The 72,089-nt window shown below is 34.9% G+C and overlaps 2 protein-coding genes and 1 long non-coding RNA gene across 4 annotated transcripts in view; 1 reads left to right on the top strand and 2 right to left on the bottom strand.

Moving 5' to 3' along the window:
* Positions 1-10,412, bottom strand: part of LOC147077421 (uncharacterized) — a 10,454-nt gene extending 42 nt beyond the window's left edge. The window contains exons 1-5 of one of the 2 annotated variants that reach the window (XR_015069457.1): positions 10,328-10,412; positions 8,722-8,816; positions 8,317-8,439; positions 3,710-4,556; positions 1-433 (exon numbers count right to left, since the gene is read on the bottom strand). The exon at positions 1-433 is cut by the window's left edge and continues 42 nt beyond it. This is a non-coding gene — a long non-coding RNA (uncharacterized LOC147077421). Of the gene's footprint in view, positions 434-3,709; positions 4,557-8,316; positions 8,440-8,721; positions 8,817-10,323 lie in introns of both variants that reach the window. The other variant, XR_015069458.1, reaches the window with a different exon arrangement.
* Positions 10,413-25,508: 15,096 nt separating this feature from the next.
* LOC147077422 (uncharacterized) lies at positions 25,509-37,007 on the bottom strand. The gene is made up of 3 exons (XM_085940829.1): positions 36,795-37,007; positions 36,337-36,495; positions 25,509-25,607 (listed from the first exon to the last, which is right to left on the bottom strand). Exons 1-3 carry the CDS (start codon positions 36,939-36,941, stop codon positions 25,578-25,580), a joined length of 336 nt encoding a protein of 111 aa, XP_085796955.1. The 5' UTR covers positions 36,942-37,007; the 3' UTR covers positions 25,509-25,577.
* Positions 37,008-42,273: 5,266 nt separating this feature from the next.
* LOC147077423 (uncharacterized) lies at positions 42,274-47,614 on the top strand. The gene is made up of 4 exons (XM_085941080.1): positions 42,274-42,358; positions 45,895-46,710; positions 46,828-46,837; positions 47,018-47,614. The coding sequence occupies exons 1-4, from the start codon at positions 42,329-42,331 to the stop codon at positions 47,380-47,382; spliced, it is 1,221 nt and encodes a 406-aa protein (XP_085797206.1). The 5' UTR covers positions 42,274-42,328; the 3' UTR covers positions 47,383-47,614.
* Positions 47,615-72,089: the final 24,475 nt, after the last annotated feature.

A 72,089-nucleotide genomic window follows, 5' to 3' on the forward strand; every position in this document is an offset into this window, starting at 1 on the left:
ACCTTTCTATTAACAATCATCAATCCAAGAGGTACTTAACTGGGTGGTCGACTTAAACTTAAAAATGTAAGGAGGTGTAACGTGTAATTTCTTTGCTTGGTCTAAATGTATTACAATAAATCATCAATGTTATAAAGGAAAAATCATGAAATTTATGATACAAAAATTAATCAATTTTCTGTGGGTAGGTAGTTACATAGGTAAGTATTGAAAGTAATAAACTTCTGTGACCAATCAAAACGTGGGCGGACATTCTTCTCAGGATGAGCATCATGGTGTAGAGTAGAGAGCCGTTACAAGGCCCAACTCGTCTGGCTCGTAGCAAAGCTATATTGGCTTCCTGGAGTCGATTCGCATACGACACAGCTCGGGCCATGTAAATCAAATCATCCACATTATGGTGAGCGTGGAATTTGTTCAAACAATTCTCATACTGCAAACAAAAAAGCATTGATAAGATTAAGCAAGCGTGTACAGAAATAAACAGAATATTACTTAAAGTATATGCTGTATAAACGTATACTACGTAGTCAACAATTTATTGTTTTTACATTTCATTGCTTGTTTGACCATTAGATGGGTGAGCAGCACATTGCATAGAAAGCCTTGGGGCATAGATAGCAGTGGTGAAGGGTGGAGGTAGGCTGTTAAGAACTGCCATAAATAGTGCACATTAAACTTTGTCAGTCATGCATATTTTTTTCATTGAAATAAGACAACTTACAGATGGTGTTGGGTTAGTTTTTAAAATTCAATTAAACCCTGCGAAAACAAGTCTTTTACAGATTAACATCCGCATAGACTTTTTTGGAATACACTTTTTTTATCCCAAATTGCTCCATGAGATTTAGTCGATCACCCTTGTCATATAGACACATATTTCGGACCATGAATTGGATCTACAATATGGCTGCTGCTCGCTATAAAGACGTGCTTGGTGAATTGTGTGAATCTCTAAACTGTTTTACAAGTTTCACAATGCAGATAATAAACACCTCTTCTCTGAAGTGTATATTGATCTATCTAGTATCAACGATGAAACAAAGACAGATGACAAAATGACTAAGATGGTTATACATAATTATTATATCTTTAAAAATGAAAGTTTATGTCTTGTATATTAATAAAAAATGGGATGATATAACTGCAAATCAGACTGCTCTAATTAAATCCAAGCTTCGATGTCATCTGGGAATTGATCAGTGACTTTCTTGAGATGTGCACGAGCTACATCTCGTTAAGATTGAAAGGTAGATTTAGCGTATAGTGATCCAAGAATTTTTATTATCTCGTAGTTCTTTGGTTGAGCCTTTATGACATTTTTGAAACATTGGGAGGCCCAGTGAAGGAATAATTGTTGAATACAATAAAACAACTTAATATATTTATACATTGGCTTTGCATGAATTATTTAAATTCGCCCACCATACAGTATTAACAATAATAATTACAACATTATAATAATATAGACGAGAACATAAATTTCAGTCCTCATACTTGATAAAAAAATAAGAAAAAACTCGGCAATAAAGTTGGATGGCAAAATTAAAAAGTGGTCACGATCCTCAGCCATGAGTGAACGACCAAGAAGAAGGATGTATGTGGCAGTAAAGAATTATGGACCGAGAAAAATGGAGGAAGCTAAGGGAGGCCTTCATCCAACTGTAGATCGACCCCGGCTGATGATGATGACTTGATAAAAAGCTTAGTGCCCATACGCACTTGCGGCAGGCCGCTTCGCGGCTAGCCGCATATCGTTTTTTGTATGCCGGCTAGCCGCAGCGGCCTGTCAGAAGTGCGTATGGGTGAACAAAACAATTATTGTAAAGCAATTTTCTTAAGTGGTGAATACCAGGTCATATTCTATTATATACAAATTTTGATTCATAGATAGCATAAGGATCTCTTCGAATTTTCGTACTGACATACAAGTACTTTTTAATACGAGGGTGGGTCAATAATTCCTTAGAAAAAAGCATTAAAACAGTTTTGATTTTTGTATTTTTTTTTTATTTCTCAACATAATCTCCTTGGAGCTCAATACACTTGGTTAGACGTTTCTCAATTTTTTTTAAACCGTCAGAAAAATAAGTTTTCGGAAGGTCCTCAAAATAAGCATTTGTCCGATTGATGACTTCTTCATTTGAAAAAAAACGTTGTCCACTTAGCCATTTTTTTAAGTTTGGGAAAAGGAAAAAGTCACTGGGGGCTAAATCTGGCGAATACGGTGGGTGGTCGACCAATTCGAACTTCAATTCTTCAATTTTAGCCATTGATCGTAAACATGTGTGAACACGGGCATTGTCCTGATGAAAGAGGATTTTTTTCCTGTTTAAATGAGGCCGTTTTTCTTCAATTTTATTTTTTAGCTGGTCCAATAAAGATGCATAATAATCCCCTGTTATTGTTTTTCCTTTTTCCAAATAGTCAACGAAAATAATTTCACGTGCATCCCAAAATACAGTAGCCATAACCTTACCAGCTGATTTTACGGTTTTCGCCTTCTTTGGACATGGTTTGCCTTCGCAATCCACTGCTTTGACTGTTCTTTCGTCTCGGGAGTATAGTGGTGTATCCATGTTTCATCTGCAGTCACAAAGCGACGAAAAAATTCATCCGGATTGCGTTGCATGAGCGACAACAGGGCTTTAGAGGCCACCACCTTACTGCGTTTATTGTCGACTGTGAGCAAACGCGGCACCCATCTTGCAGAAATATTTTTCATGCCCAATTTGTCATGTAAAATAGAAATGACGCTACCTTTTGAGATCCCTGTAACCTCAATTATCTCACTCAACTTTAATCTTCGGTCACTTAACACCATATCGTGGATTTTATTGATCATTTCTGGTGTAGTCACCTCTACAGGACGTCCTGAGCGTGGTTCATCCTTTGTTGATGTACGACCACGTTTAAATTCATTTAACCAGTTATAAATAGTTGCAAGTGAAGGAGCAGATATGCCGTGAACTAAATCCAACTCATTTTTTATTTCCTTTGCTGTTAACCCTTTTATATTAAAATGTTTAATAACAACTCTAAACTCAATTTTCTCCATTTTCCATTTTTCCATTTTCCACAAGCAAATTTTTTTTTAAATGTACGAGAAACACACAACAACCCGACCAATCTGATTGAAACTTCGCAGCATACTGAATCGGTAGTGCCGCTGCATGAAAACAAACCGCTTGCAGTACTAGTCGCGCCACCTGTCGGCTTTTCTAAGGACTTATTGACCCACCCTCGTAGTTTAAATTAAATTATAGATTCTTCAAGATGTTACACAAGATTTAACAATGAAACATTCATCAATCTTCCATACATAACTCGAAACAGGTTCAGAAACAAACCTAATTGATAAAAATGTTAGAACATGACATGGGAATCAACCCTAGATTTATCGCATGCCAGCTGAGTCAGCTTGAGAAGATCCAAGATTTTTCGAATGGGTATTTTACTGAGGCTGTTCCAAGTTGACTATTTTCAATGAAGACTGTTACATTCTTAAATCACGTGTATTATTTAGGAATATCAACTGTTAAGCTGTGGACCCAATAGGTTGAGCAAACGATCAATTATATTTCTTGTAAAAAATATCTGTTATGAGACCTCTTCATGAGGCAGCCGAGATCCACATCGGATTGTAGGGCCAGTAAAAAATATATTTTTAACTGTACGCCTATACAAATATGATATAAAATATACATACATTCTCTGAATCCCCTCGATAAAATGATATACATCTGCTCGAGGCCAAAGTGCGGCAGGACAAATGCAGAAAGTGCAAACTGCGTAGCCTGGTCGCGGTTTCTCGTGCAAGTTAGTAACAGTTCTCCGCACGCAACCCCCGATTCTCTGTGTTGTTATTGGACTTGGATTGTAACCCTGAAAACAAATTACAAGACAACTGAATGAACTGAACTGAGAAAAATTTTCACCCTGCTGAATTAAGCGGATAGACAAGGTTCTTGAATTACTATTATGATTACTAGATAGATGGAGCAATGAGATCTTTTTAAAATTTATGTAGAAAGGATTTTATTCTTTTCGTCATAAATTTCATTTCATACTCATGTGATATATGAAATTTATATCATAATATTTACATTAAGTATGTAATTTTATTAATCAGACATAATTATAGGTTCATATAATTTCTTCATGTTTTCTTTACAGACTTAACGGCCCACATGCTCAGCATAGGTAAAAATGGAGCTTTTATGGTATTCACTTCATATTATTATATATAAAGAAATTTGAACAAAATTTGACTAGGTTGAATAAAATAGGTAATGAAAGTGGGTAGGTATCGTCTTACATGATCATACATGATGATTTTGTCGGCAGTGGTGTATAGGTTTGCGGCTTTGGTGAACAGATCCCGTTTCATGTTTATATTCTTTTCATGGTTAGCTTCCTGCACGCAGTATGTGGCGAGCATGTCCAGGCACCGCATCTGATCTTTCTCCGAGTTAGAATAATCGATGTTGGCCGCGGTGTGGCCCGCATCCAAGATTTTAATGAAGTCATCAGTTCTTTTTGTTTACGTACGGCACCTGTATAGAATACAAACATTTATATGAAAATACGCAATTTGAAAAATTGAAAGGACCCTCGCAAACGATGCTAATAGAAATCAAGATCCGACAGGTCCCATCCATTCATTCAAATATCATTCTCTCTGGACATAAAAATGTGGATAAATGTGGTTGAAAAATTAACCCTGCCTACATCGCAATAAGGGTTATTGTTGTACATTTCTTTCCGAAACGCTAATATATATATTATATTATATTGTAGCAAGTAGTTAAATATTAACTTTACCCACATTGCAAAAAAAGGATTATTCGAGATTTTTGAAAGATGTCTTTGACCTATTCTGCAAAACTTGCCCACTTTAATATCGTGATTTTGTATGAAACGGTGTATTATCATGGTACTTATATCAATGTATACAAACGAGTAAGTTTTAATACCGGCTCGGTTATTGTAACTTGGTTTCTATGGGGCACTATTTCTTTCAAAAAGTTTGAAACGCCATATGAATAGCAAGGTCTTTTTTCATTGAGGCATGACCATAATAGATTAAATTGGATTAGAAATCATGCATTCTTGCACGCCAATCGAGATATCGGGAAGATTCTACAGGTGTCACTCTTAGCACAGCTATGAAAAACGCCCAATGTTCGGTACACCATGGTATACGCTCGACTATGTGTGTCGAGACGTGGTGGTTGGCGATGGAGAAAAGCAAACACCAGAGAGTAATCTTTACCCATAAAAATTGATTAAAAAAGTATTCGGGCATTTTCGCCAAAGTTTGTACATGTTTGAAATTTGGGTAATATTATTTTTTCACTCAAATTAACCATTTTTATATAGCTAGCAGATTCCTTGTTCTATTGCTGAATTGGTGATAGCAATTTTTCAGCAAAATATTGATTAATACAATATTTATATCATTTTTATTATGAAATTGGGCATAATAAGTTTCCGTTCCGTGACTACGAAACTTAGCTTTTAAAACATGAATGAAACACTTTTTATCACTTAAAAGAGCTCTATTAGATTAAAAAAACCATACACTTCAAAATAAAACTACAAATAGTCAAAAAATATTATTGAATTTTAATTCTTGGGCACATTTCGTTCCCCTCCGTTACCCTATGTCTATAATGGCAGAGCATTTTTCCTTTAGTATTTGAAAAAACCAATCAATGTTCGTTCTGCTATTTTTTTAAAGACAATAATCACTTTTACTAAATTTTATTGGAAAAATAAATAAGTTTCGTTATTTAATAATCAAATGAAAAATAGTTAACGTTCAACTTTTTTGGGGACATTTTCGGAATGGAACGAAATGGTAACGGAGTGTAATTTGTAAAGCTTAAGTTACATGTTACCATAAAAACAAATTTTTGTTTTATGAAATTTATTTGAATTTTTTGATAGACAGATAAATATTCAACGTGCGTCAAAATAACAAAACAAATCAAACTTAATCACTAAAATAGACATATTTTATAATAAATTTCACAATACTTGTAAAATAAGGTAGGTAATAATTTTGACACACTATACATTACCATAACTTTATTTGGCATTTATATTATTTGTAACTCAGATAAAAAATATTTTTAAGCAAATTAACAATATATGAAAAAAAAAATCAGCAAGGGATTCAGACGCGAGTTCCTAGCGCGGCACGGAGTATATAACTTTTACGAAAATAATTATAGTCAAACTCGGTTATTACGATCTCTGACATAGCGAGATCTCGGATGTAATAACGAAACATTTGTTGACAATTGGTTTATGATTTTCGCCATACATTTAATTCTTTCACTGTTATAACGAGCAACTTATCGGATATACCGAGCTAAAATACTGTTAATGTGTCGACCGTTTTAAAACATTTCGACCCTAAGCAATAAAATCCGATTGGACAGGATGCCGCCGGGGTCGGATTACGTTTATGACACTAGTAAAGTGTCTAAGTACCTACCTTATTGGTGTTTCACCGACAATAATAAAAAAGTATCCACGCATATGGTTGAAAAATCCAAGGTTTGTGAAGTCCGTAGGTACCTACCAGCGTTAATTACAATAAACAACTTCTTTTGTAGTTTATGAATGCCATGCTCGTTTCGGGGATTTTTACGATGGTTTCCAAATTTTTTATTTTCGGCTTTTTGTGTAATGTGACATGCTCATTTAAAAATACCTATTCTCTGATATAACGAGTAACGCTTATAACAAGCAAATTCAGTCGGTCCCATCTTCCTCGTAATAACCAAGTTCGACTTTATGTTGTCTTGAAATTTAATTGTATTCATCAACATAAAATGTAGCTATACAGGTTGATTGTAATCAAGACGTACTTTTCTGACATTTCGTGAATACCTACAGTTCTAGGTATTAAATCTAATCGAGTACACATTTCTGTTAAACGTGACAAAAAAATACTTTTTCATACATTTTTATAAATTTCTATGCCTAAAATGTATGGAGAAGTTTTAAAATTTTGGTGGCGTATAACAGAAAGAGTATGACAGAGCCAGTGCCTGTCTCGCAATTATTTCAGTCTGGTGTTTTTTCTTTTCCTTCTGTTGTTTTTTTTTATCTCCATACTTTTATGTGCGCTATTTTTGCGTATTCAGACATATCACATACTTTTTTAATCTTTATTATATTATTATATTATAGTCAGGTTATTTTTTATATTTTTTAATGAAAATATTTTTGTTTTTCATACGAACAGACAAAATAATTTTTTTTATAATCTATGAAGAACTAAACACACACTGTAAACCCAACTTTATGCATGCCATTTCGTTACTTTTACATTCCACATATACGTTACCACCAATATAGTTTCGGAGTGGAAGTAACGGATTCTGTTTCAGAAGTGTTTGAAGCCAAAATTTAGCTTAGTTTTATTGTTAAACCTGCGATATGTTTTATTATATCTGTAGTATGAAAGATAAGCTCCATATGTGTAGTATGTGAAATAGAAATATGTGTTTTCTTACCTTATAAATCGTGGTAACAGTAGTGGAACTTCTTAAATGACCAACCCAGAAAGCAACCTGTTCCGATAGCGATACCGACACACACCAACAATTTAAAGTGTACATGGCGATCAGTGTTATACAAAAATGTTGCTACATTAAAAAAAAACATATTTATAGTGAAAATTTTTCGCCTTCATGCTAAAATCGTGGTAACGGAATGTGGAGTTCCACTTTTTCAAATATCCTGGGACACACTTTAAACGTGATTTTTTTTCAATATTGGTACAAATTTACGAAAAAACTATATATTTTCCAAAAATATATAATGTAAGCTGTTGAAAACACTACGAATTTAATTTTACACACTCAAAATTAATGACGAAATCAGACTTTGTTTATTTGAATTTATGGGTGGGACATGGTAAAAACGCACTACCTTTCGATCTAAATAATCAATTAAAAATATATACAGGTCAGATAGTTGTATTTAACTGATTGAATAGAGTAAATTAATAAATTTGCATGTTAAAAGTACATAACTTTCCAACATTTTATAATATAATAACTATGAAAAAATCAATCAAAGTCATGGGACATGCCAAAAACGCAATGTACAAACTTTGGCGAAAATGCCCATTCATGTAGTTATTTAGTAAAATATTAATATACCTACTCAAAAGGGTTCGCCATCCAGATTATAATTGATAGTTTTTTTTTCTACAATAGACTGTTTACCCTAGGAAATTGATGGTGACATTCTAACTTCATTACATTCCATGCGTAAAATCTTATAAGTACTTACTACTTACGCCAACATTGACATTGACCCAGATGATAAGTGGGATCTCTCTAGGCGAAGAATACTGAGTATTTTTTTTCATCTCATGCGGTAGGTAATAATTGTTCAGGATCCAACTTCGATCACCTAAAAACAATTTAGATTAGGCAAACGACATTGGTTACGTCACATGTCATAAAATGAAGTAAAATCACATCACAAAACTTTAGCTAGTTCAATGTAATAATTATAACGAAACTATACATTCAAAACACTACATTATTATAAAATAAGTGATGGTTTATCTTTACACTATTATCAAAAATCAAAATGTTTCGAAGTCGCATGACCAGGCACGTACGATGAACTAAAGAATGACGTCATTACATTTTAAGCTACTAGAGTAAAAAATAATTGCGCTGTACTTACCCGTGTTATGGGAATTCACCGTCTTCGAGCTGCATTAGAAAACTTGGGATGCCCCGTAAGGAATTATTGCTTTGCCGTAATCTATTTTCACATTGCTGCAAAATTCATAATATATTATATTTTCATATAACGAATAATCGTCAACTTAACCCTTTGTCTATTGTACGGTATAACGATACGCTACGGCCTACGCCAATCGATGTATGAAGCTTCTCTAAGTAACATAGAAAAATAATGAATCATTTCAGCGTATAGGCATGTGGGGCTTATAAAATTTATATCAGAAATACGACTTGGAAGTTAAAGGCTTAAAATAGTATACGATCACTTCGTTATAGTTTTTTAGATCTGCTAACACATAAACAGTAAAAAATAATGATTCATATTATAACACAGCATAATAATTATTAATTACCTATTAATGATTTGCTGTATTTTTTGCCTAACAACGATATTATGGGTCAATGAGAAATGGGACCAGTCTCAGGAAATAAAAATTACAATTGAGATCGCAAGGAGCGCCTTTCTCAAAATGAGACGCCTCCTTAGCAATCGAGATCTTAACCTAGGTCTGAGACTGCGTATGGTACGTTGTTATGTGCTCTCAATTCTTTTCTATGGCATGGAAGTATGGACGCTAAACCAAGAGATGTCACGGAGACTTAAAGCTTTCGAGATGTGGCTGTATAGACGCATCCTCAAAATTCCTTGGACTGACCGGGTGACAAATGTTGAAGTTCTCAATCGAAAGGGGAAGGACCGAGAAATTCTACGTAGTATCAAAACCAGGAAACTACAATACCTCGACCACATTATGAGAGGACACATATACAGCATTCACCAACTTGTCATTCAAGGAAAGATCAATGGGAAGCGTAGCAGAGGACGGCGCCGCATTTCGTGGCTTAATAACCTCCGTGATTGGTACGAGTGCAGCTCCACCGAACTGTTCCAGGTAGCATACGACAAAGATAAGATCGCCTTGATGGTGGTCGACCTCCGCTAGGGGATGGCACAATAAGAAGAAGATAGGTACCTATCTCTATAAGGTTTATAGATTTTTAATAACACAGGTTTTCAATACGCCGTAAAAAATCTAATTATATGTGGGTACTTATAATATAAGTATTATTATAATTTAGGTAACTATTCTATTCATACATATACTGCATTCCTAATCGCTGAAAAGCTTCAATTAAAATAAAGACTCAACTTGGTGTTGTCGGCAAGTTAGGTACCTAGGTAGGTACCTATATCTCGCCTTAATGCCCTTAATCAATCTAATATTACGTTCAAAGCTGACTGGAAGAACGAAATAATGAGTTTAATAATTCTGTGAAGATAAAAAAACAGGAAGATCGCCTCTCTTCTAATTATAGCAAGGAATCAATCATTTTGAGGCTGCTGTTGAGAGATGTCCCAAGACTACAAAATGTTATAAAGGTTTTCGCAACGCCATTTTTTCATTGTACCTAGTCACCCAAGCATTTTAAACCTATAAGATACCTAGACGAAATAATATAGCTTGCCAGCGATTATTATTAACCAATGCCCATACAGGTCACATTAAGTGAAAAAAATGTATGATAGGTAGGTACCTACCTACCATTTATTAGTAATCGAGTGGCAATAGTCGTGCATGATTATCATTTTTGAGGTTTTTACGCCGAATATGTATAATATGTAGGTACATATTAATACCGGGAAGAATGATAGGGAGGCACTCACTTGTATGTCGGTGGTTGAATCTTCTTCAGTATTATTTTGATTGGGAGATGCGTGACATCGCGGGGTTTAATTATATAAAACACATATTTTTGATTTGACAATTTCCCTGCGCAGGGACATTTAATTACATTAAGTTCCAGACAGGTTAGGAATACATCATTAATTGCACTCAAAGGAGTCTTAGATTTAGCTGTCGCACATTCACTTTGTATTATTTGTTCACACAATGGCGCGATCGGCGCCGGGGCACTTTATCGGGGACGCGGTGCGCGTTCTGGGATAATTATGGGAATCAATATTAATACGTTATCGGCAAAAGGGGCGCACTGATATCAATTTAGGGTAACATGTCGTCCGGCTTGTCCTGGCGACCACGCCGCTTCCCGCAGGAGCGACGCGTCCGTCGAGGAACGATTTTGCCGCGTCCGGTTTATTTAGGGGTTAATTGCGAACTGCCGAACTGAAAACTTTTTTCCAAAAAGCCTGTTGGTAGGTAATGAGACGTGGGAGGGCCGCCACGGCTGTGGGGTGAGGGGAAGTTGCTTGGCCGAACAACGGGACTTACGTCCGTCCTTCTTGCTCAAGGTCGGATGCAGGTATTTGCAAAGGGACTTCGCGTAAAAAAATGCGTTCGCAACAACGAAGCTTGAAGCGTTCCGTTTGTACTGCAGGGCTGTGCAACCTTTTACAGGGGCATTTTAATATCGATGCTAAATGCCTGATGCGGTATTCGAGACTAAGTATTTGGTAATAAACGCTCCCCCTTCTTTTGTCTCTAATTTCGTATCAGGTATCGGACAGGGTCCAGTAAAATGCATGGGGTGTGTATCGATGAAACAAAGAAAATCTTACTAATAAATTCGGGGGTTCCGAATGGTTCGCGTTGGTAGCACATTGATAGGTTTTCATTAGGTCGTTCGTTCGATCCGCGAGCGGGATGCTCAACGGGTTATGAGTCTCGTGCCGTCGGAGACGCCATTTCGTCTTGCGAGATTTTTCTCGGCAAGTGCCAACGATTCTGGAGGGGTAGCCGGTTTCGGTAGGGTGTCGTCACATGATCGGCTTCTTCGGACTGCTGCAGTGGTTGGGGCTGGGTTGCCTATTCAGGGGTAGGCGGAGGGTTGCGGAGATCAGGTGTCGTTCGGCGGGAGGTGCAATTTGGACGTGTGCTCGAGTCCGGCGACGCCGTCGCAAGATTGACGCGGGGATGCGAAGACAGGGCTGAGTTCTCGTGCTAGGGGTTGTCGGGCAGAGGGGGGCGACCTTGACAGGCAGGTTATACCCTGGACTTTTCCAGGACCTCCGGTGTCGGTGGTCCCCGGCAGCTGCCAGTAGACGGGGTGGCTGCAGCATCGTAGGAACGTCCGTTCTGTGAGAACCCACGTTCATGGCATTCTCGGGTTTCGTTCCACTAGATTTCTTTTCACGGACTATAACATCGTTTTAATTTTTGAAGGCTCGCATTTATTTTTATAAACACTGTTTATGAGGTTGAACACCCCTGGTTTTGATTTTTATCTTGTTGAGTTTACGCGCGCATTTGTTGTTACTGGGTTTGTCTCGTAATTTTCACTTTGTTTTGACGGTAGCGTGGGCGAAATATATTTTTGTTTAGGGTTTTTTTTTTTAATAGGGCGCCAGAGAATTTATTTTTATTTTTAAAATTCACAAAACTATAGGTTTGATGTCACACATTTGGGTATCTCAGGGCGTACGTTCGCGGAACCCATCGATTCCTGTCGCACCACGTTCGGGGGCCAGAATAATACCGGGAAGAATGGGTGATGAACTCACATGTATGCTGGCAGCGTTCTTCACGAGTATCACCTTGATTGAGGGTTGTGTGGACATCAGGACATATAATTCAAGATAAAACACGTCTTTGATTTGACAATTTCCCTGCGCAGGGACGTTTAATTACATTAACTTTCCAGACATTGGTTGGGTTACATTATTAATTACACTTAAAGGAGTCTTAGATTTAGCTATGGCACAGTCACTATGTGGGAGCACGTGTTTGGACACATTGGCCAAACGGGCGCGAAAACGTTTTTGTCGAGGACGCGACGCGTGGTTTTGAGGTGGTTATAGGGATTATTAATAACACAATGATGGGAAAAGAGATTCACTGATTCACAACATCGAGAAAAGCGCGGTATTTTTGCGTCAAGGAACACCGCCCGGCTATGCCGCGCACGTGGCCCGTGGCCCGCGGTACTTTTGCTTTCGCCGCTCAATCTGCACTGACTTCATTATCTGCAAATCTATGGGTGGCGAGACAGCGGGGAGGGGCAAAGGGATGAAACAAATTACGGTACATTCGCTTGCTGTGTACCTAGGGCAGGCCTTCTGAGAATTCCTCGGCTCCTGTCGCCAGCGAGAGATTTGCCCCGCATCGTCCTGGCCAAAGCGCTTCGCGATAACATTATTTCGTAAATCAGAGGAGGTAAACCCTAATTCAAGGGCGTATGATTAGGTTGTGGATATGTGATTTGAAACTGCGGACCGGGGGTTTTTTCCATCTGGTGACAAACCACCCTGCCATCTTTTGTTTCAAATTTCATATCGGCAACCACGTAATGTGAATGGAGCGTGTATTGACAAAACAAAGAAAATCTTACTAATAAATTCGGGGGTTCCGAATGGTTCGCGTTGGTAGCACATTGATAGGTTTTCATTAGGTCGTTCGTTCGATCCGCGAGCGGGATGCTCAACGGGTTATGAGTCTCGTGCCGTCGGAGACGCCATTTCGTCTTGCGAGATTTTTCTCGGCAAGTGCCAACGATTCTGGAGGGGTAGCCGGTTTCGGTAGGGTGTCGTCACACGATCGGCTTCTTCGGACTGCTGCAGTGGTTGGGGCTGGGTTGCCTATTCAGGGGTAGGCGGAGGGTTGCGGAGATCAGGTGTCGTTCGGCGGGAGGTGCAATTTGGACGTGTGCTCGAGTCCGGCGACGCCGTCGCAAGATTGACGCGGGGATGCGAAGACAGGGCTGAGTTCTCGTGCTAGGGGTTGTCGGGCAGAGGGGGGCGACCTTGACAGGCAGGTTATACCCTGGACTTTTCCAGGACCTCCGGTGTCGGTGGTCCCCGGCAGCTGCCAGTAGACGGGGTGGCTGCAGCATCGTAGGAACGTCCGTTCTGTGAGAACCCACGTTCATGGCATTCTCGGGTTTCGTTTCACTAGATTTCTTTTCACGGACTATAACATCGTTTTAATTTTTGAAGGCTCGCATTTATTTTTATAAACACTGTTTATGAGGTTGAACACCCCTGGTTTTGATTTTTATCTTGTTGAGTTTACGCGCGCATTTGTTGTTACTGGGTTTGTCTCGTAATTTTCACTTTGTTTTGACGGTAGCGTGGGCGAAATATATTTTTGTTTAGGGTTTTTTTTTTTAATAGGGCGCCAGAGAATTTATTTTTATTTTTAAAATTCACAAAACTATAGGTTTGATGTCACACATTTGGGTATCTCAGGGCGTACGTTCGCGGAACCCATCGATTCCTGTCGCCCCACGTTGGGCGCCAGAATAATACCGGGAAGAATGATAGGGAGGCACTCACTTGTATGTCGGTGGTTGAATCTTCTTCAGTATTATTTTGATTGGGAGATGCGTGACATCGCGGGGTTTAATTATATAAAACACATATTTTTGATTTGACAATTTCCCTGCGCAGGGACATTTAATTACATTAAGTTCCAGACAGGTTAGGAATACATCATTAATTGCACTCAAAGGAGTCTTAGATTTAGCTGTCGCACATTCACTTTGTATTATTTGTTCACACAATGGCGCGATCGGCGCCGGGGCACTTTATCGGGGACGCGGTGCGCGTTCTGGGATAATTATGGGAATCAATATTAATACGTTATCGGCAAAAGGGGCGCACTGATATCAATTTAGGGTAATATGTCGTCCGGCTTGTCCTGGCGACCACGCCGCTTCCCGCAGGAGCGACGCGTCCGTCGAGGAACGATTTTGCCGCGTCCGGTTTATTTAGGGGTTAATTGCGAACTGCCGAACTGAAAACTTTTTTCCAAAAAGCCTGTTGGTAGGTAATGAGACGTGGGAGGGCCGCCACGGCTGTGGGGTGAGGGGAAGTTGCTTGGCCGAACAACGGGACTTACGTCCGTCCTTCTTGCTCAAGGTCGGATGCAGGTATTTGCAAAGGGACTTCGCGTAAAAAAATGCGTTCGCAACAACGAAGCTTGAAGCGTTCCGTTTGTACTGCAGGGCTGTGCAACCTTTTACAGGGGCATTTTAATATCGATGCTAAATGCCTGATGCGGTATTCGAGACTAAGTATTTGGTAATAATATCTATTTCTATGTATTTAGTTAATACATAGATATGGTGCTTTTATTTATGAATTGGTCATAGCATAGTAGTTGGCCGTTTCAACTTTTGGTTGATAAAATAAGGTGTCAGTCATTATTTTATTACGTCGTCTGTTGATATGTATAGCTTGGTCTCCATTTTCATACAGAAAAACTTGAACCAAAATTATTCCCTGTGATTTTTTAAAAAAAGTTATTGGTGAAGACAAATACAAACACTTCAAAATGATAAACACCAGAAAGGCTGTGAAGACACCCCAAAAAATTATAACTTGTTTCAATATTGTGGAGTTATTTTAAAACATCAGAAAATGAAAAGACCAGAGCAGCATTAAATTTCACTGCCATAAGGTAACAGCTTCTACTATGCAAATATACAATAATATTGATGTACCTACTACCTATGTAGGTATTCAACAGTTTTAAGAACACTAAATGATATAGAACCACAGTCTAATCACGAACCGACAATCATTTACATAATATTATTATCTCGGCAAGATGACATTGAACCATCCACATCTGTTTATTTGATCCACTGTGGTGCAGTTGAAAACTATGTATTCCGTTTAAAAAACCTACTAGAAAATTGAAGAAAAAAATTAAAAACTTTTTTTTGCAATAGTGAAACAACAGTTGTTATTAAAATAGGTACGAGTAGGTAGGTACATAATTCGGAAAATATTATTCTTTGCAGATGATACATACTAGGAATTATCGATATTAATGGTATTATAATAATTATATAGTAACTATAGCAATTATTATATTTAACACAAAAAATATTACTCCAGTATTGGAAGATAATGACTTGTTTTTGTGTCTGCACTATGTGGTGCCAGATAATATCTCAGATGGTATTTCAGATAAATCCGGCATTCATAAGAGAAACAAGGACGATTCTGAAAGATGGATACAGAGAAGTACTAAAACCTGGTTTTTTCAATTATTTTTTTAATGGTTTTTTCATATTATTTTATGTTTGTTTTTGCAAAATCACTTATTTTCCACCAATTTTCTTAGAATTGGGCTCTTATCTTCAAAATTCTAGAAGCTCGTATATTTGTGTATTCCTTCGCTGCAAGGTTCTTTTGTGATTTCACATTATTTTTCGGGTTCTGTAGACCTACTAAATTTAGGTCCCGGACCTGTAGCCCTTTTTGGAAATTCAGCCCTGCTTGTAAGGGTAAATAATTACAAATTTGGAGCACATCTGAAAACCGAACAGCTTATATTATATTGTAGACCTTGTAGGACTAATCGTTAATAAATAACCTAACATATTCTCACGAATCAGTTCTTACAACTTTAAGAACTATATACCTACATGCAATATTATCTCAATAACACGAAACGGAACGCAATTTTCAAAGAATCCACGAGCCGGAACGGTATCTTTTAGAATTTCACGAACAGGAACGGCGCTCCGGTGCGTTCCGGTCTATTTCGAGCCCTGGCTTGGTTGTATATTTAATGATGCCAATGTTTAATTTAGACCAGTGGTCCTCAGAAAGTTTTCTTGTGGTCCGCAATTTTTGGGCGTCCAAATGCTAATGCTAAAATTTTAATAAAACCTGTGCAACTGTAAGTATTTGAGCATTGTGTTTTTGTCCTTAAATATATTAATGGTTTTACGTGACGAAATTAACTGCTATCATACGTTATTATATAATATGTTTTCCTTATACGTTAGCGGTGCGTAAAACGTTTCTAATAATTTCAGTAATCCACAGCTGTAAAAAGGTTTAGAAACACTGATTTCGACCATTTTAAGGGTCAAATAAACATTTTAAACATAGTATAGAAGTCTGTCAGAAATTTGAATACCTGAATTGAAAACTATTTCAGTCAAACAAATAATTTAGATGGACTAAAATACCTTGTTCAGCAAGAAAAGAAAAAATACCTACGCCAGAAGGGAAAAGGAATCTGACAAAATTACTGAAAAATATGTGTTTACAATAGACAATGCGTTTTGATATATCCAAAATCTAATGTGTCCAGCGCATAATTTAAAACAAAACTTGCCATTCATAATTTTACTCTCTGCAACCAAAAACGATTGATGGTCTTTGCAATGTTTTGATTGAAGTCGAAAGTGGGCTTACTGCAAATTAGCTTTCCAGTGTAATAATATGTCAATAATTTACTCTTCCTCTTCTGCCTCTTTCTACGACGACGACGACGACGACGACGACTATAAAACCACTATTCTGTATAGTGATGGAGCAGGGAAAAAAACCAGGAAAAAATTTAGTACTCACCAATGCTTTATTAAATTAATATTGCAATGCCACGTAATATCACCAATGTACATTAAAAAAAGGAGAAGGACCACACTCAAATTGAGGTTGAACGATTCGCTCTGTAATTGAAATGAGGTTGAGAAATAAAAAAAAAGTGTTCATGCTGATTATATAACTGCGTTTAAAGAAGCCTGGAAAAACCTAAGCCATACCATGTCACAATCTCCGCCTATAGTAATAGGGAACGACTCTACCTACGCTATGACCGGTCCCAAGCCCGGATAAAGGATGAGGGTTCGTCGTAGGGTTAATCACCCAACACGGTAAAAAAAACCCTGATTACGAACCCCGGACTCCCCATAAACCAACGACCCAAGCAAAGAATTAAGGACAAACGATTATATATACAATGTGGCACATGGAACGTACGCACTATGTTGCAGCCGGGCAAGATGAAGGAGGTTGCAATTGAATTGCATAAGTATAAAATGAGCGTGACTGTATTGCAGGGAATAAGATGGGAGGGCGCAGGTTTCATAAACAAGAGAAACTACACTTTGTATTACAGTGGATCTGCAGGTACGCAGGGTCGCTATGGAACTGGGTTCTTAATCAGCTCTGATATCCGCAAAGCAGTACTAGGATTTGAGCCAATTAGTGAGAGATTATGTAAACTTAAACTGAAAGGTACACTTTTCAATATTACGTTCATCAACGTTTATGCCCCAACTGATGATGCGACCGAGGAAATTAAGGATAGATTCTATGAAGATCTGCAGAGAGCCTGCGAAAAAGTCTTCCCACATGATGCTCTAATTATCTTGGGAGACTTCAATGCAAAAGTTGGAAAAGATGAAGCATTTAAATAAGTAGCTGGGCAGCACAGTTTGCATCAAACGACAATCGATAATGGTGAACGTCTATGCTTTTTAGCGGCTGCAAATAATTTATTAATTAGTAGTACATGGTTTAAACTTAAAAATATCCACAAAGGAACCTGGAAAATACCTGGAAGTAATACATGCAACCAAATAGAATGATCACATTCTTATATCAAAAAGAAGAGCGACAACAGTGGAGGATGTGCGCGTCTGCAGAGAAGTCAATTGCGATTCTGATCACTTCCTGGTGAGAGCAAAATTAAAACAAAAAATCTCCTTAATACTGAAAAAAGAAGGCCAGAGAAGAACTAAATGGAGAGCTGAAAAATTGAGGGATGAAGAAATTTTGGATAAATACCAGGAATATATAGAAACAAACTTAAAAATGACTTTAATAACCGATGATGTGAATGTGGACTGGGAAAATACAAAAAACTGTGTTATCACGAGTGCCACGGAAATTCTGGGGGAAAACAAAGCAAAAATAGATGCAGGATGGTTTGATGATGATTGCAGGCAAGCACTGTTTGAAAAAAAATGAAGCAAGGAAGAAATGCCTACAAAGGGAAACTCGCCAAAATTACGAAACTTATAAAGAAAACAGAAAAACTGCAACAAAGCTCTGCCGAGAGAAAAAGCGATTGATGCTCATGAGAATACTTCAAGACATGGAATGTCAAAGAAGAAACAATGATCTCAGAAAATTTTACAAGACTAAATCCTATCAACCCTGATTAAACTCCTGTAAGGATAGTGAAGGACAAATGCTGATCAAAAAGAAGGACATTATGGAAAGATGGAAAGGCTATTTCACAACACTTTTAAATCAGGCTTATAATAATGGTCATGAGGAAACGGAAGAAGTATTGTACCACACTGCTGAGGAATTTATTGATGAGCCTACTCTGCCTGAAGTAAGAAGAGCATTAAGAACGTTGAAAAACAATAAAGCACCTGGAACCGACAGGATAACAGCCGAGCTGATAAAGACTGGTGGCCCTACACTGGAAGCAAATATCCACAAGATAATTCTCAATATTTGGGAAAAAGAAATTCTACCTGAGGAATGGAAGATGGGTATAATAATCGTGCCTATTCTGAAAAAGGGAGACAAAACAATCTGCGATAACTACAGAGGGATCACAATTCTAAACACAGCTTATAAAGTTTTCTCATCTGTACTGTATAGCAGGTTAATGATCTATGGTGAGGAAATCCTGGGAGAATACCAATGCGGCTTCCGACCAAATAGATCCACCATAGATCACATCCATCTCATGAGGCAAACTATGGAGAAAGCGCACGAATACAACCTGACACTCCACCACCTGCTTATTGATTTTAAACAAGCTTTCGCCAGTGTGAATAGGGATAAGATGCTGCAAAGCCTAAAAATACTGGGAATTCCCTTAAAACTAGTAAGGCTTATAAAGACCACACTGACGGATACTAATTACAAGCAGATCCAAACAGAGGATGATCGACCATGGTGGCACTATGAAAATAAAAGCAGAAAACGCTGGGCTGGAAATAAGCCAGTCAAAAACTAAGTATATGGTCAGCACACGCGATCAGGTACCGCTGCAGAATATAGTCATAGGACAGCATGCATATGAAGGGGTGGACAAGTTCACGTATCTCGGATCCAGCCTAAATACCCAAAATAAGACAGCAGAGGAGATAAAAATCCGCCTTATCTCCGGGAATAAATGCTGGCATGCCTGCAAGCGACTGGTGGGGTCGAAAATTCTAGGCCGAAGAAGTAAACTTCTAATTTATAAAACGATTATAAGGCCAGTGGTCACTTATGGCTGTGAGACTTGGTGCTTGACTCAAAACGAAGAAAACAAATTAGCTGTCTTCGAGCGAAATACTCCGCAAAATCTTTGGACCCACGTTGGAAAATGGGAACTACAGAATTAAAATGAACCACGAGTTGGAAGAGCTGATTGAACAGCAAACAATCATAAGACACTGTAAGTTCCAAAGACTACGATGGGCGGGGCATGTGGAGAGAATGCCTGAAGTTAGAGCGCCAAGGATCATGACGAAGTGGCTACCCCAACGGAAGAGACCCAGAGGCCGTCCAAGAAAGAGATGGGCTGACGCCGTAGAAATTGACTGGCTTCATATAGGAAGATCCGGTAACTGGAGAAGTGTGGCGAGAGACCGGAGTGAGTGGAGAGCGGTTGTGGAGGAGGCCAAATCCCACCCCGGGATGTAGCACCGTGGAAGAAGAAGAAGATACCATGTTACATATTTATGCCATCATTTTAATAAAAAAAATATTGGTGTTAGATTTTACAAATCCATAGGTACGACCAGGAGGAAAACTAATGACTTATATTCGAGCACTGCAATATAATGGATCTAATAAATGGAAATATTAATTTAAACTGCGTTTTGGTGAAGAATAGCAAGAGCTCCCTCCAATCTCTTTGTCCCTGTACGAATAAATTAAAGTACTATTATGCAACCAAAATTCTTTGCAGCCTTCCTCAACTATATCAAGAAAGGCATGAAATAAAATAACTAAGAATACCTTCAGTTCTTGAAAACAAGTATGGTGGCTGATTATCACTAATTTTATAATAATCTGTCATTTGAAAGCTAACTCGAAAATTAAAATGAATTAAATATTATTTTGTTCATTTATGTGATGCTTATTACCCCTATTTATGCGATTTTATTGAATTTTCCAACATAATGCCGGGTCCACACCGGCAACAAGTCGCGCGACAACTCGTTAAATTTTACGATAAGCATGATAATTATCATAAAATTTCTTAAGCAATTATGATAATTATCGTAAAATTTAACGAGTTGTCGCGCGACTTGTTGCCGGTGTGGCCGCACTTTAATGTAGACAAGCAATAGATACTGTAAAACTTGGTGCTGTTTATTTTAATTCAAACATTGTAACTCCCAGCTCAAATCTCAAAAAAACAAAAGCAAACCATGTAACTCCTCTATATTCTATGTTAATAAATATTTTGTAAAAATTACCAGATTTACTCATTTATAACATTAAAATACTAAAAGTGTTCAAATTTCCTAAACCAGTCCGTTTTATTTTAAAACAGTTTTTTCTTCCTTCTGTGAAGTTGGTTAATACGGAGTCACAAGTTCCGCGCATTTAGTTGACGAAATGTCATTCCAATATTATCTTTTGAAGAAAATATCGTTGCATAAAAATACATTGCATTTTTCAAAAATATGCATACCAACGTAATTATTGTATTATAACTTATTTATTTCTTATTACGGATCATAAGTTAAAAACAAAAGGTACCTAAGTATACTTATTATTTACTGCGTTTTTGCTTATGAAATTAACAAAATCATAAATAAAAAGACAAATTTTAAGTTTATTAATGATTTTTTTAAGATTTGACACTTTTGTGTATACAAAATATTAAGTTTTAAGTAATCTATTATAGACCGAAATATTTAGAGAGCATACACCGTTTTGGCTATTTTGCGAGACTCTGTTGACTGGATCTTCCAAACGGATGCGATTGTTTTTGTTCGGGATATTTTGACGGGGTACTTACTGAAAATGGAAAAATGGGAATTTTTCGCGTAATTTACATGGAAAAACAATACAAAATACATCAAAAATCATGTAATTAAATTACTCAAAGGTGTGCATTTAAAAAGTGTGGAAAAAAAATGTTTGATGTTAAAACTTGACAGCCATTCAAAATCAAATTTATAGCTTAATGTAAAAGATAAAAAATTGAAAAATCATGTTAAAAGTTTTAAAAAATATATGTAATCGTATGCACTTAACAAAACAATTTTAAGGTAAATTTAATGGTTCAAGTATCAAGTCACTAAATTTAAAAAAATAATATCTCTCAAGATATAATCTCGAAATCCAAAAAAGCACGTGCACAAACGTAAGCCAATAATAGACAAATTGATGACCTAATAAAAAGTTAAAAAAGTTTGTTGGGTGGTTCGACTTAACGTTCATCAAATATTTCATATCAAATATCTCACGCACTATATGAGAAAAAAATTAAAAAAGTATGCAGAATTGCGCATTATCTATGCGACAAGTTATTTCATTAAAAAAAATATTTTTAAACCCACGCATTCAGGTTTTGCATACAAACTTAAAAATCAAATAGCGCGCTGAATACAGATGAAAAGGCAAAAAAGAATCGTGCACTAACGTTCACTACCAAGGCACTAGTGTTTACAATTTAAATTTTGAAAAAAATCCAAGTTTAGTGACACAAGTATCCAGCATTTAGCTGGGTCACCCAAATTGAAATCTGAATAACCCCCTTAATGTGCGTGCACAAACGAAAGAAACGCGTGCACAAACGTGCACTAACGATGCACAAACGAATGCACACAAAAAAAGTTGAAATTTCAACATTGGGTGACCCAACGTTTAGCTGGAACACCCAATTTGAAATTGGAATTTTTCGGTTATTATAGGTGCACAAACGAAAAAAAATCGTGCACAAACGTGCACTAACGATGCACAAACAAACGCACCCAAAAAAATTTGGAGTTTTAACATTGGGTGATCCAGGTAAATGGACCTATCCATTTGAATTATTTTTTCTTACCCTGAATCCTAATAAAGTTTTTATTGCGGGAACTTTTTATAATGAAAATACGTTTATCATAAATTGGTTGTAAGCTTGTGTTGATATAAAAAAATACTCAGTGGGGTGTTTTTATGTCCAAGTATGGCCCATTTGCAGCAAAGTGTACCTAATTTCACAGAAATAGAACTTTCTCTCACAAAACGAGTACACACTGACATTTCGAGGACTTAGTGTCAAACAACACTATCTACAAAAGTGCAACTTTACAGGAGAGCCAAAAATCGTTATTTTAGATTCTTGTAACACAACAAGGGAAATGTTTATTTAAAACCTAATGTTAATATTTTATAATTTATTGTGTATTGTACATTTATCTTGCTTATGATGATGTTAATTTATAGGGATAGTTTTAAAAAAATATGAAAACAAGGGTAACTTATGTAGTTAGCGTTAAACTTTACTGACGATTTAATAAGAAATTAGAAAAGATTGACATAACGTTGTTTGACTATCATGTAGCCATAAATGTAAAATAACGTTATCTCATAAAAAAACACTTTTTTTTAGATAACGTTGTCTGACTTTAAACACTCGATTTGTGTGCTACCTCTGGGAGGAGTCCAATCTCTTTGGAGTCATTGCAGTAAAATTTCATGAAGCAGACCTTTTGAAAAATGTGGTTTTACAGTGTGAAGCAGTCACGGCGGTTTCTATAATTTTAGGTATTAAGAACTTGCAAGTGTCAACACACCATCTACAGCCATTTTACATTGAATGAGGTTGACCACTTGACTGTAGTGCTATTTACACCATTATAAATAAAACAGGCCAACGGACTTACAACGTCGACAGCTGGTTTAAATATTTTGCTGTATTTTTTTGACTTGCTTGAGGCACTTAGACCATAGTTGAAGTTATTGGCGTTAGTATGTAGAACACTTTTCTATAAAAATGTCAGTTTTTTTTGTTTTTTGTTCTTAGCGCCTTAAGGTATATTAATTTTAGATGAGTGTTGCCGCAATACGTATAATTATCTATGGCCGAAATATGTACTAAAAAGTATATTACGGACAATAATGTAGCATAACAAACAATTATTTATGAATAGGTAGGTACCTTAAATAATTTAATTGTTTATTATTATTGTTGGGCTTTGTCAAACGTGCTTCCCGGGTCTTCTCGGATGTGAGGTACCGTCAAATGGGGTTATTCCGCCCTCCAAGTGTAATTCTGCCTAGTAAAAAATATTTTGTTTGTATGGCCACTACTTATTTTTACACTAGGGTAGACAAAATATTTCTTTATAACCTTATTCTCAATTATTGTCAGTTAGTCATATTGTACATTTTAAACATCTATAGCTTTACATTAGTTAATATAAAACTTGATTTTTGTAAATGGTGTGTGCACAGTGACGTCCCTAGACAAAATGCCGCCCCTAGGCAGTGTCAAAATGCCGCCCCATTTTTTTTATCATCCTTTCATTACTCCAATATCTAAAAAATGTGTTGTATGAAGCATGGCCCCCTCATCCTGAAGCGGGCCCCATGTTAGGATCTTTGGCGCCCCCCCCCCTACCTATCGCTAAGGATAAAAGCAGTGTGACGCTCTACAGTAATGTTTTCCAAATGGTGTACGCGTTAAAATTGATGTGTATATTTAGTGTTTTTTTGTATATTTTAATACATACACTTGAATTATGGAGTTTTTGAGTATCGCTAGTCGCTACACAATTACAAATTGTATTGTGTAACCACATAATTTTAAATAATATCATTATTGAAGGAAAATAGCGCCGCAGGCGAATTTTTTGCTATTAGAGTAAATTTGTGATATGTGTTTATCTCACTTATCGAGCCCGGGCCCCAGGCTAGAGCCCTGTCAGCTTCCCCCTTGTGGAGGCCATGGTATGGATACATTACTAATAAAATATACACCTACCACTAAGCTGAAACATACAATTTAAGATATCAATAAATAAATAAGCGAATAAATAATTATAATATTAGTTAGACACTTACCCAAATGACCAGAGTCTGAGATGCATTGTTCGATGTTTGTATCATTTAGTAATACCTACGCAGATGTATTATTTTCACACGATTTTTTCTATGCTATTATTGTACCTACCTGTACATGTAAACAAAATAATTTTCCTCATTATTTTTTTAAGATAACCTAAATTTAATCATAAATACACTATTAATTAATAGTCTCAACATTCAATCGTTGATGATTGAAATAAACTACAAATCCACACTATTATCAGCAAAAAATATGTTTACAAAAAAAACGACTTAAAAGAAGGTATTGCACAGTATTGTATTCACAGCACGATACATATGATATAATCTAGGTAGATACCTACTAGTGTACATTTTTATTACAATTAGCTGGTACTTAACGTTAATACCTATTATATGCACGAATACTAATTGATTATGTCAAATGTCAATAAGGATTAATAATCATTATGAATATGTATCTATTTGCAATAGGTACATCCGGCAACTTTTAAATCTCGCGAGTGACTGCAAAAATATTTGCATAAATTAAAAAATACGGTATGTACTCGTACCTACCCATAAATCTCTACCATAAATTCTCCTTGTTTCGTTACCAACGTTGAAATATATAATATTATTTTCTTTTAATAACTATGGTGCGACATAATTATTGGCTTTTGCGCAGTATACCTACCACAGTTATGAAAGGAACTTTTTAATCTGAGTAAATGACATTATATTATTATGACTGATTTATTATTCGTTTGTGGTGTTTACATTTATAAAAATCTTCATAATGTGTCTAGGCGCCAAGTTTATTAGCATTTGTATTCGAAACTGAGCAGTCAAAAATAAAATAAAAAAATCACTAGCGGAGCGTGGCGACATCATACTAAAATCGCTGCGAGTACCTACTGGGTAATAATAATAAAAAACCATCCGGAACAAAACATCTCCAACGCTCTGGTAATAATAACTAAGTTTAGGTAGCTATTTCTATATAATACCAAATGATTCTCTTCGATTTGCCGCCCTTCGAGTATCTGCCGCCCCCAAGCGACGCTCAATCTGCCTACCCCCACGGGACGTCACTGTGTGTGCATATGCAGTTCCGTCAACTGTCGAAAAATCATCATTTATTTACCAGAAATACAAAACGTACGATATTGATATTTTTACCCTCCATTCCATTATATGTTAGCAATTAGAATGCATAGCTATATGTATATAAATTGAATTTTAAAGACTTAAAATACGCCAGGCGGACTTGTACCGAAGACCGACATGAAGTTTTATGGGTTATTCCGCCTGGGGTAGGGTTTTCAAAACACTTTTTAAAAGTATTATTTTTTATTGTCTATTATTTATTAGTAGTACGCCAAAATAGGTATTAAGTACAACACGATTATTATTATTTGTTCGTTAATGAACCAATTTGATAGAAGCATGATGAAATTGATATTAGCGTCTTATAAAATTATGTAAATAGTTCTAAAATATAAAAATACACATAAGCATAATAATTATACTATTTTGTCAATAGATGTAAGAGGCTTCCTTAAATCAGTTTTTGTATTCAGTTACAAAGATACTTTTGTTATACTTAATTATTGTTTCAAAAAAACAAAAATAAGCATAAAAAACCATAGTCTCATACATTATATTCCAACCTAATAAATATGCACGTTAATTTGTTAGAACATATAATATTATGAACATAGTTTATGTACAAAAAATAATTAATTATATTTTTTGCACAACCCTAAGTTCAATCTACAAAATGTATGCACGTATCAGTGAAACAATGATGATTCCGCCTAGAAAATTTTGACGATGGAAAAACATACAAAAAGAAGAATGTAGATTGGTTATGGTATGAACATGTTTGCAGCTCATGTTATGAGTATTATTCTACTACACTGTTGTTCCCTCGTAACTATCGTAACGATAATGACTTAGACGGACTTTTTCAACGATAGGCGGAATAACCCCCGAGTCAGAGTAATTTCGCCCATATATTTGTATCAGTAAAATCAATGTATTAGAATGTAGATAAATAATATTAGCTATTTTTAATAATTGCAGTTAAGTATATTTAACCATAAAAACCACATAACAATGGATACGTACTTTAAAAAAAACATAAAATACAAATTAACAACACGCCGTAGAAAACTAGGCGAAATAACCCCGTTTGACGGTATTATGTGTGCCAAACGAACTCGGCGCTTAATTTGCCCAAATCATAACATAATATATTCTATAAACTTAATATTATTCTTTCCTGTGATTGTTGGATACGTATGATTAGGTACCTAATTGAAACACAAAGTGAATCGTTGATTTTTTCTCAAATTGAAAGGTTCGTCTTTATGCGCTATGTACCTTTTCGTGAGTGGTGCATTTACCTTAATAAATTATAAAATAACTGGCACGCATTGAAAACATTAACAGTATGTACAATAATAAAATGAAAAAAATATGCCAACTAGGAAAATACAGATCTAAAACGAAACAGAAAGAAGGCATTCTATTATTTTGTTTGATTTTTTTCTCTGATTTTCTCGGAAAAAAATATTTTGTAGTTGTAATATGATTTTTATTGCATGATTTGTTTTTAAATTATGTAGGTATGTTCAATACAATAATATTGTAATGTATTCTATATTTTAAAATTTTACATTCTCAAATCTTGTGTCTTATTCGTTGAATAAAAGAAATTGTTTATTATCCCATATTCTTCGACACTCTTAAACGGTTGCCTGTTACTCCACACCCGTGAGTATTTCAAGTCCCATTAAGTCCATGTGTCCCGATTAGGCCTTATCGAATTATAAAGTTGGCTAGGTATTCCATCGGCTTTGATGGGTATAACATATTCTGAAGCTTGGCAGGTCATAATAACATTACAGATCGATCACTCCACGCAGAACCTAGGTTAAAACTCATTCGCTGCGTCCAACCAGTGACGTTCCATGGGGGTAGGCAGATTGAGCGTCGCTTGGGAAGGGCTGTTATTCGAAGGGTGGCAAATCGAGGAGAATCATTAGGTATATATAGAAATAGGTACCCAAACTTAGTAATAACGTAAATATCTTTGCATTAAAAAATCAGCTCATTGCTTGGGAATAAATTGTATTAATAAACATATAATAAGGTTTAACAGACTGTTATTTTTTGTCAGGTTCGCGATGTCTAGTTTACTTCCGTTGTCGTTGGACGTCACGTCCTTGATGACCAGCAATGACACGCGCAGATTCGCGAACTATATTTGAATTATAGGTAGGTACGTGCTTACTTGATTGATTAATCCAAATATTTTTGCCGGTCACTCGCGAGTTTTAAAAGTTGTCAAGAGTTTTAAAACCGTAAACTCGCAATACTGTCTATTGAAGTCGAGATTGCATTTAAATTAGATTTGGTGGTATATAATATTTTGTTAGTAATGTATCCATACAACACATTTCTTAGATAGGAGTCATGAAAGGATGATAAAAAATACTGTATAAAAAAATGGGGCGGCATTTTGTTTAGGGACGTCACTGCGTCCAATGCAACTGGTGCGTTTCCCATCAGGTGGCTATTAGATAATATAATAAGCATGTTATTTAAATGTGGTAAGTGAATTCTCGTGATATTTACGTTGATTATTACGTTGAGTACCGCGCACGCGAATTCTCGTTTTGGCGCGTTTTTAAATAAATATGTTTACAGTGACATCTATGTATTTTCTACGAAAGCTTTTGACAAATACCTGTAAGATTATAAAATTCAGTACCGACTGGTATAGATAAATCATCGATATCTATTTACCTTCTGTGATATTATTAAACACAAGTCACAATTTTATTTTTGTGAGACGCCATATTTGATCATTACGTCGTGTGACTTTACGGAGTTGTATACTGATTTTGAGGACGAAAATTACAGAAATAAGCAAAAAAGGGATTCAATAAGGAAAGAGAAATAATTTATCTATGATATTTTAAATGTTTATTGATGGTTTATGGTAAGTTAGGGTAGTTAGGTACAGTGACGTCCCTAGATAAAATGCCGCCCCTAGGCAGAGCCAAAATGTCGCCCCATTTTTTTATACAGTATTTTTATCATCTTTTCATGACTCTAATATCTAAAATATGTGTATTCGCAAATATCCACGTGTCGGTTACGGTCACCAAGGATGCCGAATAGCAACGGAAGTAAATTAGATATTGTGAACCCGATAAAAAAGTTACAGTCCCGTTAAACCTTTTATGCTAATTAATACATTTTGTTTCCAACCAATGAGCTGAAATTTTGAATGGAAAGATAATCTCATTGTTAGTAAGTTTAGGTAGTTATGTCTATATATAAGTACCAAATGATTCTCCTTGATTTGCCGCCCTTCGAGTGACTGCCGCCCCCAAGCGACGCTCAATCTGCTTACCCCCACGGGACGTCACTGGTTAGGTAGGTGAGTTAGGGTAAGTGCATCTACGTGGGGAAGAGCATATAGATTAAATAACTTTTTACTGCAATGAATGTAATTACTGCCGTCGATAGGAATTTATTACACATCCATAAATGTATGCCAACACCCAAAGATGGCAGCATAATAATGTTTGATGTATCCACTATGACAACTAAGAGTTTGACATTCTTGTTTGATGTCAAAAAACAAGGGACGTGTTTTTTTCAATCTATCTGTATGTCAACAATATTTCGTGCTAAGAAGGAGATATTTAGTGTGTACCTTTGTTTTGAATTGTGATTTGTGTTCCGACTGTAAGATTTATGATTAATGCAAATGATTATGTTTTTTTGAACTAGATACACTCACCCCACCAAAGATATAGCATGGGGTAAGAGCGTCAGATGCTCTTACCCCATATACTCTATTTTTTGTATGGACAAGTTTTTGGCTAGTGATGTTCCTTGCAATAAAAAATGTATTGAATTTGTAATTTATGGTAGGTACCTAAACATTTTTTAATACAACCTCTAGATTCACACAGTACAGTACTTAAAATATAAGGCCGCAGATTAAATACCTACCGCGCTGTGCATATTACATATCGACATGACCAAATACTTCATGGAATAACACACCAAATCTAAAATGTTAATTTTTCAGTAGAGCGAAAAAACTTCTTTTCTTACAGAAATAGGAGCATCTTTGACTGTATTATTGATTTATGAGGTCATACGTCACACTTGACTGACAACTTAATAGAAGAAGCAAGAAAAAATAATGTCACAATTTTAAAATTTCCTCCTGAAAGATGCTTGCGATGAATCATTGGTGAAATGGCAAAGACTTCACGTAGGCTCAAAACTGTCCAAAAATGAATTTTCAATATAATCGCAGAAACTAGAAAAAATTTGACTACCAAATAATAAAAAACGGATTTAAAAAAGGAGGATTCAGCCATTTCATCGAAATGTTATAGGCTAAGACAAGTTTGACCCCATGATTGACAGGAAAAATATTATGAGGACTGTATTGATCAGGGATCATTTGCAATGACACAATCTTTGGATGAATTAATACATCAAAAATCAACAGATTCTTCAATATTTGGCGAGTAAAATAACACATTTATTCAAGCACCTTCTACTTCTAATGAATGAATGACACCAGTGAAATCTACTAAGCGAATAAAAATTTTGTATTGTCAAATAATTAAACCGCCAGTAGGAACTACTGATATAAAAAAACGGTTTTTTGCGGATGAAAAGGGAGGATCCTATAAAATTTAAAAAATCAAGCAGCAGAAGTAATAATTACCTATGACGATTTTTTGACCCGTCTAAAAACATCCGTTAAGGTGATTCATCAGTAAAACAGCAAATAATTTTCAACTATAGGCGCGACGAAATTTTGGAATCGCTGCCATTCGGAGAGATAACGTCGAGCTGGAAACACGTCAATTTGTTTCGTGATGGCGACGGGGGTATTAATTCATAAATCGTGTTAAACAGAATTAATTTTTCAGGATCACTTAAAAAGGCACACTGATTACTAAAATTGATATAACTCGTGTATTATTCATTCAATTCAAATAAATAATTTAAATATTTATAGGTTTTAAATTTTTCTATTAAGTATTTACATTTTAAGTAAACTTTGTGTATCAGTGGAATGAAAATAACATGTCAAATATAGTTTTTTGGGTTTTTTTATACAAAATAACATAGATAAAAAGTCCATGATAAAAGTAAATAATAAAAGGAAGATATACTAAAACTGGAGCTAAATATAATACTCTTCAAGATATTTAGAAGATGAGGGCCATTTTACATTTTTTACTGTCTCAAACACCTCATACCTAGCGAACTGATCATTATTTTGACAAATTTAAATAAAAATAGATTTTATAAATCAAATATTTCTAAAAAAATATATTGGACTGTATATAACCAACATCATAAAATGATAGCTACATATTTTATTATTAAGTAATTTCAACTTTAAAAAAATTCAAAATATGATTATTTTTTTTTTGATTTTCATCATGTCCTGCATCCTGTAACACCGGCGACAAATTGGCGATGATAGGGCGCGATGGGTTAAGATGACTAAAAACGTTACCCATTTACTTTAAAAAGAAAACATGTGAATGAATATATTATTATTGTTACTAATAGAACAATAAATAGAACATTAAAGGACGCATTTTGGATTTATATGACAAATTATATTTCATTTGGCATGCGTCATTAGCACCCGCGAACCGCAATCCGCGCATCGCCTAGCCACGATCTTTTTAGACCGTGCCTCAACTGAGGTATAGCCTTAACCAAAAAACAGTTTAAGAAGATAGACAAAAATTCAAACAAAAAAAAAGTTTTTACAAAAAACTATTTTTAGAAATTAAAAAAAAAAACAGTTACAACCAGTGGACTCAGTGAACGAGAGTGAGTCTGAATGGAAATCCTCTTCCGAAGAGAACAATGTTGTCGATTTTTATAGGTAAAGGTCTTATATTCGAAGAAGATTATTAGAACAATTTGCTTGACGATTTTCAAATGGAGGAAGGGGTTGTAATGACTAATGAAATGTGGAATGCTGATATTCCATTAGATTCCACCAGTGAGTCAACTAAAAGAAATTTTACATTGTACCTACATCTCAAATTATTCAGCAAATAAAATATTTAAAAAATAACGAGTTATCTATTTTATTTTACCACAGTTACATTCCTAGTGCTACATATGCCGCACTTACCCAACTTTTTTGATTTTATTTAATATCTTCTGTTCCCTTAGGAAATTTACTACCATAAACAATCAAAATGTTGCACTTAAAATCTATTATTATCCTGAGGTTGATATATTTTTCGACTGGTAATAATTATGAGAAATAATTTAACTAGATGCTCTTACCCCAAATGCAATGGTAAGAGCGTGTACTCGCCTTGTTTCCTTAAAACGTTTTTATTATAATTGATCATGCAACATATAACTAATGAATATGGTAGTCGAAAAAGAGATTATTGGTGAACAGTCAACAACAATTTCGAAGAGATATTACAAACGATTAAAGTTCAACATCAGCTTAATGTGCCGATATATTAGTTTATAAACCTAGAGTATTGAAGTATTATGAATATTCCATAAAAGTATATGTGTTTGAATGAGTATTTAGTTATTCCACGTGTTTTTTGAACATTCAAAATTTGTTGACTAACTGCCGTATTCATATACATTTGAACTGCGTTCAACGTAGTAAGCCGTTTATCGGCCGATTAAGGAAACTATAAAAAATGCATACGTCACGAGATGCGCACAGGAATGCGCACCAAACTTAAAATGGCGGCGATCTGCGTGAGCTGTCAGTGTCACTTTAATACACAATGACTTCATCACAACAAACGTTTAGTAGGAGGCTTGAAACCTTCGTAGGTTTTATAAATTATTGCGAAAATGTGTGTGAAACAGAAAGGAGGAGACGCTTGCGACTGCAAAAAAGATACATCAGAGATTATCAATGTTTCCCTATCGGCACAGCTAACTAATAATTCCTTTTCATCTTGCGTGAAGTTAACTGCCCGTCGTCGTTGTGCCACAATAGGATTCATGATGATGCTAAAAAATGAAAATAAAAATGATGCTAAGCTTGCAAAAATGATCGAGATCGTGGTTCAATGGAGGTGTTTGTAAATATAATATTGACAATGATCCGTGAAGCTGTATTGCCATATTATGGAAATATTTACTGGGTATACTTTGATCATTTCGTGCATTATGAAGTAAAAAATAAATATGATTTTGTAACAAATAAATAATTTAAAGTTCATGATAATTATTTATTTATAATTATTAAATTTATATGGTACCGTTTGCACATTTTTACACCGATTCACAATTTCAAAATTTTAAATTAATTTTCGGGAAATTTAAATTTAAAATTAGGTAACATTATCCATGGCATGACGCGTATTACGTCGGCGACGTGACGTCACTATCCGTCAGATACATTTAGGTTTATGCATGCAAATTTGCAGTAAATAGCTTGAATGCAGTTTGCTGTTATATGCATACGCCTGTAAAATGGCGAATTCTTTGTTGTTTACAACTGTTCTAAACCGATTGATTTGCTTCCGATATCTGATACGTCACAAAGTAAAAATATATTCACCAAATAATTATAATTTATCTATGATATTTCATATGTTATTGGTGGTTATTTAAATTCATTTTACATGGTTTTCCATTCCCGTCAGATAACTGTCAAAATAGGTATCCGATTGCAATGTTTGAAAGTTCTCATTATTTGCCAATTACATCATTATGTGCCAATATATATTATTTTATATGCCTAGAATATTGAACTATTGTAACTATTTGATACAATTATGTAAGTACAAACAAATAAGTATTTACTTATTCTCACGTATTTTTCCAACATCTAAAATATGTTTACGAATGACGATTTGTTTTTTGTTTACAGCTGTCAGAAACCAACGATTTTCCTCCAATATTATTAATAATTAATAATCGAACGTTTTGACAATGTCACGTGTTCCCCGAGAATTAAAATCTGTTTACTAAAGTGGAATATTGTTTTGATTCCAGCCTGTTTTCACGCTGAAATGGAGGTCTTTGGAACAGTAGGATTGCGCATTCGTATGGACTCAGGAGTCGACACGCTCGTGGACCCACTTTCTGGTCCATCTCGGTCAGAAAACGGAGGTTAAGCGAGTGAATGGCATGTTAGCAGAAGTAGGTGAGGTCGTTCTAGTGGTGACGTCGTCCCTAAGGCAGGCGAGGAGGACATGCAAGGCGTAGTGCTCGTGTGACTGAATCGTGGTCAACAGCAGAATATACTCCAGCACCTGGGCAGTTTATAACAGTGTCAGATTGGCCGAGCAGTTGCTGGTGAAAAATATTAGAGTTAATGGGACTATTCGCAAAATAGAGGTCTTCAACTTGAGTTAAGTCTATGAACGGGAGGGCGAGTCGGTTATAAAGGGTGTTTTTTTTAGAGGTATAGAACTTTGAAATGGAATAAAACAAAGATGACTTTTTATATTGACATGAAATTTACTTTATTCGAAAGATGCTCTTCTGAAATTATAATTTAAATAAGACTTCTGGCATATGACCGCCATGGCTGGCTCGGACGTAGTCTAATCTGGAGGTCCAATTTTCGATGACTTTTTCCAACATTTGTGGCCGTATATCGGCAATCACGCGGCGAATGTTGTCCTACAAGTGGTCAATCGTTTCGGGCTTATCGGCGTAGACTAGCGACTTCACATATCTCCACAGAAAATAGTCAAGCGGCGTTAAATCGCACGATCTTGGAGGCCAATTCACGGGTCCGAAACGTGAAACTATGCGGTTACCAAACGTTTCCTTCAATAAATCAATTGTGGCACGAGCTGTGTAACATGTTGCGCCGTCGTGTTGAAACCACAGCTCCTGCACATCATGGTTGTTCAATTGATGAACGAAAAAGTCAGTAATCATGGCTCTATTGCGGTCACCATTGACTGTAACGTTCTGGCCAGCATCGTTTTTAAAGAAGTACGGACCAATCGACCAGACGAGTCGACTGATCACACGATATGGCTTAATAAAACATATAATCCGACACCCTGATAGCTTACCTGAGAATTAAGTTTCGATTTGAATTTCTCTGTTGTATTTGCTAGATCTTTAGTAGATCCGGAAATATATAAATATGTAAACGAATACATGTATATGTATCGTCACCCGAGCGAACTGGAAGTCCCGTCTAAACCCATGGATTGCGACCAATGCATTGGTAATAACCCTCTCCTCGACTGGGCGGACTAAAAAGGCGCATGCTGGTGTCTACATCGGTCCTTTAGGAGTGATGCTTGATTACAAGCCGAGATGACGTCTGCCTCCCTTTTCGGTTCCTGAGATTCGCGACTCACGTTCTAAATAGGTTGGATGTGGCGAGTCATAGCCCCGATCGTGTCACCCTCTAGAACGAACGCCTAGACCTTAGACACTCTGATTCTGGAGAAGTCTATTGACGAAATAACTTGTAGAATACTGAATAGAAATAATAGAAACCTGATTAAAGTAAACATTCCGAGGCTGGAATATATGAGTCATTATTGAACTAGAAATAATTAAAATAAATGTAAAACTAAACACTGTATACGATACTCATATACCCAACGGTTGGCCAAGTGGTGGGAACGGCGGCCTATTTGAGACCAAGGATTATATTCACGCCGAAATCCAGAGGGGTCGAATTGTCACCACCTCGGACTTCGGGTCTTATACCTGGAGTACCTTCTATGGGTGTAGAGTAGCCTGAACACGCCCTTGGCCTCGTAGTCAAATAAACTGCACCGAGCCGCACCCTTGATCACCAACAGGGACGTTTCTTTCCAGAAATAAGTCCCACGGCCCGTGTCTTTGAGACTGAGGACACGGTTCGTGGAAGACCAGGTGTGAATAAGTAAGAAAGCATGCGAGACGACGAATGAAATTGGGCTTCACCCCGTAAACAGTATAAAAAGTGACCAACTGTCGCTAACAATAATGTATGAAACATGTCAGTAGAATGTGTAGATAAAACGCCAATAAATTGCAATACCATGTATAAAGAATGAATGGGAAAAATAACTTGTATTGTGAATGAAAGAGAGGAATGTTAGGTAGTGCTAGGAGAAGAAAAAGAGTATTACGTCATAACTAAATCATAAGATATGTAAAATTAAGATCTATAAAAAAATCCGCAGTACGGACACTACGTTGTAATAACGCGTAAGTGTGCCGTACTAAATAAATGTAAACAATTTAAAAGCGTTGATTCCGAAATAGAAAATAATGTTAAAAGTCGGCCGGCAACATTGTCTTTGACCGTTGGAGATATGCAACGTCGCCCAAGAAAAAAAACCGTTAGGAAATAATTTCAAGATGGCGTTAGTATGACGAAAAGAGTAATACACGGGACACGCATTTTTGTCCTCGGTAACATAAATTATTAAAAAAAGATCGCGTGTCGATAGCATTTCGCGGCTATTGTATATTATAAGTAACCAGCTCGGGGATATAAATATTTTGGAATCCATTGCGATTATAAATTGTGTGTTACGAATAACCTATAATAATTCTTTAAAAAAAACATATTGTGTCCGTAAAACAAATTATAAAACTATGTAATAATTATATGACATCGACGTAAATATACCCTGCCGTTATAAAACTAATTCCGGTGCGTTATTTTACCCAGCCCAAATCCTAAAAAAAACCATACTAAGAATAAAAAGTGACAGTTTACCAGTTACTAACAAAAAATTGTGATACCAGGGTTCGAATTGAACTTTGTCTGAGCTAGACCGGAACATTGGATTTATCACTACGTACAATTGAACGTACCTGTTGTATTGGCCTGTAATCTGAATTAGAACAACCCGGTTGAGGGTATTCATCATCATATAATGGGTGTGTTATATCTTCAATTATCTGGCGCTTGACGACAGCTGGTTGATCATCTGTCTCAGATTTTATATTAGAGAGGTCCGCCATATTAAGGTACTGAAAGAAGCATTATTACATTTTGTAAACACGGTGAAAACAGTTTCGGGTCTCGTAATCACCATATAACATCGTATAATATTTATATTTAACAAGAATTAGTAGATAAACAAACCTAACCTATAATATCACAAATGTATCGTAGCTGTCAAATTGTATAAACATGTAATTTTTTTAAATAAAGTTTAAGGTCATCTTATGTTCCTACTGTTAAAAAGCCACAGTTTATAATATTAAACTAATCATTGTTATTCTCAATCTAAATTGATTGTAAAAGATTTCACTTTCTAAAAACTAACCTCGAAATTGCAACTTGAAACGTCCGCATTCTCTTGCGTTACATGAATGCGAGGGTCCGGGTTATTTGGATGGCTAGTCAGCGTGTTAAACAAAGGCTTGCCTTCTATATCGGAGTGTTCTCCATCACATTCTTGCTTTACATCCATGTTAAGTGTCAATATGGCAGGAACAACGTGACAGACAGGATACAATCAGGTTAATGTTCGAAAAGTGTTGCCACAATACTGAGAAGTGTTTACCGTAGAAACTAATATTAATTTATAATAGATACAAACACTAACTTGACTCAGTGATACAAAGGCGAATTCTTTGCCTCAATTTACGATCAAATGTGACTTCAACGCCATCTAAAGGCATCTACAGGCATCTACCATGAATTTCTAAAAATGTGTTACTAAAAACTTTCGTCGATCGCAACCAGATGGCAATAAAATATAAAATAAAATATTGTGTGTCGCCACATATTAAAAATCATAAGCTTGATAAAAATGCATTTAAATTTATTATATATTTACTTACCTATGTAAAAATATTTACAATTAATAATTCCCCATAAAATATTTACAATTCTAACATGTCTATTTGATTTGATTTAAAGTGTTTATGATTTTTAGATTTTGTTTACCATAGTTTTTTTTACAGTGGCAATACAAGGGTATCCTGTCCAGTCAATGAACCAGATTTTTTTACGTTGTCAATACGAATTAATATAAATATTTTTCTACAGTAAAATTCATTTATAGTAGTAAATGAACATTTAAGTACAAATGTTTATAAGATTGAGTTTAATCTTGTACAATTGACAATTACATCGAATTTCTACTAGAGGTGGAATAAAAGAATGATATGAAATGAATAGCAAAACAAATGCCATTCGAATTATTATTAAACAAAATAAGGAATATACAGTTGTACTTGGTTATTACTAGGAAGGTTGGACCGGCTGAATGTGCTCGTTATAAGCGGTACTCGTTATATCAGAGAATAGGTATTTTTATTGTCGGCGAAAACAACAATTAGACACTTAACTAGTGTCATAAACGTAATCTGTCCCCGGCGGCATCCTGTCCGATCGGATTTTATTGCTTAGGGTCGAAATGTCTTTAAACGATCAACACATTACCAGTATTTTAGCTCGGTATATCCGATAAGTATCTCGTTATAACAGTGAATAAAAATGTACGGAGAAAATCATATACCAAATGTCAACGACTGTTTCCTCATTACATCCGAGATCTCGCTATGTCCGAGATTGTAATAACCGAGTTCGACTGTAGTTATAATTATGACAATGTCGATATTATTTATAGACATCCCAATTCATTTCGTTTCAACCATGTCCGATCCTAATGGGTTCATATGGGCCTCCACAGAGTGGACGGTTTGTATTAACTAACTAACTATATCTGAGATAAGAATAAAGTAAGACACGCAACGAATTGAATAAAAAAGAAGTTGGAGGTAAGAAAAAACGTAAATAAACATGCGAACAAATCTTGATAAGCAAACCCAAGGACAAAATAAGTGACAAATTAAAAAAAAAATTGTAAAACGTAAGAAAAAAATTTAGAATTTGAAGTAAGTGCACCACTGATTACATAATATTCTAAGAAAAAGACAGAACGTTATTTCTTTGAAAAAATCTAATGTCGATTTTAAAGAACAGTGCAAGATAAAATAAAAGATAGTTTTATTTATTTTACCTATAAATGTGTAAGTGAAATGGATTTGGAGATATAAAAAGAAACCTTATTGGCCCAGTGGTTTCTAGGTGTGGACTTTTGTAATTCCCTGAAGATCTCGAATAAATAATTAAAAATTATCAACACCTTTACCATATTCCTAGGTATCTACTATGATTGAAAAGTAGATCTTAATTTTTTGTATTTATGATTGCTTCATAAAAAAACAATATTTACGACTTTATGATGTAGCAGATAAATGAGCAACTAAATAGTGATCCAAATATTATGAAAAGTTCAACTATCAAAGCATCACGGCATAAAATTAGTAATACCACGGTTATACACAATTTATTGTACCTACCTATTGTTATAATTTTCTTAGTTCATTTAATCGTTTTTAATTTAATTTATTTTCAAATTCACCTCTTATGTGTTCATTCACTGAATTGTTTACTCTATATTTTATGGAGACTAATAATAACTTCTATTTTCTACATACTAAATTATCAACCTCCACTTTTTGACAGGACGGCATACAGTTATATAGGCACGTAGATAATAATTTTAAGGCCGTAGACAGGAATGAACGTTTGATGGCCCAAATATAGTACAATAGTATGTATGTAATTAAAGTTAGGGTACAAGTCGGTTATCCTGGATACAGCGGCAAAGACATTTTGAAAATAGCCTATATACTGGATTATTTGTTAGGATTACCTAATCTAACTTAAACTAACCCAAACTAACAAATAATCCAGTATATCGGCTATTTTCAAAATGTGTATGCCGCTGTATCCAGGATAAACATATAGAACAAAAGTTAGTGAAGTGGAAGTTTGTCGAGGCTGTTTTGATCGGGTTAATTTGTCTTTGAATAATATTGTGACTAGAAATTTTAACAATTCTTATTATTTTTAACATTGTATATTGTTTATAATTTTCGCGACTACCACGTGAATAGACGATTTTTTTTTTACTCATAACATTTTAAACATGGATAAATTGTACAGTTACTAGACAAAGATTAAATTTGATGTGTGTCAGAAGTATCTAAGGCATTTTCGCTCGTATGCTTTCTTTATATTATTATGAAACTATATTTATTTTAAAATCGCTTTATAAAAGGTAGGTACGTCAAAACAGTAATAAATATCTGAAATAATTACACAACACTATTTCAGAAAGTGGAGGTTGATATATGTAGTCCATTGACATATGCTCCAATATCGCAAACAAAAATTATTGACAGCAGAATTAACACAGTTTTTGTCTTCGTACCTGGCGAACCTTTATTTTCAATGTATGTGTGTGTGTATGTATTTTTTAATCTATGCAAGTACTGTTTCAAAAATAGTTCGATTTATTTCCGCGTTAGCAGCATATGTCGATAAAGTCTTGTCAAATATTCATTTTATTTACAATCGATTCGTTAATATACAAAAATACAAGATTAAATTTAAATAACTAGCCTAAAAATTATTAAATAATATTTTTAATAGAAACGCTAAGCGTTTTTTGCGATAAATTACGTCTGAACCGAGATGTTTCGATTTTAATAATTGCATGCTTTCTAACCTCTAAATCGATGTTTTTTAAATTTGAAAAAAAAGATATAAGGATATAATAAATTCCAATTAACGTTTAGCGTTTCCCTAGGTAATAGATTTACGTACATTTTTATCGTAATTTTGATAATAAATCTTATGTCATTCATTCTTACCACCCGATAGAAATGTACCGAATTTGACACGTATTTTTGGTATATAGAACTCCACGATACATCTTAATTTTTTATTTTATTTTTCTCATTACTTTTGAATATATATTTACCGATTAATAAACTTTTCTAGCTATTTTTCGATAACAACTTTACCTAGAAAATTATATAATATGTTTTCTTGTCAAAACAAAACAATGAAGCGAAAATGAAAATGAGCATTTCCTCAATCATAACGAGATCAGCGTATCTCGGTTTTCAAATGGAAAAATGACCCATCTGCATTTTTTCTATTTTCAAGTTTTCTTCTACAGATGTTGTTAAATACAATATTAATCATCAATGCGGCAAAAGAACATATCTGTCAGTGCAATACAAACCAAATGCCACACGTATTTTAAGCCAGGCACACGGACATTGGGTGTGATTTGCATCATGCACCGATAGACAAGGCAAAGTCAAAAGACATGGCCCTTTGACAATATCTTGTTTGTTATACTTACTTGAGCCTTGACTGAATGGGTAGGCAATAAAGTTTCCCTACTTTATTGTATTAATTGATTTATTATATAGGTTAAAAATATTAGTGTAAGTATTGAGATATCTCTGGTCCTGTGGCTAGCTCGGGATGTTGGTAGGACCCGGGATTCACAAAAAATAAATGTCTTTCTTTGTTGAACACGTTGCTTTATATTTTAAACGGTTATTTTCACAAGGAATTATGTTTAACAGTATCAAAAATAATCTTATATTGTTACGTTCCTAATGCTAATTATATCGCTTATATTCTAATTATTATTAATTATCTGAATTCGTTTTGTTGTTAAGTTTTTAGCGAGGGAAATCACGAACTCAATACCACGTCCTCCCGCGACTATGTACCTATTTTTTCTATTGTACTCTTTTTACATTGAGCAGTGATCCATCTTTTCTTTTTACATACCTACTACTGAATATTAAGTTTCGTTGGCTTTCGTTTATTTTATTCGGCACAATCACATTCTTCCATGACATAGGTATTATTATTATAATTAGATAAACAATAATTCTTACGTGCTAAGTACCTACATGTTGAATATTTTGACAGTTAATCTAGGAATTTTGGATGTACGTACGCCCATTGTTGACTAGAGGTCAGGTGACATGGTTACACCTAATAATTAGACGTAGGTATTTTAGACTATCAAGAGAGGTCCAATAGTCATGGGTGTAACAGTATATGCTGTTAAGATTGTATTTGCCATTGGTGAATATTTGAATAATATGGTGAATAATACATTTTATTGTTTGATCGCTACACGGAATAGACTTCAGTATTTCGGCCATACATAATAAATAATTACGTATTGTGGCAACACTTCTCTTAAATTAATGTACCTTGAACGGATACTGTTTGTCACGTTCTTCCTGACATATCTACCATTAAAATGGATGTAAAGCAAGAGTGTGATGGAGAACAATCTGATACAGAAGGCAAGCCTTTGTTAGATATGCAGACTAGCCACCCAATCAGCCCGGAAGTTCGCATTCATGTAAAGGAAGAGAATGTCGACGTTTCAAGTTGCAATTTCGAGGTTAGTTTTTGGAAACTGATTTCTTTTACAATTACGCTGTATTGTGACTAACAACGATTAATATATTATTATAATATGTTGCTTTTTTATAAACTCCGTAGAGACGTACAATGATATTAAACGTTGATTTAAAAAATAACTCGATATACATTTTGACAGCTACGATACATTTGTGATTTAGGTTAGGGCAGGTTATCTTCTAATTCATTTTGACTATAATTAGTCATTCAAGTGAAAGTGGTTTTACTGTGTTAACCATAATGTTTCTTTCAGTATCTTTTAGCGGACCTCTCTAATATAAAACCTGAGACGGATGATCAACTATCCGTCATCAAGCGCGAGATTATTGAAGATGTAATAGACCCGTTATGTGATGTTGAAGATCCTAAACCGGGTTGTTCTTATTCAGAATACAGGCCAATACATCAGGTTCGTTCAATTGTATAATGTGTAATTTTTTTCCCTCGGTGCAGTCTTATATCGAAGGTTGGAATTAGCAATACATGTTTTAATCTTAGAGCCGTTTCACACGCGACACCATTGTCTCGAGTCGCTGCATGAATGGGCACGTTAAGACGGAGAAACAAGTATGTGGCGTTCAAATATATGTAGAGAAAACGATCATGCGGTGCCAATCCGTTGACATCTTCCCAATTAATGAGGGTGACGTGTTTAGATTTATTTAAAAAAAAAAATAAGAATACCCGCTCTTATGCGCTACACGGGAGCGACTTGCCTGCTCGGTTTTCCCTGTGCAAAAAAAAAACGGAACACTCGCATGGCCACACGGCAAAAGTAAAACTGCTCAAACCTCATTACGTTACGACAGAAGTCGTCGTCGTGAAAACACTGTTTTTCGGAATCGCTGGAATGTCATCAAGTGACGATTTGATTTTGTCACAAGTGTTTTTCTTTTGTTTATTGGTTAATAAAAGAGACATAAATCCTCCAGTCCAAGTGAACCAAACAATGTCTTTTGAGTAGAAACATACACTCGCATATAAATCAGCATTTTTTACTTAAATATAATATATATACTAGTGGCGAAGGGTGGAGGTACGTTGTTAAGGTCTGCCATAAATGGTGCACACTAAACTTTGTCAGTCAATCGTGTTTGTTTTCATTGAAATAAGACTCCAATTTACAGATGGTGTTGGTTAGTTTTTAAAATTCAATTAAACCTTACGAAACCAAGCCATAATAGATAATAGTCATAATATTAATATTTTATAGATATAATATTTTTTTTTATCTATTGTGATTTTGTTTAGGCAGTGTTTAATGAATTTAAAAAACGTACCAACAATAATATGTGTAATATTATGAATTCTTAATCCAACGAAAACAAATAAGTATGAATGAGAAAAGACCGTACCCTTCGACGAACTGATCGCGGCTTGTAAAACTCGGTTTGCGCAGTTAAAATATCAAGCAAATAGAATTTTACGCAGGCCGCACTTTTTGGTTTGCGCAGTGTACAGTACGCAAACCGCTTTGCACAGCAACACCGTAGTGAAGCATGAGCGTGTGGCCGGCCTTTTAGGGACCGCATGTGTCCCAAATATTTTTTTTAAAGGGCTGTATTGACTTTGTCAAGGGCCACTTTCATAATATTTTACCTGACAATGGAGGACGGGTATCTTTCCGGAAGCATGGAAGATGTCGAAGGTTACTCCAATTCATAAGAATGGTACGGAGTCATCAGTGGAAAACTATAGGCCGGTAGCCATTCTCTATGCACCAGCAAAAGTTCTTGAAATGATCATGCACAGCATGATTTCTCCGAGTATCGAGTCATTTCATTGCTGACTCAAGTATTAATCTTTAGATGGCGCTGGTCTACTATAATGAATGAGCAGCATGGATTTAGAGCAGGCCGTTAAATGATTTCTCTCGTTATTCGAAAGTTATTTTAGGAATCGTCAACAATACGTGTCGTAAACTCCCTATCAGTCACAGACGCTTAAAACATTTTCTGGTGTGCCTCAGGGCTCAAAGTTGGGGCCATTGCTGTACACGTTTTTTATAAATGACATAGCATTGGTAATTCAAATTGCTATGTTTATGTTGTTTGCTGATGACTTGAAACTCTTCATGAAAGTTGTCACCTTGGACGATTTTCGTCAACTCCAACTTGATATAGATAATATATTAGATTGGAGATGGTTTACTAAAGCCTCGCGAGTATTGTTGTTCCAGTATTTGATGCATGGCAGAGTTTTTTCGGAAATATCATCTGTAAGGGATCTTGGCATTACATTTGACAATAAACTTACGTTTGGTGGTCATATGGATACCATTTGTGAAAAGGCGCTAAAACTGTTCTTTGTCTTGCGTACTTCCTGGGTCTTTTCCGATGTTATGGTACTAAAAATTCTCTATAGTAGAAGCAGACTTGAGAGTGGGTCTATCGTTTGGGCCGCGCATCAGTTGTACGTACAGCCTTATGGTGGAGAGGGTCTAGAAGAAAAATTTTAGACTACTTTACTTTCGGCTGTATGGATATTATCCGTAAGTCTATCCGACTGACTTTCTCTTAGGAATGCTTTCATACTGTAACTTAAAATTTAGAAGTGTTCTTTAATTAGCTACATATTTTTTCTGACATATACGCAGCGTAAATGAAAACTCTGCCATTCTTGACGGTGTTAGCTTGTGTGTCTCTGATGATTATCTTCGGAGTCGAGAGCATCCGTTGTTTGTTCTCCCAAGTTTCAGAACTAACCCGTCTTTAGTAATGCCAATTGAGACGGCAATAATCATGTTTAATGATATCGCTTCGGATATTGATATATTCCACTTACGTGTGAGTGAATTTTGGTGGACGTTGTAATATCAATTTTTAAGATAGTGTCTATCGATAGTTCACTCTGTGTGCTTCCATCTACTTTTATATTTTTGTTATTTTATTTCTTTTTTTATTACTCATTATATTTTTAACTCACATTGTTCTGTATTTTCATTTGTAACACTTATTTTATGTCAATCATGAACGTTTTAAATTTAAAATTTGTTATGTTTTTTATATGTAAAATAAATAAATTTGAATTTTTATTAATTGTGCAGTGTTTAGACTATTCAGAGAGAAACACCAGTGTCCAGATACTAGTGTCTCGTGTGAAACAGCTCTTACTTCTTAATGAAGTCATTTTAAAATACGTGCGAGAACTCGTTTTATTTATGGGCTGTGGAGTAGTAATACATGTTATTAGAATAGGTTCGTTCAATTTTTTATAAAGGTTGTTTTTTTAGCCCGATAGAACTTTAAATAAATGAATTGTAAAAATATAACATTAGTTAATTTTGATAGTTTTTTAAATTCGAAAGACACGTGCATGGCATTTACATTTTTAAATGGTTTAGGGCATATTGCCACCGTATCTGTTCTCATCGAAGCATATACTGGTCACCTAATTTAGAACACTTTTTTCGTGCACTGCCAGTTGTATAACACGAATAATGTTGGCTTTCAATGCGCCAATTATTGGTTAACTATCGGCATCAGCCAGTGAATTCACAAATCCCCACAGAAAATATCGCATGACTTTAGAAATCAAATAACAGGTCCTTTTATGGAACAAACTTATCCCCTAAGTTTTATATTCGATGAGTGCTGTTGTGGTATGGCATATTTCGTCCGGATTCTTGTCATTATATTTTCAAAAATATTATTGATTAATGTTCCACAACACAATCTTCAGCCTAATTTTGAAAAAATATTGTCCGGTAATGCAATCAAGGGACTTTTAAGGATCGGTCTCAAGCCATATGCAGCATATTTCCTTACTAACAAACCCGTTAAGCTACAATGAGCTAAATCACTAAAGAGCAATTTTGCGAGAAAATGCAATTATAGGTTGCGCGAATCGACAATATTTTTTATAGGTAGATTTGGTAAATTTGTCAACATGATTCTATTCGTGTTGCTTTGCTAGACTAAACCAATCATTAATGTCATAAGGTCAACGGGTGTCACACATCACACAACGATTTGACAGTTAACTCTTTTGTAAGTTCTATCTTAGCAAAAAAAACACCTAGCATTTACAACTGTTAAAACAAAATGTATTTTTATTTGCTTTAATATTGTTGATTAAATATACCAACCCTATTCTTTTTGTAGATTTCTTCCCAGCAGTGTTTCACAAATTATAATCCATTGGACGTAGCTAGAAAGGATACAATTGACAATAACCTGACCTATAACAACATAACAAATTCAACCAATAAAATGGAAAATATGATACAATATTCAGAGATAACTACAGATGTACTAAACGTAAAACAGGAAGTTTCGAAATTATACTTGCCAAAGGTGGTTCGAATTGTGTTGAAAAGAGTTACATATTTTCCACTTAACTTTATTTGCAATAATTGTTATGGAGTGTTTGAATCTGTAAATCATCTATATAGTCACTACATTTCATGCACGGAGTCTCACCATCAATGCGATGTGTGTTTTAAAAAGTTCAGCGCAAATAGTAAACTGAAAAGACATAAAATTATCCATACTGGTGAAAAACCACATCAATGCGATGTTTGTTTAAAGAATTTCCAGCGAATTGATCATCTCAAAAAACATAAAATTAAGCATTTTGGTAAACAACCACATCAGTGTGATGTGTGTTTTAAATTTTTTCTGCAATTTGGTAACCTTAAAATACATAAAATGACACACACCGAGGAAAAACCATATGAATGCGATGTGTGTTTTAAAAAGTTTAACGGTAATAGTAAACTAAAAAGACATAAAATTATGCACACTGGTGAAAAACCACATCAATGCGATGTATGTTTAAAGAATTTCCAGGAGATTGGTTATCTCAAAATACATAAAATGACACACACTGGTGAAAAACCACATCAATGCGATGTTTGTTTAAAGAATTTTAGGCAAATTGGTGATCTCAAAAAACATAAAATGACACATACTGGTGAAAAACCACATCAATGTGATGTATGTTTTAAAAAATTCTCTCGAATTGCTCACCTTATAAATCATAAATTTACACATACTGGTAATAAACCTCACCAATGCGATGTGTGTTTTAAAAAGTTCAACGCAAGTGAACTAAAGTTACATAAAATGACACATACTGGTGAAAAACCATATCAATGCGATATGTGTTTTAAAAAATTTGTCTCAAATAGTTATCTCAAAAAACATAAAATGACACACACTGGTGAAAAACCACATCAATGTCATGTATGTTCTAAACAATTCTCTCAAATGTCTCGTCTTGAAGGTCATATAATGACTCATACTGGTGAAAAACCATATCAATGCGATGTGTGTTTCAAAAATTTTGTCTCAATTAGAGATCTTAAAATACATAAAATGACACATACTGGTGAAAAACCACATCAATGTCATCTATGTTCTAAACAATTCTCTCGAATTTCTCATCTTAAAGGTCATATAATGATTCATACTGGTGAAAAACCACATCAATGTCATATATGTTCTAAAAAATTCTCTCGAATTACTCATCTTAAGGGTCATATAATGACACATACTGGTGAAAAACCACATCAATGCGATGTTTGTTTAAAGAATTTCCAGAATATGTGGAATCTCAAAATACATAAAATGACACTGCACTGCAACTAATTGCAATACTGAATTGTGAAACCTGTATGTGGCAATATTTAAATTAGTATTCCTGATATATTATTAGTCAGTTAATATTGTAATAATTATTGTTCACCATTTTATTTGTTTTTCGTTATTACTGAAAAAATAAAGGGTTTGTCCCAAACTAAACTGAACATCTCACATGTAAAAATGTAACAACCAAATTAATAATCTGTAACTAATTATCAAAATGTATGGAAGTGTGAAAGAGTGGTGGATGATTTGCTATTTGGCAGGTAGTAAAGGTAATATTTGAGACTAGTTTTATGACAAAATGCGGTATGTCATAAGCAAGCGGGCTTCTTTCCATTATTGACAAATTTGGATTTAGGTATAAAAAATTACACAATTTCGTTTGAGGGTTTTTGTTATCTTGATTATAACTTATTATTACATTAATGGAGTAGAGAATGTTCGGTGGATGTAGGTGGCGCTAGGGGAGGTCTTTTTCCAGCAATAGATCGACCCAGGCTATTGATTACGATGATATTAATAGAGTGTACTAAGCTAGTTTTACGATTGTTTAAATTAAAAATAATAAAATTATCAAAAAGGAAAAAAGCCGTTCTGTTTTTAACCCACTTATTTAAAAATACTTGGCAATGTGTATGTACAAAATGTATGGCAAGTGACATTACCCCGGTCCTGGTATTACCACAAAGGCGTCGTACCTTCAATCGGCCCTGCCCTTAGACCAGGTTGAGAACCTTTGCTTAAGCTAGCTCAGCCTCTTAAGTCGGAGGAGGTAATTAGCTAAAAGTTCTTATCGACACATTCGAACCCACCACAGCAATATTGTTATATTAATCGTTCCACAACCGCGTCCGCGAAACGTCAGGAAACAGCTGATGGCTTGTCATTCGGTTTATATGCCGAATTGTACTTGCGAAAATAAGATCGCGGATTTATTTAATTAATAAAATCTTCACGAGTATTGTTTTAATTATTTAATAAAATATTTCTTCGTAAATAAAATTATTATAATTATATTTTATCAAATATCTTAGCACTATATCGTCGTTGCACAAAAAAAACTCCAATGTGCCATTTTTACGAAAATTGGTTATTGGTGCAAAAATATTCTACGATTTTTTCTGCATCGTTGACAAGAACCTCCAATGTGATATCACTTTTTGGTTCAAAGTTATTTTCGAAAAACTAAACCTCTAATGTGATGGGTCTCATATTTAAAAGTGGATAAATCTCCGATGTGCTGACTTATCACATTGGAGGTATTGTTGTGCACGCACTCGGCACATCGGAGCTAATGAGTTATACGCTAACATTGCGCCGGTAAACTGACTGTTGCTAAATATGTGGTATTTGTGATATAAATAAGCTGTTATTCTCAATATTATTGCAGAAATACTTTGAAGTAAATTATTTTTATGATTTACATGTTATTATTCATCAATTTTGTCGTGTTTCTTTTTGTTTTAATCCTTAATTTGGACATTAAAAGTAAAGAAAAACCAAATGGAAAGAGTTCTCGGATAATCGTATACCGGACAGAAAGTTGTAGAAGGGAAAAAATAGAAGATATACCACAAAGAAGGCTTATGGGCCATTGTGGTCATATTATGTTCACACCTAGAAGTAAATATTCTTTACTTGGCGGAAATATTTCTGACGAACAGCGTAAAAAAATATTAAAATTCTTTCAAGCTATTAAATCATGGCCCGAGAAAAAGTCATAAGTCAAAGGTCTTGTATGCACTCGAAATATAAGAAAACAAAAGGTTACGTCATCATCCTTATGCAAAAAAACAAGATGGGCACGACATTTACCTTCCAAACGAAAAAGGAGAAAAATACAAAGTGTGTCTGATTTTTTTCCTTAACACACTTGGCATAAAAGAAGATATTTATAAACGATGGACAACACATAATGATATAATACGTCTTCCAAATAACTATATAGAAAACAGTACTCCAAGCAGTGTACATGAAGTTTAGTATCATTTACCAAGTGACATCGACATGATAAAATCAAGGACGTCAGGAAATGGCTCAATCTAATACCTTTAGTACCCAGTCATTATTGTAGAGCTTCTTCCAATAGAAATTATGTGGAATTAAATTTTATATCCATTCTGCATAATATGCATAACATATAATATAAAGAATGATGTTTGGAGACTAATCTCGACGCCGTTAATCGAAATGTTTTTAGTAAAATATTACATGAACAAAAAATTTCAATCCACAAGCATAGAAAAGACCAGTATAATTTATGTTTCGGATTCAAGCACGGCAATGTAAACGATTATGAATTACACATAAAGAAAAAGGAAGAAGGTCGTATTGCCAAGGGTGAGGCCAAAGAAAGTGCCAACAGCAAAAGAATGGTTATCACCATGGATTTGCAAAGTGTTTTGCCATGTCCGAAGATATTAGAGTCATCCGCATATTACAAACAAAAACTTCAACTTCACAACTTTACCATTTTTTAGTTAAATGATGCAGATGTAATTCTTTATGCTTGGCACGAAGCAAATGGTAATGTAACGGCCAATGAATTCACATCTTGCGTTATTGACATTTTAAGGAAATTGTCCAACGAATATGAAGACATTGTAATAATATCGGACGGTTCTAACTATCAAAATTCTTGGGAGTGCATTGAGTGATTTCGCAAAATTCCACAATAAAGTGATAGAACAGTAAGTTGTATCTAGAAAAAGGGCACACTATGATGGAGGCAGACGCCGTGCATTCAGCTTTAGAACTTTATTTTAAACCGCCGATTTTCGCACCTTCCGATTACATTGCGAGAATGCATTTAGCTCGGCCTAGACAGCCATACAAAGTAAAATCTATACATTACGATTTTTTTTAAAATGACAATTTATAAACAAATATATCTTCACTTCGCCCAGGAAAGAAAGTTGGTGATCCAGCAGTTGTTGACATTTGCGGCTTAAAATATCTACCGAGTGGTGATATTTTATTTAAACTCAATTACTCTGAAGAGTGGCAAAATTTATCTCAAAGACGCAAATTATGTCCAATTGTTGAGCCACCTGCGTTGTATACTGAGCCTCTATCCATATCTGAATTAAAATATAAGCTCCTTCAAGACTTGAAGGATGTAATAATTGATAGAAACCATCAATTCTTTTATGACAGTCTAAGCCTAGTGTAACGTTATTATCCACAGGCTTGTGTATAATATACGTTTTAAACACTAGCAACATTCGATGAGGATTTTTGAGACGTCGTTAGATTGGCGATACTGCGTGGAGACTTTTAAGTTGGCAGCTTGGCTACGCGTGATTGAAAGGCGTACGTTTTACTCTGAAGTTAGTTGATAGTGAGACACGAGCAAGGAAGGACGTTTCTCGGACGGGCTGCTCGGCGAGCCCGCCAAACAAGATGTGCGACAAGACTCTACGGTATTTATTGTATCGAATTATGTTTAAAGGACTAGATTCCTGTCTCTTAAATTTGTATTAACCTTCCCCCGGTAACTCTGGTAGTGTGGTTAGGGATTTTGGCATTGGTTTCGAACCTAATTTTGTAACTTTTATAATGTGACCTCGGCGATGGCCGCGTGGTTTTACTAGTACCAATAAATAAGCTTAGTGTCCATTTTGGACCATCCTCAAATGACTTTATTATTTTTCTTGACCTGATTTGTTCCTTATATAGTAATATGCCAGGAGAGGAGTCAGGCAAGATGGCACCCTCTAACAATTTTGTAATTAATTGATTATTTTCTCTTAATCCTAAGTGCTGAACGCTGGAAGATTTATAACCAAAAGACCACGTGGAAGCCCACGATCCACTGTTTGTAGGAATTATAAACCTACGGGGATAGGATCCTCATGTTTTTACCGCTGTTTTGTATTGAGCTATTCCGGATGTGTTAAGCGAACGATTAATATCTATTTTAGCCATGGTAGATGTTGTTTAAATCTGACTTCGTTTCAGTGGCGCATTGTATTAAAACTGCTACTAAACTCGTTAATGACTATTGAATTTCCTGATTCAATACCTTATGGGAATTTATCTTATTTTATTGAAGCTATCTTAATTGACAGATACAGATCTGAAGATCGTCATGTCTAACCTATTTAATAACTGATCTACACTAACTGAAGTTAGTACTGAAATCTGTTGATATTATATCTAACAACAGAATTGTAATTAATAAAACTGAACCCGCAGTGATTACTCGCTTGACTCAATTGTTTGAATTAATACACTCACTAAACGCTTTGCTGGTGTATTAATGTACTTTACATATTTGACTTTTCCTTGATGACTGACGTTGATCATGTACAGTTGCTTCCTATTTTTGGTTGGGAGGTGTTTCCGTGATGCTTCACGTTCAAACTTAATAAATTAACCATTAAGAATGTCAATGTATGCCTTATAGTTACTTGGAATACATATGTTTATAATCTTATATCTCTCTATTGTATATGATTGTATATAACTGTTGTTTATTATAAGCCTTGTATATAGTTAGAAGATATTAACACAACAAGTTATATTGTTCCTACTATTGTACTGTTTACAGATATCAAAATGTAAATAATGGAAAACAAGAGTTACTAGGTGCTTTTGTTGCATTGTCTTTTCAATTAAGACCTATTATGCTATTTCTCCTCCAATCTAAGGATAAAGTCATGCACCGGAATCTTCCCGGAAAACGATGTCATACGAATCCAGTCAATCTACTGTATATCGTATTAACCTAGATTTAATATTTAACTCATACGTGATTAATTCCATTAATCACATTTTCAACTAGCATTTTCTCCATCCTTTAAATATTATGCTAACTTTTGTTTTGCATTATACTATAGATATTCTCAAATGCTTTCAGAAATGACTGTTGATGGTGCTCGGTGGAGACTCCTCGATTTTGCTGTGCCCTGCTGTCAAAAAATCCTGGTGTCGTGATCTTTCCAAACGGAGGCTGGAGAAACAGAACAACAGAACTTTTCGTCTCCAGCCAAGTGAAACTGTGGTAATCAAAAACTATATCCATTGTGTAAACTTTAATAGGAGGGTCAAACCCACGGATTAGGCAGGGACCAGCTGGTCGAAGAGCCTTCCGGGCGAGTGAATTAACTATTTAGTGTAATGTACTGTATTGGTGATGCGAAACAAAATTTTTTTCTCTGGTGAAACTGTCTAAATTGAAAAAACTGTCTAATTTGAAAAACTGTCTAATTTGAAAAAACTGCTAACGCTTTGGTTCTCGCATTGATTATTTGTTTTTCAATTTAATTAAGATATAAAATATATCGATACCATTTGAGGTATACAGGAGGACTCGCGTTTTCGCGCAGATGTAATTTGATTCAGGTGCTGGGCGATTGATTGATGTTGTTGTTTTGGTTCAACTATTAGTGTGTTTTTTCTACTTCTACTTCTCTCTAGCGATCATGAATCGGTACTGAAGGTGGACCGGTTATGATTTTTGCTCCCGCCGACTGGAACTGACAGTATATGGTCGTGCTTTTTTTTGACACTAATAGTTGTAACGTTCCGCTCTAGGGAGATAGACACTTCCTTTTCTCTCTAGTTCACTGGATAAGGCAGCGCTGGTTGGAGCTGATTGGTCTGACTAAGCCTACTTCTTTTGCGTTCTGGGATTCATGTTTACCATGATACCATCGCGCTCTTTGACGAAATGGTGGGGTTTTTTTTAGGTTTGACACGATGTGAATAATATATACAAATGTCATTCCGGCCTCGAGATTCGCTTGAATCTACTTTGACGATGTGGAGATCGCAGCCGATATCAAATCGAGAGTACCTTTCTATTATAGATTTCGTTGGACGTTTTTGTTTAAAACGGTATCTGTAGCCATTTTTTTTAAATTTTATATTTTCAGAGAATTTCTTACTCGAAGGTGAGAAGCCTCAACCTGTGAAGGTTATATTAACTACTCATAGCTTCCGACTTGACTTTTGATTCTACTCGACGTTGTTTGGTTTACGTTTAGCACTTTCTTAGCCTCCTGTATTTCATCCGAAGTCGCGACTCTAAGGGATTTCAGGCTTGGAGCTAGTGAGTACCCAGGCTTGAAATACTCGCACCCGGACGGGACTCGCCACGGATTGTCTCATGTTTTGTTTGGTCGATGTGTTTCAGCGTCTACGGTGTGGTACTATTAATTTAACTTTAAGTTGTTGCGTGAAAGGGATACAGTTAGTTTTACTGTCGCGAGTTGTTTAGAGTAATTTCGAAGATCGAACCGTATACTCTGGAACATGTGACGCCTTATAACACTTGATAGACGTTAACGTAGCTTACTAACGTAGAATAATTCATATTAACTTTTCAAATTATCTCAAAAATATTAGAGCTTCCCTCTGTTTTAGGTGTCAACTATAGTTTGTCTTGTTGAAAGTTCTACACGTATTCTGAAGCGGCGGCTTGTGTTTTCATCTCTTGTCATTTTTTTTGGACGCTAGGCTTTCAGGGATTCCAACAACCAGTAGTTTATTTATTTTGACTAAGTGTTCTGACACTTGTTTTGGTAATATAATATTAAATGATATAAATGCTTCGGACTGGGATTCAGGACCAGTAAATTTATTCCGAAAAGAGAAGTGAAATCAATTGCTAAGAATCAAAGCGCAGTTTATTGTCTAATATTATGTCTACTATTAACTATTATGTTTAATATTGACTTCTATTGTTTACTATTACATACGATGATATGTTTACTATTAATTGATACCTGTTGGTACGTTGCCTACATTGTCAAATGGCAACTTCTATTGTTACTACTTCCACTTACGAGATTATACCTGAATAACCATAGTGTGACTATTTGTTGTAAGATAATTTCCGTAAGATCACCCATCTGCGGTAAATTAAGAACTGGTATTGAACTTTTACGCCATAGTTGTGGAAAGCTTTTCTGTTTTCAAGTTAAATTCTTTTGACTGTTGCCTTTTGCTGGCAAATTCTTATCTTTGACTTAACTTAACTTGAATTAAAAAGTACTGATTACATCTAAGCTAACTATTACTTTAGCATATATTTATTATCTAAAATTAAACAATTAATTGTTGTCTTTTATACTGAGAAGGAGACTATTAATCTTGTTGTACGTTCTATTTGATGAACGGTTATTTGTGTAAACAATTATTAAAGCAAATTTATTGATTACAAACTTAGACTTTAAAAATTGTGCCAGTACATCATTGTCTGGGCACTGATTAAAACTATTTGAAGAATACCATAGTAATGGGTTGTAAGATCTGCTTTAATATTCCATTACTTATAAAACTGGAATGCCTTTTGTAACTACTTTTACTACTGACTTGTATAAAAAATTTTTGCCTTACGAACCAATGCCAAAGAATTTATAGTATTTTAGCTTTTCCCCACTTTACAAATTTTTACAAATTATTATTGAAGTTATCGGTTAACATAACATGAAGAGATGTAGGGAAGAATATGCGACCGAACACCACGGAATCCGCCGCCCGACATGATGGGAACACCGACATAACTCAAGACTTATCTCTGCCCTTATAGAACGGAGGGAATTATTTGGAAAATATTTTGTGAACTACTTCTGCGCTACCTGCCTCTACTGAATTTATACTCCTCTGCCGACCAAAGCAGAGTGGGAGTTCTACCTTTACTCACCGCACCTCCACCCAAAAGAGTAGTGATGGCCATGTTATCCGCGCTCCGGAAGCGACACTACCTATAACTCATACTACCACCGGACGACGCCAGGAGAAGTTCCAACCTCTGGCCGGACCTTCTTTCTCGACGAGGGGAGTAATGTAACGTTATTATCCACAGGCTTGTGTATAATATACGTTTTAAACACTAGCAACATTCGATGAGGATTTTTGAGACGTCGTTAGATTGGCGATACTGCGCGGAGACTTTTAAGTTGGCAGCTTGGCTACGCGTGATTGAAAGGCGTACGTTTTACTCTGAAGTTAGTTGATAGTGAGACACGAGCAAGGAAGGACGTTTCTCGGACGGGCTGCTCGGCGAGCCCGCCAAACAAGATGGCGACAAGACTCTACGGTATTTATTGTATCGAATTATGTTTAAAGGACTAGATTCCTGTCTCTTAAATTTGTATTAACCTTCCCCCGGTAACTCTGGTAGTGTGGTTAGGGATTTTGGCATTGGTTTCGAACCTAATTTTGTAACTTTTATAATGTGACCTCGGCGATGGCCGCGTGGTTTTACTAGTACCAATAAATATGCTTAGTGTCCATTTTGGACCATCCTCAAATGACTTTATTATTTTTCTTGACCTGATTTGTTCCTTATATAGTAATATGCCAAGAGAGGAGTCAGGCAAGGTGGCGCCCTATAATAATTTGTAATTAATTGATTATTTTCTCTTAATCCTAAGTGCTGAACGCTGGAAGATTTATAACCAAAAGACCACGTGGAAGCCCACGATCCACTGTTTGTAGGAATTATAAACCTGCGGGGATAGGATCCTCATGTTTTTACCGCTGTTTTGTATTGAGCTATTCCGGATGTGTTAAGCGAACGATTAATATCTATTTTAGCCATGGTAGATGTTGTTGAATCGGACTTCGTTTCAAGACGTTAGGTACTTATACGTACTATAAAAAAATATTTAATATAATTGTTTATATTTAAATTATTATATTATGAGTTAATAGTTGGTGAGAATTTAAATATGCACACGTAATAATAATGTTTTAATCGTGCATTATGTTTAAGTTCCAACGAAAAAAGAGTATTTTATTTTTATGTAAAGCCTTAGGAAATTCTCAATCCGCAATAAAAAACATTATGTTAAGAGTAAAATGAATTAAAACTACTAAGTGGTAGATAGAAACTGATTAAAATTCCTCGTCTACGTTCTGTATACGTGTCTACGACTGTGCGGCGTCCAATTATCTTGGCGTCCAGTTGTCCCATTCCTTTCTAGTTATTGATTACGTACATTAGAATGCAATGCCTGTTCCTGTTCCTGAACCTGTTCTTAACTTGTACGGATATGAGAATATCTTCACATAGTTTTGTATAATATCCGTATTGTTTTGGCGTTGTGTTTTGCACGATGGCCGAGCGTAGAATGTCGTGGGTCACAGGTTCGAATCCTGAGTCTGACAAATACAAATATTATTCTACAACGTTTTTACTGTCTCGTATTCTTATTTGTCCGGTGGTTGTTTGTCCGGTACAAATCTTGCAATCGATTTTTAACTAACTTCCTGACTAGCTAGACATTTGAAACGTTTAGAATACTTATATCAGAACACGAACACGATGCCAATGCATTTTTTAATACTTATAGCCACCTTTAAGTAGAATTGAATTCATTTTCATTTGAATCTGTTTTGTATGAAAAGTTATTTCGGAAGAAATCCGTAATCCAATCCACTATTATTGGTTGCTAGGGGCTGGGGTCCTAGCAACTAAATTATTAATATATACGTGCGTTACTATGGAAATAAAAATGACATGTCAGTATTATTTCTATCAAGTACAATTTTTTTGATCGTTTAAGCTATCAAGTCAAGTTTATAATATGATTCAACAGAAAATTTTAAAACGTTGTATATAAAAAGTTCTTTTTATCTTGTAATTATTTCAATGTGTGTTTTGAGTCAGAGTATGGACCTAATATGTTGAATAGTTGGCTTATATCGATTTCTCGTAAAAAAAAATCAAAAATCTGATAATACCCACAAACTTCCACTACGCGGAGGCCCTTAGTATTATCAAATTCGGTTCGGACATAATTAAAATAAGAAGAATTTATTAATAAATTTAATCATTGATTTTTGAAAGCTCATTGTGCTACTCTCTCCCATAGGAAATGTTCATTAGAAAATCTCTGTCAACTCAGTCAAAACACACTTGGGTGCGTGCTGACTCAGTCTTGGGTATTTGCTCCTGCGACATACCCAGTCGTAAAAATACTGCTGATGTTTAACACCAAAACGTAGTGCCTTCTGATACGCCCATCAAAACCGAGTGTGGTGCGGGGTGGGTTGATTTTGAGGGTTTATGTTTGTGTTGTTCGCAATATAAATACTCTGGAAATATCATAAAATTTGTACGGAAATGGAAGAGCTGCTCAGGCTGGTTGGTACAACCAGATGTGTGAGTTATACACAGATAACGAATTTTCTCTAATAGTAAAAAAGTCGTCTGCGGCGCTACTTCACGGGGGGTAATTATCATTTAAAATATGAGTTTGTAAGATACAATTTTTTATTGTACCTATTGTGTTGATCATGGCTCCCACATCCTAAAGCGGGCCCCCTACCTATCGCTAAGTATGATGGCATGACGTGTGACGCACAACAGAAGCGTTTTAAAGATTGTGTTAGAGGTATAAATTAGGGCTTTCAGTTTATTTTTAGCTATTTTTGTAGTTTTAATATACCTATCTACTTACTTGAATAATTATGGGGTTGTCGAGTATCAACACCATGGCTCCCACAAAGGGGGGGCTGACAGGGCTTAGAGGGGGCCCGGCGTGGCCAGTTAAGTGACATATACATGCTTATAAAATTTGCTTTAATAGTGAAAAAGTCGCGCGCGGCGCTATTAGGTATATAAAGAATTTTGATATAATGAAGATTAATAAAGTTAAATGATAATTAATGTGTAGAATTTTATTTTATAATTATTTTTAGTGTGTTTCCTGACTATAAAAATGGCTATTTATCCAATATGTCGAAGGGTTACTTAACCATCCCACAGGGGGTAGCAATTAGTGCATTATAATTTATGATTCTGAGTGCCTACAACTTATTTATTTAAAATTACGAAAATCGCTAAAAATACACGAAACACCCTTAATTTGACCTAAAAGAAAATTGGTGTTCCGTGGAATACCATTTAGGGAACACTTATGTAAAATATCACACTGCCCTTCACATTAGCGATAGGTAGGGGGCCCACGAAACATCCTGGTATGGGGGCCCGCTTCCGGATGTGGGGGCCATGACCTGATGTAATGGCCTGTATCTATTTATGGCGGATCTTAACAGCCTACCTCCACCCTTCGTCACTGGTGCATGGTGACGTCTTTGATAATTGCTCCTGAGAGAATACCAATTATATTATACCAACCACTCTGTTTTACAAACATTCACCAAACAGGAAAATAATATTGTATTGAAGCACTTTCGAGGATATTTATATTAGTTATCATAAAAATATTTTTAGCCTTTTTATATCTGTTAACAATGTATAATGCCTGATTGTAGATCGCCGCCCATGATGAAATTGAAAGCTTTAACATTAAGGAAGATTCTAAAGATGCCAGCGAGTTGGTGGTCAAGGTAATTAAAACGCAATATTTTTTTGGTACCTAGTTATTCCACTTTTAATAAATAAATTTCGACCGGTTTCGTCCGCCTCAAAGGGACCTTTTCAACTGAAAAATATTTATAATACAGGTATTTACCAAACAAATTCAAAAGGCGACACAAATATTCTACCAATAGGTGCATTATCTGTCCAATAATACTTTGTCAATACCTAACAATAAAATTAAAATTGTTATAAAATTGGATAACATCACTATTTCATTCAGTGACGTCCCAAGACAAAATGCCGCCCCTACGCAGCACCAAAATACCGCCCCATTTTTTATACCGTATTTTTATCATCCTTTCATGACACCAATATCTAAGAAATGTGTTGTATGGATACAATATTACTAACAATACCAATAACACTAAACCTAATTTAAATGCCATCTCTGCTTCAATAGACAAATATTGCGTGTCCACGGTTTCAGATAGGTACATTTTAAAATACATGTAACAACTTCCAAAACTCGCGAGGGACTGGTAAAAATATTTTGATTAATTTTAAATTAGGTACGTATGTACCTACCTATAATTCAAATGTACTTCGCAAATCTGCGCATGTCATTGTTGATCACCAAGGACGTGACGTCCAAGGACAACGGAAGTAAACAAGACATCGCGAACCCGACAAAAAAATTACAGTCCTGTTTTTATCTTTTATAGTAATTGATACACTTTGTTTCCAACCAGTGAGCTGATTTTTTAATGAAAAGAAATTTCCTTTATTACTAAGTTTAGCTTATACTATAGTTTAGCTATACCTATACCTAATGATTCTCCTCAATTTGTCGCCCTTCGGGTAACTGCCGCCCCCAAGCATCGCTCAATCTGCCTACCCCTACGGGACGCCACTGATTTCATTACAATAATATCATCAACACATAATATTTTAAATGAATCAATAATACAATGCAGTCATGAATAGTAATTGATAGTGAACACAATAAAAGAAAATAATTATTAATAATATACAATTACCTACCTACATAATATATGAGGCGCTAAGTCGCTAAACTGGCTCCTGGTGATTTTTTGATAAAATTAGTTATATTGATAGATCTATTAACTTTTTCAGTTGAGAATTTCAAATTCCTTCCAATTTCGTCAAAAAATCAAAATAAATATTGACGTGAGTTGCCAAGCGCGCTCTTTGAAAAAATAATGAGTCGCTAAATTGTCTCTTCATAACCGACCAATCAGACGCCGCCATTCAAATGCTGATTTTAAACCTAATTTAAATTCTCTATACAATCGTGTCAAACTGGTCACGTGTGTACAGTGAAAAAGTCATGATTTTGCTTCGTCTATTTGATTGTTTTTATTAATTAACTAGCTGAAGTACCCGGCTTCGCACAGGGTCACTTTGTGGTTATATTTATCTTAGATATTTGAAAAATAATAAGAGTTAATTATTTTTTTAATATAAAATATCTGTGTGATACAATATGGCAATATGAAAATAATTCTAATAGGAGTGAAGGTCAAACATAAGAACACTAAATTAAAATCGAATCCAAAATATGAAAACGTTATTAATGTTATTAATATGTAGTAAAAAAAATCAAAATTGGATGGAACAAACAAACAACAAACTTTGTATTTTATATAATAATAATTTAGAAACCTTCGCAAGTGTGCGCACAACAACTGACAAAAGTTTCATCGCAATCGGATGAATGGTATAGGAACGCATACGAATATTAGAAAAAGATGATTTTCTAAATCAGAAATCTTTGTGGGCATGCGCATGACAACTCACCAAAGTTTCATTGCAATCGGATGAATGGTGTAGGTACGCATTCGAATAGAAGAAGAAGATGATGGTTTTACTAATTCATAAACCTTCGCAGGCGTGCGCACGACAACTCACCAAAGTTTCATTGCAATCGGATGAATGGTATAGGAACGCATACGAATAGAAGAAGATGGTTGTACTAATTCAGAAACCTTCGCAGGCTTGCGCACAACAACTGGTCAAATTTTCATCGCAATTGGATGAATGGTATAAGAACGCATACGAATAGAAGAAGATAGAATGAAGAAGAGGAAGAAGATGATGATTTTTCTAATTCAGAAACCTCATGGATGTGCGTACAACCACTTACCAAAATTTCATTGCAATCGGATGAATGGTATAGGAACCAAGGAAGAAGAAGAAGATAGTTGTACTAATTCAAAAACCATTGCGGGTGTTACCACAATAACTGACGAAGGTTTCATCGCAATTGGATGAATGGTATAGGAACGCATACGAATAAAAGAAGATAGAATGAAGAAGAAGAAGAAGAAGAAGAAGAAGATGGTTGTACTAATTCAGAAACCTTCGCGGGTGTTGGCACAATTATTGACGAAAATTTTATTGCAATCGGATGAATGGAATAGGAACGCATACGAATAGAAGAAAAAGAAGAAGAAGAAGATGGTTGTACTAATTCAAAAACCATTGCGGGTGTTACCACAACAACTGACGAAAGTTTTATTGCAATCGGATGAATGGTATAGGGACCATACGAATAAAAGAAGATAAAATGAAGAAGAAGAAGAAGAAGAAGAAGAAGAATAAGATGATTGTACTATTTCAGAAACCTTTGCGGGTGTTAACACAACAACTGACGAAGTTTTTATTGCAATCGGATGAATGGTATAGGGACCATACGAATAAAAGAAGATAAAATGAAGAAGAAGAAAAAGAAGAAGATAGTTGTACTATTTCAGAAACCTTTGCGGGTGCTAACACAACAACTGACGAAGGTTTCATCGCAATCAGATGAATGGTATAGGAACCATACGAAGAAAAGAAGATAGAATGAAGAAGAAGAAGAAGATGATAATTTTTCTAATTCAAAAACCTTTATGGATGTGCATACAACCACTTACCAAAATTTCATTGCAATCGGATGAATGATATAGGAACGCATACGGGACAGACACACAGACAGACAGACAAACATTCATTTTTATATATTAGTATAGCCTATACTCTTCCCGCAAGTGCAAGCAATAAGTTTACAAAGTTTTATTGCAATCGGATGAACGGTATGGTTGCGCATTAAATACGAACAAACAAACACACAAACACACAAATACACAAACACACAAATATTAATTTTTATATATTAGATAACGATGTTTCATTAGTTAGTGTAAAGGAATCTCAACCAGGAGAATCAAGGAAGCGTTTAAGAAATCCAGCTGGCTGGAGATGTAATGCGTTACGCCAGGAAAAGTATTTGAAAATGGGTATTCCAAACATTAATTTTTGCTAGAGTTGATTGAATAATCCAGTGGTGTCACATATTAATTTTTAGTTTCGTGTGCGTTTTTTTTTAAAGTATGTCGGTAGTAGTATTGGATATTAAGCGTGATGTAATTAAGATTTTTATTATTGGGACCCTTATTAATTAAACATTATTTTTTAATCATATGACGACTTTCTAAGCTAATCCATAATTATGATGAATTAATTTACATAACCGCCTTAAAGGTCTTTATATAAATATTCACATATCTATATTAAATGGTGATAACCGGTGTAGGTATAGGTTTGGTTGGGCACTGCGCTACCCTAATATTGGTTTATGCCATAGACCATCTCTGATAATTTCAATAAGTCATGGGAAATGACTTACATGTTGATATGATTACTCATAGGATTGCGTTTGGTTTAAAAACATACTTTTTGAGATGTATTTATTTAGTTAAAAGTAGACACATGTTTCGACTTACATCATCAAATTCGTTTTCGTCCGTCTGATTAAAATTATTTTTCGTTACCTACTTCATACTTAATAGTCCCCATACAAGTTACAAAAAAAAATTATTTCGAAAAATTTAGTATAATATGGCGATTATCGTTTATTCGAAATCAAATTTTTAGGGACCCCTCCTTAACGAGATTATACTGTACTAATATTTTATTTAATCAACTTATTTCCAATCATCCCCAGAAATCACTTATTGTTTTATTTTGTATACTTCTGTAATTTCTTACTTGCTGCTCCTTGATAAACAACGATTCATTATTCCGAAAAAATGCTTTTTTATGTATGTATGTGTGTATGTATACCACTTTAAAAGCTAAATAGATGCAATGTAAAAAAGACCTACCAGCTAGTAGGTAAGTATGGCTACGAAATATATGTTTGGCAAAATAAATTCTAAAATATCTATCTTTAATTGAAATAAATACGGGCCGTTACTGAGCTGTCATTTCCGGCCGACCATGTTCCCGCAAGTGCCAAATTCGACTCTATTGGCATGGAATGTCAAAATGTGAGTAACAAATTTTGCTCCTTGCGACAGCGAGTGACTCAAGTCTGCTCGCCGGACAATTAAAATGGATTTATTTGGAATATTGCCGCATATAAATTGAATTTGAGGTTTTATTTTACTTTTAATATTAGCCTAGAAGATACAAAACCACTTAAATTACACATAAAGTTAACATACTGTCCATAGCAGTTTTTCGTGATTTACTCAAAACTCAAAAAACCCTCAGGAGCCACTTTAGCGACTCAGCGCCTCATATGGACTTACCTGCAGGACTATTCCAGCATTTCACTTAACTCCAAAAGCAATAAAATGAAGTGATAAAAATGCTGCATCGTATTCAGACAGTTATAATTAGGGAGCCGATTTATATGCAACAAAAAACATGATTATGTTATGCATGCACATATTATGCACTTAAAATCATTGAAATATGCACTAAAACCAAAGAAATATGCAGTTAAAAATTATTAAATTTATAAAAATATTGTAAATACCCACTTCAACCAATATTACCGATAAAAATCGAATAACACATTAATAATCTTAAGCAATATAATAAAATAACATAAAAACACAAATAGGTAATCAATATAAAGTTAATCAATTACAATTTTCAAAATAGTTTGTTTACAAGTAGGTAGGTAGGTACAAATAATTGAACAATAAATGGAAAATGTAAATGTAAACTATGGAAACTAAACGCAACTTAAAAAAACAAAAACAACACACTTAACTATTCTTAAATCTAAATACTAGGTATTTGCTGTTTTTTTGCCCGAAAAAATAAGTTACCTACAATATTTTTACAATATTCTCTGGCATTAAATTTTCCGCATATCTGTCAGTATTTTGTTTATAATGCAGAAAATGATCTTTCAACGTCCACACATGTGATAGCGCAAAATGTAAATAAAGGTGCCCGAGTTGACTTCACTTTTTCTGATAAATTAATGAAATAATGCTCGAGGATTCCATTAAAAATGCAAGTGCATATACCTAATTTAGTAATGTTACGATAAAATTATAAATGCAAAAGCCCTAAAATATGCATTTATTAATGAAATTTGCACTAATATCTCAAATAATATGCTCTGGACAGTAAAATTTTATTTTTGGATTCTGCGTCTTTCGAAACGGATTTCTGTGCGACCCCATAGCTGTGCATAAACCTTAACAAAACATGCACTAGCATATAAATTTGGGCCCTAGTTATAATATTCGACTCTATTTAGGAAAAACGGCGTAACCCTCGATTTTTCGAAAAGAGCTTTTATTAGATATTAACAATGTATACAACTAAATATACGTTCTGTAAAAAGGAAGTAAGCCGCAAAAGCCAAATTATTATCTAAATTCAGGTTTTAATTGAGCCTTAATTAAGTTTTCATTTAAGGAAAAAAGTATTTACCCGTAATTTTAATGATTTTTCTGTAATAATTTCTTTAATTATTATTAGATCAAAAAGATATAACACCAAATCAATCATCTTACACCCAATGTCAGTGCCTATTTTTTTTATTAATATTGAACCAAAATCATTCAAAAAAGGTCTTACCCTCTCCTGTAAAATTTGTTCTCTGAGGGATAAAATGCTGTATTTCGAAAGAGTGACATAGGTAAGTCGCAAAACTCTTCATAAATTGTACATAAGGTAAGTACCTAAATACACAAATGTAAGGTAAGTTTATTTGTGGTTTTTTGAAGACAACACTTAGTATGAAATAATATATTTTACAGAAAAACATTTACTATTTATTTTAATCTTTCACTATTTTCACTAAAACACAATAGTGACTATTTTCGAAATACATCATTCCTGTCATGCGTACGTGGCTATTCTAACTTTACTTTCGCGTTATTTTTCTTAATGCAAAATAACACGGATTTCACGGCTTTAAAAATAAATTGTTATGTTCGATTGTTTATTTGACGTTTGTACACAAAATTTCGCTTTGGAAATTGTGATAGCTATGCAAAACAGAGACGTATTTCACACGACTAGGGTTCCATATATTTTGACGGTGATAAAAAACATATTATTTCATTGTCCAATGCCGTACTGGAAATTTCACTTAAGTATAAAAATTAAACATATTGTGTTTAACTTGAAATCCTTTAGATTCATATCAAATCATATTTCAGTATGGTTACAATCGATGACGTAAAATGAAAAATATTGTTTTATCAATTAAAAAACTTTAAAATGTAAAAATATTAAAAAAATGTATCAAATTGCAAGCCTCGTTTTAATTCGCTAGGAGACATGACGTTTATTATTTTTTTTTGCGAGTTATTTTGGTAAATATGTTGTGCTTCTTTAAACCACTGTCTTTATAACACTAGTTGTTAGTTATATTATTATTCATTATGTATGTGAAACGGTTAATTTATATATTTTTTGTAGGTTCCTCCTCTCCGATTCGAATCTTTCGAAGAAGAAATAAAAAAAATAAGATATATCTCCAGCTGTCGTTTTTGCTGTATTTTCGTATTATTTGGGCTTTGTTTGTTGGGTGTAATCAAAGAAGCGATTGGCGAATGGCACCTTACCCTTCATGTAAAAAAATAAATCTGGCCTCCCGGTTTGTTAATAATTATTAAAATGGAAGCAATGGAATTTTACCCGGAGCACCGAAAATGTGTAGTGCTCCACTGCGCCGGATGTTTTTTTATTATTAAATTTTCGTCCTAAACCCAACGAAAATAGTATATTTTGAAACATTGCAACACTGGAATTATTTGAAATATGGCAACACTGCCGAGTGATAAATAACCACACTTTTTTTTAAACAGAACAGGCAAATAATGACAGACGATTTGCTGACGGTAATTTTGATTAATATAATCAATTAAAAATGAAAATGACCATTATTTTAAAACTACTTATGTAATTTCTAACATTTGTATACATTATAATACTTATTAAAACTTTTTACCCGGAGCGGAGCAGACCCTGGAGCGGAGCGGGAGCAAGTATTATGTCACGGAGCGGAGCAACTCAAAAACGGGTCTGCTCCAGTGCTCTGATTAAATTCACTTACTTTTTATAAACAAATTTAAACTTAACCTTTTTACTGCCGGTAAGTGATGGCGGTACCTTGCAAGCCGTGAATTTTATTGTAAAAAAAAAAAAAAATAGTGTACATTTCAAGTGGTAAAAACCAATTCTGTTTCAATTATTGTGAGTATGTGACGACATTTCCAATATATGTCGTTGTGTGTTCAACATATTTGAACTTGATTGATGAAATTGATTTAACCTCCCAATTTACCATCCGTTTCCTGTTTAAGCGGGACGTCCAAAAACGCCATTTGTGTATGAGTGGCGTTCCGTTCACGGAAAAGTTCGCGTGTTAAGACGTCATTGGCAGCCATCCGGTTAAAGACGAAAGGCTTGTCGAACTCATGGTAAAAAAATAATATTCATGACGTGTCGTAAACCCCGTTTTTTGCTTGCAGCGCTGACACAAGTTATTGCAAGACACAAGTTTAAATACTGTTATTCCATTTTACCGTTGTAACTAGGTAGGTATATAATTTAAAAATCTAAGCCACTTATTTGATTCTAACTAAAGGCATGTTAGTATACATTGAGAAATTTTATAGAGAAATAGTTGGCTATTGAAAGTGACTCTAAACCATGTGAAAATCTTTGACAAAGTTGACTGCTGGTGTCGTAACTCAAATTAATTTTCAATTAATGAATGTGAGTTCTGTCATTAACGCCTTTCTAACCAATCAGGGAGCTCTATTTCTCATAGTGTGCTGTGTGTCTGCAGCCTTATGAGTATTATATATTTTTTAAATAATGTAAATCGACTTACTCCTTAATATTCAAGGGAGTTCAACAGGTACGTTTCTTCTAAATACAAAAAAAAACAGTGCTCTAGTGTTTTTTTGCGGTTTTCTCATTACTCGATTTTTGCAATATGAGTTATGACTTTATGCAACTCAATTAGGATATTTCTTGAGATCTTAAAAAATATTTAAAGTACCTATTCCTCTCATATTTTAACTCGTAAATTAATAAAATTATTGCACAACGGAAACCATGGTATTAATAATATACTTAACTGTATGTAATCTGTACCTACTAAATTATTTGAAATGTATATTGTATGCAATTTTATTCTATGTATATTTTGGATGTAACCAAACTAGCGTCTAATTACAAAAGGCGACAAGTTTTGTATGTTTCAAGCTTCAATTATTTGTTTTAACGTGAGATTATTTTTTTCCGTAGTATTCTATGTCGAAAGTAGTACCAAATAAATGGCAATTTGTTTCAGCCGATAAACTCTTAAATTTAATAAATATAGGTAAAATAAAATTGAACGTAGCGCTACTTGTACCTCATTTTTTAATTTATTCCACATAAGGCACATATTTCCGTGGCACTGTCATGAGTTTACAGGATGCTACAGCATGGCAGACGCCCTTTTCAACATTGAACGTTCCCTTATTGGTTGACTTAAACACGTGCGAAATCAATCAAGCTTTAAATATTATGAAACACGGACTTGGCGCTTTTTGTTATAAATCGAGACTTAAAATATTTTTTTTCGTATGGTTATGTCGCGTTTTGGAATTTATAGATCAATACATATTGTGTAAAATTATACAAAGAATACGTGTGTATTTTTTCTCGATTTTGACCAAATGTGGACTTATCGCTTTTTGGAATTAGACGAATTACTATTATAGTATTAGATATTATTGTTGAGATATAGCCGTCTAAGGCCTACCGCGCATGAACGATTTCCTATCGTACGGTCAACAATCGAGGAGTTGTAACCATCGTATTGCAATGCAACCCCGCGCATGGACGATCGAGCGAACGGCCGAATTGAAAATCTGTGTTCAGACACAAAATTTTACACCGATTCGAACCGGCCGGGGTCCCATTGGCAATGTTTTTAAATGAGAGCCCGCACGTGACAAGTCATGGCCGGCCGAGAGTGCACTCATACATGCACGCACAAGTGACGCGGTCATATCTAGCGCACGCATACATCGAACTGCCACATTTGACTTGACAGTTCATCGATGCGTACCTATTGGCTTTGCATGCGCGTACCGGTCCCATTTTTTCAGTTGCTTTCTTCATAAATTAATAATATATACACCCACATTTTAAAACAGTTTGATAATCTATACAAAACCTCTATATTATATTATATAAGCTCTACAAAATCCATTTTGACGTTTCTTATATTGCGTCCTCCATTTTTCGGTGCGGAAGCATATCTTCAGTGCGCGCGCATTGCCTCCGATCTATATCACGCCATGCGCGCTCAAACATGCTGGCCGGTAATAATTTGGATCATGCGCGAGCAAACCAACGATTGTCCGAATGCTACCGGCCGGTAATGTAATCGTCCATGCGCGGTAGGCCTAATAGAATAATATTATAATAGAATAAAGAAGTACGTGTCGACATCTAGCGCTCGCTGTGCGACTCTGCTAGATACCGACTATTGTTTGTAAGAGGGAGACAGATTCTTCTTCCCCCTCTTACGCCGCACCTGTGTGTGTGGCGTGATAGTATTTAGTTATCATCGGTTATTTGTAACACGCGCATATAAAATGTGATCTTTCTGTGTAATAATATTCATGCAGTTCAATATAAATAAAGTTAATCGTATATTAAAACTACGTTGCTTATTTACGATCTTCAAATCAATCCATAATTCCCAACAAATTATATCAATCGAACTACGTACCTATAACATATTATAAAATATACGCATTCTTATTTCAATTCGACTGACGGATTTGCAACTATCGTATGTCCTGTCAGTTGTCAACACTTCTCTAATATTACCTTGAAAGGATTCTGTCTGTCACGTAACACGTTGCTTCTGGAATATATACCCTTAAGATGGATGTAAAGCAAGAATGTGATGGAGATCACTCCGATATACAAGGGAAGCCTTTGTTTGAAACGCTGACTAGTCATCCAAATAACCCGGACCCTCGCATTTATGTAACGCAAGAGAATGCGGACGATTCAAGTTGCAATTTCGAGGTTAGTTTGTGGATAATGATAATATCTTATACAAACACTTTAGATTGGCGATAACAGCGATACGTGTAATATAAAAAAATATTGCTTTTTTACAAACAGTGAAGGAACTTGCGATGATATTAAACTTTGTTTCAAAAAATTACATGTTTATACAATTTGAGCCACGATACATCTGTGATATTATAGGTTAGGTTACGTTATCGACTAATTCATGTTAAATATAATTATTATACATTGTTATATGGGTGTTACGTGAACTGAAACTGGTTTTACCGTGTTTACAAAATATAATAATTGCTTCTTTCAGTGCCTAATGGCTGACCTCTCTAATATAAAATCTGAGACAGATGATCAACAAGCCGTCGTCAAGCGCGAGATTATTGAAGATGTTTCACACCCAATATATGATGATGAATACCCTCAACCGGGTTGTTCCTATTCAGATTACAGGCCAATTGTAAGTAGATATAATGTGTACTGTCTTATATAGAAAGTTGGAATTTGCAATGCATCCTTGAAACTCATTTCACCGTTATTAATTCTCTCCAACTTTTTCATTTGTTGGTTTTAGCTCACACTAATAATATGTTAATACAATATATGTGTAGGTTTGTACATCTTTCGTTAAATCATGAGTATTTAATTATGATAATTTATACATCACAATCATTCGAATGTAAAGCAATTTTTAATGAGAATAGGTATCTAATATTGCGATTCACTGTACGTTAAATTAATCTCCTGCAAATGCTTTTTATGTCGTGCAATTTAAGATATCGACACCTCCTACGTATACTTTTGTAACTAACAAAATGACGTTTTTCACTTTTTTTCATTTTTCGTATCCATAGTATGTATTACATATGATGCAATTTACAGAATTTCAAAATTCGTATTATAAGTGCGATTTTCAAGCATTGTATATTATTGTATCTCAAATTTCTTGAAATTTTTCCAAAGTGAAGTATGGTAACGTATTTAGCAATACTATACGCGGGAAACGCGCGGAGATCTTGCCGCGCGGGTGTATTGTTACTGCTAATTACGATACTTCACTTCGGACGGGAGGTGACACACCGCTACCACTGTGAACTTTCGGTTATATTGTATTTTTGTATGGTTTGGTAAATATTAAATACCATAATGAAGAGTTCTAGACAATGTCAATAAATATTGCGCAATATATCCGCCCCTACAAGACTTTAGTGTCAAGAATACAAAAATTGATAGAAAATCTATGCGTGCACAAAAATGTGTGATTAGGCCAGATGGGACAATTAATAGTACAGCGTATAATATTATAGAAACGGATAATAATAGTAAAACAACAATGGACGAAATAAATTCTACCCAGGGAAACTGTGACTTTAGGATTCAAGGTAAGTTAATATTTTTAATCTTTTTCTCGTACGACAACAAAAAGTATCGTAAGTTATACTTACCATTGTCTACGTCGTTTCTTTACTTGTAACTATTATTGTATGTAATATTTACCATATTTTACGTCGGAAAAAACTGAAAAAAAATATTGTATCTATCACTTTAATAATTTACGTCGTGCTTATTTTAGTAAAATAAATTGTATGTAGTACTTATCATATTATACGGCGACATACAATTTTAGTTGCAACATTATACGCGTGAAAACTTCTATAAATTCATGTTTATTTAGTTGTTTTGCTTTTTACAGAGTCATCACTGCCTTCAAGTGCTGATTAAAATATGATAATGGAACTTTTAGACATTATTTGTGACGATGATGAGACTAGTGCCAGCGTTGCTGATACAAACAGACTACATTCTCTCAAAAAGATTAACAGTAAAAGTAATTGGATATATTATAAAATATAGAGCTCTTTTTGTGAAAAATCACCTCAAGAGGTACTGTTATCATAAACTTTGAGATTTATAATGCTTTATAATCATTTTTTTTTAAAACTTCAATTATAATGGTTAAGGTTTCGGGTGATCGAAATAAAAGTGGTAATATGTTGCTAAATTAGTGATAAATGAAAAGCAACGCAGAGTTTTTACTGAAACTCAGTCGCGGCGAAGTTTTACCATTAAATATCATCTGACGAAATATCAAAATGAAAATAACATGGAGCTGGTTAAGGTCTGCAAAAAAAGTTTCTAGCTACATTCTCTATTTGTGACCAATTCGTATTCACAGCGTTGGTCAAGGTGGATAATGAAACCGCCGTTTTAACACCTGATCAACGAAGTTAACACAAAAATTGCAATGTTGTATTAACTGAAGATATGAATACCAGTGTTTCCGACCATGTTAAGTCCATCCAACCGGTCGATTTAGATTATGTTCGACAGCGATCAAGCAAACTTTACTTAGATGGTGACCTGGATTTTACCCATTTATTTAAACTATACAATGAATGGTATGAGCCCATAATATACACACATAAAGCTCAAACAGAAAGGCAGTATCAATTATGATTTATAATCAATGAAAATTTTAAATTGTGCTGTGTCACTATGTCCCTAAAAAGGACCAGTGTGACCAATGTCACATTTTCAAAAACTTACAAGTCCGAGTAGCATCCACGGAGCAACTCCCAGTTTATGGCAAGAACCTTGCTCGTCAGTTAAGATTTTTTGATAAAAATGATGTTCAATCATTACACGGCAAAATTGTATCTGCGAATTTTGACTTCCAAAAAATTTTGAATGCCCTTCACGGAAATTTGAGTAAGTACATTTTATTATAAACGTAAATTATCAGTTTGAAATTTCACAGTTTTTCAATTTACACAAAAGGTAGCTACATGATACATATAGCAGGAAGCTGAAGGCAAACGAGGTGCAAATGAGGACTCAAGTTGCTTACTTATTGTGGTCTATAAGCAAAATAATTCAGGTTTTGCTCTAACAATATAGGCCAGAACAGAAATTGCATTGTTTATGACTTTAAAATGACTGTATTTGGTCCATAAATACAATGTTAATGTAAAGCACACATTTTTGGAAAGGGGACGTACGCAAAATGAAGAGGACTGCGTTCAAGCCCTGATTGAAAGATGTTCGACAAACAAACAAATTTTTGCACCTCCAG

Source organism: Rhyacophila brunnea, unplaced genomic scaffold, assembly GCF_057557595.1.
Source record: "Rhyacophila brunnea isolate RB1 unplaced genomic scaffold, BYU_Rbru_1.0 scaffold_13, whole genome shotgun sequence".
Classification (NCBI taxonomy): Eukaryota; Metazoa; Arthropoda; class Insecta; order Trichoptera; family Rhyacophilidae; genus Rhyacophila; species Rhyacophila brunnea.

Excerpts from the sequence above, each read along its gene's own strand:
- LOC147077422 (XM_085940829.1), bottom strand. The coding sequence starts at position 36,941 with ATGGATGTAAAGCAAGAATGTGATGGAGAACACTCCGATATAGAAGGC. Across the intron at positions 36,496-36,794 it reads TTTCAAGTTGCAATTTCGAG|TACCTTAATATGGCGGACCT; the intron begins GTTAGTTTTTAG and ends TGCTTCTTTCAG. Across the intron at positions 25,608-36,336 it reads ATTACAGGCCAATACAACAG|TTGACGGAACTGCATATGCA; the intron begins GTACGTTCAATT and ends ATTTTTCGACAG.
- LOC147077423 (XM_085941080.1), top strand. The coding sequence starts at position 42,329 with ATGAATGGGCACGTTAAGACGGAGAAACAA. Across the intron at positions 42,359-45,894 it reads ACGTTAAGACGGAGAAACAA|ATTTCTTCCCAGCAGTGTTT; the intron begins GTATGTGGCGTT and ends TTCTTTTTGTAG.